The sequence below is a fragment of the Phytophthora infestans genome, genomic scaffold (assembly GCF_000142945.1).
Source record: "Phytophthora infestans T30-4 supercont1.8 genomic scaffold, whole genome shotgun sequence".
NCBI lineage: Eukaryota > Oomycota > Peronosporomycetes > Peronosporales > Peronosporaceae > Phytophthora > Phytophthora infestans.
Genome location: NW_003303751.1, coordinates 601,929 through 671,563, shown reverse-complemented (window position 1 = coordinate 671,563; position 69,635 = coordinate 601,929). Strand labels below are relative to the sequence as shown.

The following is a 69,635-nucleotide window of genomic DNA, read 5'->3' as shown; positions in this document are numbered from 1 at the left end:
CTATACACACTGGCAAGTCGTTGTAGCCACCCCGAACCCGCGCCAAGATATCCGGACTTAATTGAAACCCCCATACAAATTCTTTTACATCTGTATATGGGACGAGGTCAAAATATACCCTCATATTTGAGGCCGGGAACTAAGGGGTTAAACTTTTTTCCTATATAATATGTATTTTATTAAAAAATAATATATATATTATATATCGCCATTTAAATAAAAGCGTATATTTAAGACAGCTCTTCGAGGAAAAGGCTTCAAACACACTGCCAGCTCGTCCACGACAGAGTTGGCAAGCTATGCGTGCTACTACCCAGAGACTGAAGGCTCTTCATCTAAATCAGAAGCCGGGTGAAGATGCTTGGCCCAGGACATACAATCGTGACGGTCTTGGCCAGGGAGCCCGATAATATAATTTATATCAATTTCAAAGGACATCGAGAAATACATAACGAGCGACAGCCTTAGAACTCAGCAAATAAATAATTGGAGCGGGGACATTGCAAACGTAGATTACTAGTGAAATAAACTATCTAGCCTGGGTGAAGCCGCCTAAATGCAAGCATCCATGGTGGTGAAAGAAGAGAGTAGATTTTGTTGGGGTGCTCCGAGGAAGTTGCAGAATGAGCTAGAATGCGTTTCGGAGAAGTCAAGGGGCTTACAAACTGTTGGTTGGTTGTTGTCCGGAGAAATAAATGCTGGGTCGTGGTACACCAACTTCGTAAATACATATTTTACTGAAGCATTTTTCGTAAATAAATTATTGAGAGAAACAATAAACATTAATTGGCAATAAATTTATTTATCGGGTTCCCTGGTCTTGGCTGATGGTGCGCGTTACGGTATTAAATTGGGCACTCGCTATTTTGCCCGACTGAGGTAACATAGCATCGACTTTTATACGTGTACAAATAGTATAGTACGGTTAAATTGAGAAGTAGGTAGGCCACTAGCGCGTTTGCACTCGTCTGCGGACTTATAGCCGTGGGCCCGCCCCTCTCTTCGCTTGCTGCGCTGCGCTCGGGGGTCGCCGCTGCGCGGCCTGACCCACCCCGGCTCTAAGTCCTCGACTCGTCAAGGCGCTGTGTCTGGGATTAGAAATTAATTCCGAGCGAGTGTTGCCAAGACCGTCGGCTAAGTCCATTTTATGCATGTTGGGGGGTATAATTGTATAGTCGGTTAGCCAGTCGGGCAAAATACTCACTTCCATTAAATTGCACAACACGGAGTGACTTTAAGAGAGCAGGTTGTTGCTACGTGTATTCGCCTTGATGGACTAATCAGTTGCTGAAATTAACATTGATGAGTGACCTCGAAATCAGCCTGATTCAGGACCGGTACTTGTATTACCTCACTTCTAAATTTGCAGTGAAGCCGGTCACTGGAAAATGTCAGTAACGAATGGCCTCAAGACCTGTTCGACTGCAGGCTCCGTCGATCTCCTTGCATCAGTTGGCAACACTCCACTTCTGGAGCTCACGACGCTCTCTCGCCTAACGGGATGCAAGGTGCTAGCCAAAGCAGAGTACGCCAATCCAAGTGGAAGCATCAAGGATCGAGTGGCCAAGTCGATTATCCTTGACGCCGAAGAACGTGGATTGATCAAACCTGGAGGCACGATTATTGAGGCTACTGGAGGTAGTACCAGTATCGCGCTCGCTCTACTTGGGACGTCTCGTGGTTACAAGACGCTGTTGACGATGCCGGACGTCACGACGAAGGAAAAGATCCAGATGATGCAGGCCATGGGCGCTGAGGTCCGTGTACTGCCTACGACCTCGATGGATGACAAGCAGAACAACTTCTTCCATGTCGCCCAACGCCTTGCAAAGGAGATGCCGAACGCGTACTGTCCCAACCAGTTTGACAATCTCGCGAACATGCGAGCTCACTATGAGGGCACAGCCCCGGAAATCTGGGAACAGGTCGGAGAAGAGATCGACGGGTTCGTCTCGTCGGCTGGGACATCAGGGACCATCGCCGGAATGTCGACGTTCTTGAAGGAGAAGAACCCGGATGTGAAGATGTGGGTCATCGATCCTGCCGAGATCGCGTGCACAGCTATGTTCATCAACAATGTCCGAACTTCGGGAGTCACCAAGGATGGCTACGAGATGCTGCCTGTAGTTAAAGGATCATTCATCGCAGAAGGGGTGGCTGCACTAGCCCGTGTAACAAGCAACCTACGCGAAGCAGTCATCGACAAAGGCGTCACCGGCACGAATGAAGAGATTGTCGACATGACCTATTTCTTGTTGCGGCATGATGGTATCTTCGTTGGTCCAAGTAGTGCGTTGAACGTGCTTGGAGCTGTCAAGATGGCGAAGGCACTGGGTCCGGGTCATACCATTGTGACGATCCTGACCGCTGGCGGTGTCCGATACGGCAGTAAGTTGTATAATGAACAGTGGCTTCAAGATAATAGCTTGTTGCCTAAAGAAGCAGCTGTCAAGGAGGAATCGGCGTCACTGGATTTTGTGCGCGAGCTCACATTCCTGACGACCGTGTAAGAGCCTGTTCACTACGTAGATGGAGATGGAGATGAATTTACGATCAGTTTTTTTATACTTGATTGGCCGAAAAATTGAACTTACAACCACACATCTGGAGAGTTACCCTGCGTCCTTCTCCACCTCTGTGAGGTCGAGACGGCTGGAGACGACTAAATACCGTTTTCAAACTGTTTCTGTGCAATGGATGATGAAGAAACTATTATAGTTGCTACGTGTGCTGCTGTCGCGCAGACGGCTACTTTGCTCGCCTCCACTTGTGAGCGTGCGCCACCAGGACCCAAGAAACAAATTCTCGCTGTGACCGTTTTGGACTTCGAGCCTATGCTTTTGTCATGGAGCTACGACAGTTGGTTTGAAACAAACCTTCGATGTTCCAAGAAAACCTTTTTACGAGTCGCCAACTTCCTACAATGTCAGGGGGTTCGATTCGCTGCGGCGAAATCGAAGCAGCACTTCCATAACAAAAAGGTCGCTGCTGCGCTTTACTTCATGGGCTCGACCGGAGGATACAGGGAGGTTGGAGGTGCAATGGGTATGTCTAGGAGCTACGTTCGAGTCAAGTTTCTTGCCATGCCGACCACGGGATGTTGGAGGTGGAGCTGCTGTCACAAGTCCCAAGGTGGTAGGTGGTGAAGAAGGCGTTGGCATCGTCGGTGAAGATGTAGAATCACGAGAGATAGGAACAAAGCTAGACGCTCCGTCATTGCCATCGTCGACAAGCTCCTGGCTGTTGCGTACAGCTGTAGGTAGTTGTTGATCTAGGCCGTCAGTTTTGGAAGTGAGATGGCATCGGCCATCTCTCCATTACATCCCTCGGCTTCACCTATCTTAGTGATGGGGCACGCGGCCTCTTTCTTCTTGAATGGCTAGGACGAGTTGCTGCCATCGCAACCAATAGCAGAAAGCTACACCATTATTGACCTATCATTTTACTTCATTTCTCTGTATACAAACTGAATGATATTGCGGCGCAACACTTCCACTAAAGATGCTCGCGTTCTCCATCATTTCTTCGTCACTTAACGTCTTCTCATTGTCACTCAAGATCCTTCTCGAGGGATGGTTTGTCACCACCTTGGTCCCAGATTTGCTTTGTCGCAGAACCCAAAATCTGATCCAATACGTTATCTTATATTCTAAAGAGACTTACTCTTTGTATTGTTTGTTGCCGATATTGGACTGAGCTCTTCACTCTCTCTTTTTCTTCCGAACTGCACAGGTGCGGGTCCCGACGATAGCCCTTCGGGGGGGGGCATCCACAAGCTGCTTGTATCCTTCTTCGGCGACAGCAGACCGGCCTAAGCCACAGCGGCCATTCAGGTCCCGGCCTTTTGGCACCTCAAACGGTCAGCCAAGCGCCCATGATGTGAGCTCTGCAAGTAGAAAGTCCGATCATTCGGCTACTCGTGGGTGTCTAGTCTTAGACCAGTTGTGCCTTTCAGCGGCGGGAATTGAGAGAGTCAGGAGTGAAATTAACCGAAAGTTTGAGTAAAATGTACTCAAGAGCAAGTGGCTAATAGCCTGGACCTGTTCAATTTCCGAACTTAGGGCTAGGTGACCATTAAACTTAAGGTTTTAACCTTAAAACTAGTCTGTAACCAGAACCCTTTCCTTAAGGCCTTCCATTACTGTAATCCTTTTCCTAAGCTTCTTAATAATTCCCTTAAATTGACAAGAACTTGTGTTTACACCAAATGACCGTCAATCTTTTATTTGAGGGACCTAACCTTATTTGAGGCGTAAAACTAAATTTGAGGCTGATGATTAACCCAACTCTTTTATCCCCATCATAGATCTGAGTTTTTCAAACTGTGTTTGGCTTAATGGCTTCGTAAGGGCATCAGCCACCATGACGTTGGTGCTACAGTAATTCACAATGATACTTTTGTCCTCATGTTTGTCACGGGCATACAGATGCCTGATATCAATGTGCTTGGTAGATGAGGGACTGCAAGGATCCTTAATGATACTTATTGCGGCAGTATTATCACACCAGCATTGGGTGGGTAGTACTTGGCCGAAGCCTAATTCTTTCAATAGTAGCCTCAACCACATCGCCTCTCGAACACCTTCACTTGCGGCTACTAATTCAGATTCTGCTGTATGTATACTAATACAATCTTGCTTAATACCTTTCCAAGAGATGCATGCACCAGCAAGTATTGATACATATCCTGTGATTGACTTCCTTCCTTCAGATGCATTCGCGAAGCTCGCGTCTGTGTATAGCTCTAACTTAGTGGTACTATTTCCATTGTACTCAATGCCATACTTCGACGTTCCTTTCAAGTACTTTAGTACTCGCTGAGCCGCCCTCCAATGGGTCTTATTATAGCAAGATAGATATTTACTAAGCTCTCTTACAGCATTAGCAATATCAGGTCTAGTACCTCGGACAAGATACATCAGTGAGCCCACTAAACCTCTGTAATCGAATGGTTGGGCCGCTATCTGTTCTGGGTTCATATCCTTTTCCTTTTCTAATAAAACACTTTTCGCTTATGGTGCGGGTTCTGTACTACAGTCTCGCATTTGATACTTTACCAGAAGATCGTTGATGTACTTCTGCTGTGAGATTCTGAGTGTTTTCTTTTGTGAATCTCTTTTGATCTCCATTTTTAGCAGGTAATGCAACTCGCCCAAGTCTTCCATTGTAAACTTTGCAGACAGTTTAGCCTTCAGATTGCTGATCGAGCTCAGATGTGAGCCCGCAATTGTCAGGTCGTCAACATAGACGCATATGATCAGAATGTGTCCAATCCCTTTGATATCCTACCGTTTTAGATACAAGATATGTTTTTTCTTGCATCTAAAAAAATCCTAAACTGGTAAGAAACTCATTTAGAACGGCATACCAGATTCTGGGTGCCTGTTTTAACCCATACAGGCTTTTCTTCAGCCTACATACAAGGTGCCCAGTGCCATGACGAAATCCCAATGGCTGCCTCATATAGATACTTTCATGTAGGATACCATTTAGAAATGCTGTAGATACATTCATTTGGTGTAGCTCCAGTCCTAGAATTGTGGCCAATGCCAACAGCACCCGCAAAGACTCATAGCGGGCCACGGGAGCGAATACCTCCTTGTAGTCGATGCCATATAGCTGTGTGTTACCCTGAACAACCAGCCTGGCCTTAAAGCGGTCAACAGACCCATCTGCATGGTACTTGACATCAAACAGCCAGTGGCACCCAAGGGCTCTGCGTCCATTAGGTAATGGTACAAGTTCCCATGTATTATTCCTTAAAAGAGCATCATATTCTGCCTTGATTGCAGACTCCCACTGTTTAGCGTAAGGACTTAGTCGCGCTTCCTTAATCGATTATGGAACAGGGATTCTGTCTGGCTTATCTGACGCTACAAGATTTAGCTGGGTCTCGTAGTTACTAAGCCTTACGTTGCGTGTTCGCTGCCGTTTTGATCGACGGACGTCACTGGTAGCCTGTCGCTTATCTCCCACTAGTCGGGATGTCGGTGGGTCAGTGACCGGTTCTGAGCTTTCGTCAGCCGGCACTTCACCTGCAACTGTGCCTCTTGGTTGTTTGCCTAACTGACCGATAGCATGTACCTCTTCGTGATCAATGCTGGAGTCCTCATTGGGAAACGAGCGTCTGATCATAGCCTCTGTACCAGTCAAACTAAACTTCACATCTCTCGCTATAAGATACTTGTTCGCCTTCACATCAAGAAGACGGTACCCTTTGTATTTTGGTGAAAGGCCCAAAAGCTTGCACTCAATTGCCCTATCACCCAGCTTTGGGTCCTTCCTGTTTGATTTAGGAACATGTGCGAAACACTTTGAGCCCCAGATCCTAAATGCTAAACCACTGGGTTGTTTCCGATGTAACAGCTCATACGGGGTTTTCATCCCGAGCCTCGCCATAGGTAGTCGGTTTGTAATATCGACAATATAGAGTAGAGCTTCGGGCCATCACTTTGCTGGCATATTGGCCCCTCGAAGTGCACAGCGCATCATGGTTTGGTGTGCTCTTTCAGCACTCCCATTTTCTTCTTGGGATTCGACGTTAGAGCTTTGGAAATCTAGACCGAGTTTAGAACACAGTTTAGAAACCTCACTGTTTAGGAACTCAGTCCCACCGTCTGTCCTAATTCTGCGAACCTTTAATAAGGGAAACTGTACTTCCAACTGTTTTAAGAGGGTCCGGATTTTGCCTCGAGCCTCTTTTTAAGGATTTTACTGCAAAATACCACTTATAGGCAGTGGCATCATCTACCACTGCAAGGGCATACCGATAGCCGAAGGAACCATACAGTCCGTTAACCCTCAACCTTCCAGTAGAGTCCATGTGCAGAGTGTGCAATGGCTCTGTTGATTTGTTTCCTATCAAATTCTTGTAGGACATTCTGCGATCCTTCATTGAGGCGCATGTACTACAAAAGAATGAAACTTTCTTGAGTTCTGAGTAAGAAAGGATACTTAGTTTCTGATTGCTCATGCTTCTAATTAGGCGTTCTTTGCCCACATGGCCTTTAGTTTCTGATTGTTCATGCTTCTAATTAGGCGTTCTTTGCCCACATGGCCTAATCTCAGATGCCATTCCTTTAGTATGTCTCCAACTTTGCTTAGTTGAGCATTAGAAGCACTCTTTCTAGCTGGTTTCGCGCTCGGTAGTAGACTGCGCCTATTGCCACAGCTGCAAACAGCAATTTAAAGTTCTTTCCCAAAAAGAACAGAAAATCACCTGATTTAGACTGTTGGTGTCTATAACCGTGCCGAGCAAGGTAATATGAACTGAGTAAGTTGCTATCACACTGTCGGTCAAACGAAATATCTGTCAATGATATGTCACTTAATCTTCCTTTTGGAGTTAAAACGCTAAGTTTTATTGATCCTTTAAGAGAGCTGTGTGAAACAGTTCCATTACCGTAAGTGAACACGGTATTCTGGCCAGGTCGGAGCTTCCCAGTAAGCCAGCTTCTGTCTGATGTTATAGCTCGGCCTGCACCAGTGTCGACCACCCACATATCATCGGTTAGGGTTAACCGCTTTAACGTTTTTAAGTACGATGCATTTTGTTTACGTACCTCATCTTCGAGTTGGTCCATATCTTGGAGAGCCTCATTTGGGGTCTGATTTGAGTTACCCATGTCCTCAAAATCCTCATGGAGGGCTGGGTTTAAACTCTCAATGTCGTCCATAGCCTCATCCTCCATGCACTCCTCCAACAGCGTCTTTCCGTCCTTGTTGACGTGCGTCTTGCCGTCCTTCACAACCGCTGTGATCGTGTTGATGGCGGTCGTCCTGCCCTTTTTGGCCTTCTTTGCACCTGGTACCGTGTTAACGTCAATGCGGAAGAGGGGTCCACCTGAACGGTTGGGGTCCCTGTCGGCAGCCATAGTCGGGCAATTCGCCTTGAAGTGTCCCGTCTGTAGGCAGTAGAAGCACTTGCCACCCCTTTTTCGCTTTTGCCCACCATGCACCCGCACGTTGTTGATGGTGATCGGGTGGGACTTATCCATAAGACCCACTTCTTTCTTGGACTTGTCTCCAAATATCTTGCGCAGTGCGCTCTCGACCTGATCGATATTCAAATCGCCCTTCTTCAGCGAGATCGAAGAGGTTCAGAACTCGCTAGGCAGCTGTGAGAGGACCTCGACACACACCCTGGACTCTGTCACCATTTCTTCATCGAACAGCTTCTTTGTCTTTCTATTGATTTCGTTCTTAGCCTTCTTCAGTTGCGCGAACAACGACCTTAAGTCGCGCCATGGGCCGCGTGTCAACTTAGCCCAGGCTCTCATTAAGTCGATGAGGCCAGCCGCGTCACCCTGACCGAAATCCTTTTCCAGGAGCCGAATCACTTCGCTGGGCTCCATTGAGGACACCACGTCCGGCAACGTGTTTAGGAAGAAGTCTGGGAGGACTTGGTTGAGGAGGTTCTGAAGGTCTCCTCTTCCTCTCATCCAGTGCATCATGTCCCATCTGATAGAGAGCGCCTCTTGCTCATCCGTAGTATTGGTCGGTGATGGTGGCTTGTCCGGACATCCCCGCAGGAAGTCCGCCATGAACACCTTCGCTTCAGGCTGGCCCTTTTCCAGCTGCTTGCGTTGGTACTGATGGTCGAGTTGATTGACGTGCGTCAAAAGATTGTCTTTCCACATTGTGTACGACTTGCCCTTAAACTTCTCGAGTCCACCGCCAGACATAGCATCGGTGGACATCGGAGTACTTGAAATGTTGCGTACAGCTGTAGGTAGTTGTTGATCTAGGCCGTCAGTTTTGGAAGTGAGCTGGCATCGGCCATCTCTCCATTACATCCCTCGGCTTCACCTATCTTAGTGATGGGGCACGCGGCCTCTTTCTTCTTGAATGGCTAGACGAGTTGCTGCCATCGCAACCAATAGCAGAGAGCTACACCATTATTGACCTATCATTTTACTTCATTTCTCTGCATACAAACGGAATGATATTGCGGCGCAACACTGGCTATCACCTGATATCATAGAGGGGAAAACTACTTTGTCCGCAGCTGGTCCGAATGTAGACGCCAGAGGGGATAGCTCGTCGGTGCTACTGCTGTCAACTGGAGGATGCCAATTCGAGCGGCAGCGCATGTGAGGCGTGCTGGCATGATGGCAATTGTCTGACTGACGACTCCGAACAACATAGGTTTGATTGGTTGAAATTTAGGTGGACATGATTTCTCTGGCGACCAAACTGGAAATGGAGACGCAAGATTTGTTGCCTTCATCTCCATCTCCAGCTACGTAGTGAACAGGCTCTACGGATCGCAAAAGTGTTTTTCTTACAGTAGTTAACGAGCTTTTTTTCGAGGTATGGAGTTTGCGTAAGTTTAAAGTAAATAGATCTACTGAGTATCAGTTTAGTCGCTGTATTTGTGCCCTGCACCACAGTGGTGGCACCACTGAAGGGCGTGCTCTGCGGTAGCGTCCTCCCATTTGCTAATGCAGCACCAAGGTGGCATAAGGCACAGGATGTTGGCCGCCAAATGCCTTGCAGGTATCTAGCAGCAGGTTACGAATAACAAGCTTATTTTTTAGAATATGTGTAGTTCTCTATCATTTCAAGCCAATCTGCTCTTCAAGGATAGAGATCGACAAGTACTTTGAAGTAGCCACATGTAGTTTTTGTAACTCTACTTTATTTTCAAATGTACCCTCCAACTTGCAAGGCAGGGAGCCCGGTAAATATAATATATATATTATTTATTGCCTATTATTTTTTTATTGTTTCTCTCAATAATTTATTTACGAAAGATGCTTCAGCAAAATATGAATTTACGAAGTTGGTGTACCACGACCCAAAATTTATTTTCCCGGAAACAAGGTTGGTTTGGAGCCCCTCGACCTCTCCGACACGCATATTCTAGCTCATCCTGCAGCTTCCCAGGAGCACCCCAACGAAATCTACTCTCTTCTTTTACCACCGTGGATGCTTGGCTTCACCCAGGCTAGGTAGTTTATTTCACTAATAATCTACGTTTGCAACGTCCCCGCTCCAACTATTTATTTGCTCTTATGTTGCCGCGCGTTATGTATTTCTCGATGTCCTTTGAAATTGATATAAAGTATTTTTTCGGGTTCCCTGCGTCCAAGCTCTCAATTTAAGTTTTGTTTTAATCAATTTGCGTACTATTACATTATTGGCCATTTGCAACCCGGGTTGTATTTCTTGAAATCCGAAGCTACGATTGGCTGTCTTCTCGGTATCAGCCAGATCTGAGATCGATACCGTGCCTAGATGTGGAGTGCCGTTTGCAACTATCGTTGCATGTACGGTAGCGTGAACGGTCGACTTTTGCAACCCTAGTATACAAATTTCAAGTCAAGTTACCTATAGTGAAGCTAAGTCACGGTTGCAAACGAGAGGGTACACAGCTCGTATACAAAAACTAAGTCATGGTTGCAACGTGAAAGATTCAGTTTGAAAATACAATCCACCACAATGAGCACTAGCCGCTACAAGGCAGAGCTCGTAAAGTTCATGTCGTTCAAGGACGACAAGGAGTACACTGCTAACCACGAATTCACGCCAGCGGACCTCCTCAGTATCACGCCTGGACTGCTGTGCCGCTGGATGAACACGCGGGCCTACGGAGATTCAGAGCCCAGCGAAGACATGAGGCCTGTTCACCTTCGGTCGAGCACGCTGGAGTTCGCCAAGAAAGCCATCTCAGCGTACATGCCTAGGATCAACGCACCATGGGACCCCGTGGCCATGCAAGGCAATCCAACACGCTCCGATGATGTCAACAAGCTCATAAAAAGAGTCAAGCGCTTTGAAGTTCGTCGGGAAGGTGCTGAGTCAAAAGCTCGTCGCTCTTTTGAATTTGATGAATTCATGAACGTGTTGACGCTGGTAAGATCGCTGCATTCACGCTCTGATGAACAACTCATGGTTAGCAGTGTTTTGACACTGCAGTGGCATATTGTTGCTCGCATCGACGACATGATGAAGCTTCAATTTAACAATTTCACTCACAACACTCAGTACCCGTCTACTATTCTATGTCAAATGCGATGGTCGAAAAATATATCCGAAGAGAGAGACGCTCCGGAACAGATTGTGGTTGGTAGTATGGATCCCAGAATGTGTCCCCTGCTCAATCTTGCAGTATACATCGAGGCAACGGTGAATGTGGCAAGATCTTCTTTCTTATTTGGAAATCCAAACGATGGAGATCGAGTGGTGAGGCGTTTTCTAGCTGACACAATTAAAAAATCGGAATTTAAGTCGTTGAAGACGGGAAAGCTGGGAACGCACAGCTTCCGTAAAGGTGCTGCTACTTATGCGACTCGTAGTGGTGTATCTAAAGACTTTGTCAATCGGCGAGGACGGTGGAGAACTCGCAAAGGCGTCGTCGACGTGTATATCGACAACACTCAGCCTTATCCGGACGCATGCACCGCCGCAGTCCTTGCTGGTCCAGCTGGACCTTGCTTTTACTCGCTGAAAGAGGGCATGCGGTGTGTCACTACACCACTTCTCGTCGACGAGATTGCTCCAACAATTAAACAGGTCATGGGAGAGCCAATAGCAAAAACATTGGCACAGGTGTTACTGTGGGCTGCGCTGGAGACGGATTCCAGCTTTAATTATTGTCTTCTTCCGGAAAAGCTGAAAAAAAGAATTTTACGGGCTTACATTAACGCCGGTGGAAGTACGAATTTGAATCCGATTCAAAGACAAGAATTTTATGTCTTGGGGGACGGGTCTCAGCTCAATCTCGTCGTTATTGACAAAACGCAAGAAGTGGAATCTGGTGTTGGTAGTATTGTTTCTGCAAGAAGTGCATTGGTAGCGGGCTCCAATGGACAGGGGACTCAACGTGAAATGGCTGCTGTACAATCTCAAATAGCGTCTGGCCGTCGCTACATGGCAGAGGTTATGAATGAAGTACTGCGGTCCCGAAGCGAGTCACATCGAGAGATGCAAAAGATACAAGCTATCTTGAGACGGATAGCCATGCAGCCGTTCACACCTCGTACTACTGATGGGCACGGAGTACCGTATCCACCAACAAACACTGCTCAAGGTGGATTTCGTGGACAAAACGCGGCACGTCTTTCAAAGAGACCTAAAGACCTGTATGAACTTTGGCACGAGTATCAGCTCGGATCCGGTGGGCTAAAACCAGCCAAGGAGTTTACATCCATTGAGCGAGGCGCAAACAAGTTCGCCTACTCCAGGCGGAAAGTCTTCTGGGATGTTATTTCTCAATTGGTTCGCTCTGGACACACTAGCGACTCTGCAATAGATAGAGTGTATCAAACGTACGGTAGGAATCTCTCTGTGTCTAGTATTTTAGTTAAACTTCGTACAGATCGTAGACGTGGAGGACATCCAAGTCTGCGATTGTAGCACTTCAACACGGTTCAATTCAGCCAATCAAACCTTATCCTTCGAAATATTAGCCTATCAAAACTATGGTTGCAATCCAAGTTGCATAAATGACCAATATTTATACAGTACTGCACCCCGTTTTCGCGTTCTTGAACCTTTAATAAACTTCCGAATGTAATAATCCAAATAAATCACAATTTAAAAGCTATTAATAAAATCAAATTTATTTGCAAATTCCAAATAACCCGCCCCCGCGAAAACAAGGATCGGCACTTTACATATAATAATTGTTAACGTGGCAATTATGTTGGACGGGCTGATTACGCGGTGCTGCTGAATGCAGGCTACATGCACAGTTGTGGGTGCCTTTTAGACGCACGGTCACTGCTTCTGTCGCCGTTAGATGATTTAACTTAAATCAGGAAGAGATGGCTGGGTCCTAAGATGGAGCCAAGAGACAACAACGGCGTAGTAGCGACCAATTCCGACAACTTGACTGGGCCTCCACACCCCAATGCCGCTCAACCCTGTCAAACGACAGCATTTTGATATCGAGCTTGCAGAATTACTACGTCGTGAGCTCGAAACTGTTGCTCTTCTGCCACTAAGCAAACTGATATGACCTGGGCCATGTTATATCACCACTTAAAGAGCGCTCGACGCACTGCTCCGATTAGCAAGAATGCCTTCGCGTCGATGCAAATGTATTTTTCAATGTCACTACTTGTGAATCACAAGTTGTGACCCAGGCGAATGCCGCTAGATTAGGCACGAGGGAAGTACCTAATTACGGTTGGCAGAAAGACACCACCGAGTCTGGAACAAAGTCCTGGTCCAGCTGCTACGTCCAGTGTACTATGTGCGATGCTGTGCATATCAACGCTGTTAATGTTGTGAATATCGTCATTTGCACGAGTGCTCTTTACTGTACTAGAGCATTGTTCCCTTGGATCAGGAGTCAAGCAAGTCGATAGCATATCAATTAATCGCCAAAATACACATAAATGTTCGTATAACGCACAAGCAGTATATATTGTACTTACTCGCGGCTGACATCAGCTACGTAGTCGACTTGTTTCGTTTTTCTTCCTGAAGGTAAACTTTTTCTTGAGCCATGCTTTGAAATTTTTCCATGCTCCGGAGCGGGTACCGCGTTCTTTATAGGATGGCCCCAACCATATCTCGTTCCTTATTCCGTGAAGGCTGGGAGTCTGTCGGGAACTTGTCTTTATCTGCCGTATCGACGGCATCACTTACAGAAACTAATGCGACCAAAGCGAGGACGATGCAGATCACATTGGCAGAACGCATGCTAAATTCTGTTTGACTTGCGATGGGAATTCCGAAATGATTGTCACTTCCATTGGACACAGCCGACAGGCGTAAAAAGTTTAATTGCCGTATAAATAGGCCACCATTTTTTTACTTGGTAAAAACAAATCTTAAGCGAATTTATCCATTTGATTGTCAGAATCCTAATCAAATTCCGACAAAAAATGAGCATGCGCAGCTCCTGGATTTTTTACCTTACGTAACATAGATATTTAAGGCCTTTAATTGCAAATCGTTTTCCTTTTTACTACCGGTACCGAATTGAACATTTATCTCCAAGCGCTACCAGCCCAAACCTCTAGTTACTCCGAATGAATATCGTATTAGAGTAAGACCTTTCCTACCTGATATGTGAACGACTTCTCTATCAGGTATAGCAGCCTATCATGTTACTCAGGTCGTCTTCAGTAAGCAGGCCATTGCTAGAGTCATTATATCTTCATAAGGCGCCAATATCAGCGTATATGAACGAGGTGAGGAAGCATGCCGACTTAAAGATGCATAAAATGCAAATGTACTTCGGTGTGCGCTCCTAGGTCTAACGTGGAGGCACACAGGCTTATCATACTGAAGCTGTCTTTATTGATTTAAGTATGCACCGTTCACTCTAATTAGTCATGCAATGACTAATTATTATGAATAGGTTGGAGCACAGAATTTTGGAATTTAACTGCCCGTTATTTAAACACTACTAGTTCATATTCAAACCAAGCACACTAGAATAAAGCAATTGCCGAGATCTGCCCAAAATTGCTGCTTTCGATTATAATTGATAGCCTTCTAAAATATCCTAGATTTGTGACGTCACTAAAGCGCGAATGCACGATTAATTTCAAAGCACGACTAAGTCTCTCCTGGATTCATGAATAAGCAATCGTTTTTTTAACTATAAAGCACCAGATACTTCCACGCTATTCCGTCACGTTAGCCGCAATTAAATGTAAACATAATATGTAGACCTCCACTAATTTCGGCTCCAAGTCGTGCAAATGCAATGGAGTATCGCAGTCTCTAAAAACACGTAAAATGATTATCATTTTCACAAAAAACATATAGAGTTACTGCTTTTTTGTGTTTTCGCTGCCCACAACAAACCTGTTGGAGGACCATTGCGCCAGACTAAATTAAGTCCGGACTAGTAGCATTTTTTGGTACATATATATTTTAGGTTGCCGACTTCGACTGCATCGGGAACACTCACACATCGTATGTGTTTTCGATGCATGACACAAACAATTTCAAGGCAGCTGGTTACAGACATACATCACTTCGTAGTTGTGGGATACACATATTAGAGAGATTTTGAGGACAGCAAGTCTATAAAATAGACTAGCTGTCCTATAAATTTCGTATCAGGTTTGTCACTTGAGCAATATCAAGTTTGCTCCATAGATATCTCTGAGTATGGGCTCGGTGGACCTGAATTATATCGTGTACGACAGGATATTAGGTTTCTCTAGGATCATTTAGGACAGTGCTGAACAGTCGCGTCGAATGTACCATACCGTTAATATCCTTCTTGTAAGGATTTTTTTCCAAGTTGTAATTTAGGATACATCCGTCCTGTAATCGCTGTGCGACTCACACAGTGTGCTCACGCATATTAGTGCTCGAATAAATAGTATGCAGGAGTATACAGACAGCGACGGTGAAATCCGCCCGGTGTCTGAGCACTATCCTTCATATAAAAAAAATATTACGCTTGACAGGAATACCCGCCCAGTTATTTGATTGGCTGAAAGTGGCAGTTGTCTGAACACAAATACAAAACCCAATCCAAAACCTACAAAACCGATGCAGGAATCGATACATCTTGGGTTGATTGTACAGAAACGCCCAAATTCGACAAACGGATTGGCTGCATTGGTGGGAGCCCATGTTTGGACTCGAGCGTTCTTCAAAGGTATGGCGGATTTCACCGTCATTATCTGTATTCAGTAATGTGCGTCAGTAAGGAATGAATGAAATTAATACCCTTGTAAGTTTTATACTGACATCTATTAATACTTTAAGTGTGTCCAGACCACAATTCTCTTAGAATTGTATATTTATTGGACTACTCATTGGCAGAACAATTGCGCCGAACTCGGAGAAAGTTGACAGTCACTGGAGGACTACCGACGATGGGGCCATTTTGCGTGGCTTCTTCGGTCACTATATGAATCGATATCGGCTTGCTCACCTCTCTCGCAACATGCATTTCAGACGCAATGATGCCCCTTATGCCGCTACTGACCGCGCGTGGAAGAAGCGGTCTATTATTTCTTATTGGTAATCCACTTTCTAGCGAAAACTTACGCTTTCTTCGATCATGGCGTTTGATGAAGCGATGCTTCTGTCTAGATTGGTCTTTAATTGCATGTATATGCAAGCCAATCCTCACAAATAGGGGCTTAGCTTTCCATGTTGTGCTGCTCTCAGACGTATTTCTGCATTCGGTACGTGAATATCGCCCCTTTGGGTGCGTAATGTGTTTTGGCTCTAAAGCTGTCTTAGTCTGCTGCACGCTTACACATTCTTTATCGTGCTCGATACAGTTCCGAGGTTTACTGCGGTAAGCGACACATGCAGGATGGAAGTTCTCCAGCCCTGCCGTAGTGGTGCGGAATCTTCAACATGTATTTAGCTCCTCTGGACCCCCCCCCTCGACTTCCGACAGGTCGTAACAGATCGATTTTAAAACGCAACTTTACCATTCAGACTACTCGTGTCTACTACATTCTCTACGTAGATACTCGTTGCAGTTAGCCAGACAATACAGGAAAAATTACATGTCGTATTTCTGAGTCTTATTGATCAAGAAATTATCCATTTATTTGTTGTCTTTAACCGCCGGCTGGTGCGGGATGGTGAGCGCAAGCTATCACACGTGCAATATTTGAAGCGGCTTCATCTCGAGTTATGTCAGCTTCACCTGGAAGTCTGGCAGCAGGTACTGCGCCACCGAGGGCTCCAGGTAAATTGAGCAGATATCGAGAAGCCGCCCTACACATCCCTGTGCAGACTGGCGAGTGGCGTTAATGCAGTGCCACACAAGCTCGAAAACGCCGTCAGCGCGCCTATAAGATCGGCTCCGTGCTCAAAGCGAATGGAGATATGCTCGGAGGCGAGACTCCGCTTTTATGCGGCGGGTGTAAGCTGAAACGGCTTCTAGAAACGCTCTAGCAGCTCGGGCTTACTTTGCAACACAGCGAAGTCTTCGGTGAACGATGTGCTAGCGTCTTGCTTCGACTTCTGGCATTCGCATTGGACGAATTACACCTTAATTTCATCATACACGCAACAAACGCCGGATTCGTACCCGTAAGCTGAAGAGACACACCAGCGAGAATATTGGTAGCGCCGACAGCTCCGGGAAGTCGAGCGGTAATTCTAGATGTGAGAGATCCCGGCCTCAAAAATGGTCACGCAAAAAAGAAGTCGTGGTTTAGGCAGGCTCTGGCTTTGATTTTGACGTGCATTAAAAAAATTGTTGTCCTCGCGTAGCTCAAGCAGGTTCGTATTTTGAAATATCGATCAGCAGCTCGAATGTCTTCACTTCGAGCTGTATCGTCTTTGTATACAAGAGACACAATAGCAAGTATATCGTGTATCTGGTGGACACGATTCGCTAGGTAGCCACGATTTCAAAGCTAGGGATTGGAAGTACGGACCGGCTCTAGTATAGACACATTAACGGATATATTGAGTACAATATGGGTGCCCATCTTTCAGATAAAACTTGACGTGTGTAGGTATGTGTGAGATGGGGAGCAAGAACGGCCTCGGGCTTGGAGGGGGGGGGGTATATTGACTTCGACTGCTGCACACCCGCATTGCACTACTGTAGAATTGTATTCCTAATCTTTGGGAAGACATTCATTTAGTTCTGCCAAAATGCTACTTATTACTAATACGCAAGAGCCCACTACGTAGCACGTAGTAGATTTTCTAAGTCGCGCTTTTCGAGAGGATAAGCCAATCAAACGGCTTAATAATTTTGAAACTGACGGCACATAATACCTCGAGGTAAATCTGTATTTACGAATTTACTCAACAGCTTACACAAATGCAGCGCTACCGAGAAGGCAGCACTCCGTCTCCATTTTCGTGTTCTGGCTTGATCGTTTGGAATGCTGGAGGAATCAACCCTAATAATAGAGATTGTTTTTGTAGATGGAGAACACTGTTCATTTAGGACCGAAAAGATTAGCTCAAGTGCGAAGCAAAAAGCCATACAAGCGTACTTTGTCGGGAAATATCATATGGCAGCACACTGTCGTTCCGAGCACGAAAACCCGAAGCATAAGTGCTGTAGTGCACACCAAACTATTACGTTGAAACAGGTTTTAGAGGCTGAGACAGTGCTGATAAAGTGGAACGAAATCGGCTATATCGCGTTTCTGCCTTGTGGTCGATTTGTAGAATAAACCGCAAAACCTGCCCTCAAAAGCCGAATTTAGCTGCACAACAAAGCCGATCGGCGATCTGTAAACTTTATACTTCAGAACGTATACTTATTTTGCGCCATTATACGCTTAGTTGCCGTTGATCACGCGGGGACCTTCCCGGGGAAGGCCCCCTACACTTCTTAAAACCTATACCTCCCATACAGAGGATGGAACGGAAAGTAACCCACTCGTCCAGAGGCAGAAGTCGCTATACCAGACTTGCCGAATATAGCAAAAAGACCGCGATGTGTGTGTAAAACCTTTCTGGTAGCTGACGGAGACAAAGCGAAAAACGACGAACCGTCCACGCACAAGATCATCAATGGAAGGCAAACTACAAACACCGACGATCTCAACCGCTGCGGGTACTACCAAGATGCGATTACACGCGGTGTGGTGACGCCGCCGCTGGTACCGGAGATACTTCTGCGTGTCTTCTTACAGCAAACCACAGCAACATCGGGTACAGCTGTCAAGGAAATTCCATCTAAAAACTCTGACAAGCTCTAGCGGCTTATCCGTCAATACTTTGACATTGTATTTAGTGAGGAAGAGCTCGAAGATTTCTAATGTCTCCTCATCGAATTTGGACAATTGCTTACCAGATCGCGTTATTAAAAACTATCAATATTGCGTCTCTTCGTTTTTTTTGACAAAGCCTGTACACGCGCACTTCCAAAACGGAAGATATAACACGTATTTTGGACGAGTACAGTAGCGTGGAAGATGCGAGTCAGCTTGTTGCACTAAGTAACATACTCAAATCCAGTGGCGGACACCTGAACGCTTCGTCTAAGAGAGACAGAATATTACAAAATTGCACTTGCTGGGGTGCATGTTAGCTCTTTGTTCACAATTCTGACATATGGACTATTTTCGACTAGCTCGAGACATGACAGTCTTGCAATAGCCGAACCGATAGAGTAAGGGTTGGTTGAGATGAAGTCAAAAAGATGGGAAATTGGTGCTGTTGTAACCGTCACCACAGGTCGTTGTGGTCGAGCGCGGCGAATTCTTGGCCGCCTTCATCCCCGTATTTCGTTTGTTCATTGTTTCGCTCACGATATGAACTACTTAGTCATTCTATCCATTGCAGTAAAAACGTTCACATGTACAAGGTATTTTAGTGAGATTCCAGCGAGTTACACAGGCTAAAAAGAAGGTCTGCAGAAAAAGCACGCAAGTTCTGGCTAATTGGTTAAGCAACTCGGCTTCTACGTTAAGCTGATATCGCAACAAAGAAGTGCGGAGAGCTGATGCGCATCGTAGTCACGGCCGAGCGTAAGCGGATAGGCAATTGTGACGAAGCGCCTGCTGAGATCCTTGTGCTTTCGTGATAAAAGGGATGTGTCTTCAATACAGAACGTTATTCTCTGTAGGCCAACAGGTCCTTCAGCAGCAATCCGTTCTCCGAGAATTGGGCTGTCACCAGAAGAACACATTTTTCTTGAATGCCTACTTGTTTCTTGACACGCAGTGCTCTTGTTTAAGATGCCACCACAATCAATACCGAATAATCGCTCATTTCGATCTAGAACACACGTCGCAACCCACTCAATAAGCCTCTCGGTCGACCAGAAGCTTCACGTAACCAAACTCGCGCAGTGTCCAGCGCATCAGCAAGCATCACTCTATTGACGCTGTAGTCAGTAATAAACACCAGATAACTTGGGTATCCTTATGGGGTGGCTATAATTAAACTTCCTGGTTCAGCTTGCAGCGTTTATTCATTCGAGGTATAGGCATCTCCACTCTATACTTCACTTTCAGTCCTCTCTTCACGCCGCTGCCTTCTCGGTGGCAAGATTCCTTCACCGCTTTCCTCTGCCAATATTCTACTACTAGTAGTTGAGCGTCTCGGCCAGTTTATTGCAAATAAACGATGCCCCTTCGATAAACGGCAACAATACAGCAAATATCTAATCGATTGAAAACCTGCAAGTACATGTATCTATCAATAGCTCGCGATGTCAGCCATCCTGTCAATTTTTAAAGCTCCTCAGAGTCATTTAAATAATAGTATTTTAGCGCCACGAATGGAGACCGCCAAATCTCGCGTCAGATCGGTTTACGGTAGCCAAACATACAGGAATTGGAGCGAGCGCAAGTCGTCATTTCTAATGTCACTTCTAGAAGCCAGGTTGCTGGTCATTGCACTTAATCTCTACCAATTATCGTAATGTACGATGACTACCTGAAACCGATTGGCTAAAAGAAAAATTACCTACAAGAACGCGTAACAACCCACTCGTCTCGGGCTGGTGGCTGCCATTAGATTCAGCCTTAAGACTGGATTGAGCTCAATCCTGCAATGGTGTCAAAATGATCAAGCGATACAGAGTCTTAAGTAAATGCAGCAGTTGCTCAGGTTCTTGGGGGCTTCAAAACAAGAAACAAGTAGGGAGGGGTACAGTATCATACTCTTGCTTCGTGGGTGGCTGCAGAGAAGAAAGGGACACTGCGGAAAGTAAAGCAACGAGGTCCGGCACCATTGCTACCAGCTGAAGCCGAGAATAACATCTATGAGTGGGTGTTAGTGCGACAGCAGGTGCTATGGCCTGTGAATCGGCAAGAGATCATTAGCAAGGCTAGTGAAATATCCGATCTCCTTTTCGAAAGAAGTCTTAGTGACGGCTGGTACAAGCGCTTATGCAGCGATTTTCCGAGCTGTCGGTCCGACCAGCTCAGTCAATTGCGAAGACGAGGAACAGCGTCACATCTGATGATGTAGCACTGTTTTACACTACGCTAGCTGATCAGTACGGCGAGCATGTGTTTGACGCTTGCCAGGTGCTTAACATGGACGAAACAAGTTTCGTCTCGAGGAAGAACTCAAATACAATGGTGGCAGCTAAACGATCACGAAATGGTTGGGCATCGGAGATCACTGTTAATTTTCACATCAGTATGTGGCTTGCGGTGGTGCTAATTAATTTGAGCGTCTCAGACTCCTGTACGGTACCTGATGGGGCTGTTACAGTGCCGGAATCGGGCTTCATGAACGCCAAGCTTTTCTTACATGGACTCGCTCCTTTGAAGCTAACGTCTCTTCTGATACGTCAAGACCCTTGCTGCTTATCATGGACGGGTGCTCTGCGCATTATTCGGTGAAGGTCTGTGATACGGCCCTGGAGCTGCAAGTACTCCTTGTATCATTGCCATCCAATGCAGCACACCTTTTTCAGCCACTTGACGTAGCGGTTTCTGGATCTTTCAAGCGTGAGCTGAAAACGCTAGTTGCTACATTCGTTGGGGCGGATGGAAACGATACCATACCAAATGAAAGTGAACTCAAACTGGCGGGCTTGTCTGTAACGGGGTTACCTGGTGTGGAACACACAGGGATACGGAGTACCCGGAGAGTTAACAAACTCTCCGTACATAAGTTGGACAGTTAACAAGGTCTCTCCGTACGTTGGCTGAAAGCCACACGTTATGCATTTGGTTAGGTTTAACTATGCTAGATAGTTAAACAGATACATTTACCCCTAGGCGGCTTGGCCGCAATAATAGTAAATAAAACACTTCTGGCTTTGAAGCATAAAAGTTAAGGTATTAACTTTGAGCCCTGATCTTGGGCTGTAAGTGTCCTTTGGATAAGGAACTTAGTATTAGGGACTCTTTGAGTCGAGCGTCTTCCTCTGACGCTAAAGCTAAAGCTACGGCAGCCCCGCTGCACTTGGTAGCACTTGTAGTCAATCCCGCTCCTGAGTCGGTTGACTATATCCTCTGCGAGGATGGAACACCCCGTGTTCGCGAATTTGCCCCCGGCGCAGCAGGACGCGCTTACTAAGCTTATGTCCTTGCTTGGCCCGGAGGGCGTGGCTCATCTTGCATCACAAGGTCCAGAGGCGGTCACCGCCAGGCTGGAATCGTTCTCCCGCTACGAGAACGCGCTCTTATAGCACGTCCAAGAGAAGATGAGCGCCGCAACGGCGGCGGCGTCGATGACGCGTGAAGAGTCTATGAGACTCATGGTGAGCGTAAAACCTTCGAGGGATAGGATGGAGAGAATCTCCTTCTCTGGACCCGTGAGGTCGAGATAGCCATGGGATCGGCCCTGCTATATTCTGAGCACCAGCGCGTGGCGCTGGCTATCTCCAGGCTTGGAGATCGCGCTCGCGAATGGACACTTACGTGCGGCACGTCTGTTGACGCTGCTTTTCCCGCTTGGGATCAGCTGAAGCAACTGCTCTCGCGCGTGTTCGCGCCGCCTAATTAGGCGTACCGTATCCGGTCGAAGCTCCTTGCTACCCGCCAGGGTACGAAGGAGTTATTGGACTATGTCCAAGAGTTGAGAGCTCTTTTCGCCGGAATGCCGGTGGACCCTCTTCCGGAACTGGTCAGCGTGGCCGTGTTCATGGAGGGACTTCCTGTGAGCGCAGCTCGAACGGAAGTGTTCCGTGTACACCCTAACGCTTTCGAAGAGGCGGTGGATGTGGCATTGAATGCCGCTTCAGGTCGGCTCGACCTGGTTTAAGCGCTTGTAGCGCAAGCTATTCGAGCGGTCCAGAGCCGATGGACCTCAGCTATGCTGAAGACGAGGAAGCGGAGCTTCTTGCTGTGGAGCAGCGCGCCGGCATCCGCCGATGCTTTGTGTGCAATAGCACTAAGCACTGGAGGGCATATTGCCCTCTGCGCAAGAAGCGCGAGGCTCCGGCGAGCCAACCCTCCGGGTCATCGCCGGGAAACGGCAACTCCCAGTAGGCGCGGGGCGACGTACTGGGGAAGAACTGAGTTTTGTTGTGTCTCGAGGAGGTAGCGGGCAACGGGGCTCAGCCGCGAAGAGAGCTGAGCTCTCTTATGAGAATAGTGTGTGCAAGCCGGGCTTGCTGGTCGCTCAAGGGAACGTGAAGAGCTTTGCAAAGCCGTGGAGAGTCTTGATTGACTCGGGAACCTCGGGAAACTACGCCCGTCGCTTCACCTGGAAGGAAGTCAGCTGTATGCTGAGGCACTGAAAGTGACAACGAGAGCTACGATTTCTGTCCGTCTCACGACGGGGACACTGGTAACTGTGTCGCAGGTCTCTGTCGACCTTGGAGTGAAGCTCGAGAACTTCAATAGCGTGGAACGCTGTTTGGACTTAGACCTGGATGCGAGGTATGACCTCATCCTTGGCATGACATGGCTGGAACGCCATGATCCATGGATCGACTGGAAGTCGAAAACGCTGGGTGTGTCGCACCCTGCTCCTAGTGGAGCTTTGGTGAGTCATGCGCCCACCTCTGCTAGGAAGCAGAACCGCTTGTGGCGCGAGCACTAGGTCGAGGCGGCCGTAGTGCTGGACATTGGTATGTCTGAAATTGTTAGCAATGATGTTGCTGTTTGCCCTGAGGGCGTACGTGGTGCGGCACGTTATCCGCTGAGCGGTGCAGGTCAGGTCAATGACCAGCTGCTGGGTCCTGCTGAGGACGAACGCGGAGTGGCGAGTAATCCACTGAGTGGTACGAATCTGATCGATGACCTGCCGCTGCGTGGCCCGAGGGCACGGTCGACTGCGAGTCGAGGCATCATGGGCGTGGCCCAGGAGATGCAGGTCTTCAGCGGGCAGAGTGTCAAGGCTGATGTCGCCTTCGACCTCCCCGGACACTCCATTGACAAGTGTGTACAGCTGTTCACAGCAATCACGTGGGGTCTTACCGCTCATCACGCTGGACACCTCGTCCGACGTCAAAGACGTCACAGACGCCCTGCGTTTTCTTTTCCTCTCCCTCCGCGACCGAGCCCGGCCGGATGAGGGCGGTGTGGCGACATCTCCATCACCACCACCGGGTGCAGCACCACCACCACTCCTCGGAGAGGATACAGTGTCTCGCAAGACACTCGGCTGAGAGCCAAGAGGTCCTTGACCTTCACACAGTGAACTAGGTGTCACTTCACAGATGCTCCACTAGAGCTGGACGGGATGTCCATCGCCGAGTTTGGCGAATCCTTCAAGGCAGGCGAGCTAGCCGAGGTGGTCCTGCTGGGACCTGAGGAGGAGTTGAACCCCTCAGCCGTCGTGGACGACGCGGTCCTAGAGGACACCAAGAAGGCGCTGAGCGCAAGAAGTGGATCGGCGATCCTAAAAGATCATTCGAATCTCTTCTACCCTGTGATGAAGGAGTATGGAGACGCTGTCTCGAAAGACGTACAGACGGGCCTGCCTCCGGATCGAGGCGTGTGTCTTGAGATTGACATGGTTCCTGAAGCCAATACTGCGCAACAAGGCAATGGTATTTGCCGAGAGAGCAGTGTGACGTCATTGACGCATTCTTCCGTGCGAAGCACGAGGCAGGGATGGTGCGTGAGAGTAAGTCATCGCACTCGACACCCACGTTCTGTGTCAGAAAGCAGAACGGTAAGTGGCGCATTGTTCATGCTTTTAACAAGCTAAATGCGGCCATTATCCCGGCGCAGACGCCGATTCAACGCAAGGATGTTCAGAACAACATGGTAGGCTGTACGTTGTACAGCGCACTCGACTTGGTCGATGGTTACTACCAATTGCTCATGAGAACGAGCGACATTCCGCTGACAGCGGTGAGTACTCCGAGCGGTATGCTCTGGAAGTGGCTGGTCATGCTCCAGAGGCTGTCGAACGCACCAGCAACTTTCAATCGTCTTGTGACGCAGTTATTTAGGGCCCATCGGGCGTACGCTCAGACGTACTTTGACGATATATTCGTCCATAGTCGTGCTGAGCACGGAAAGTCAGATGTGGATAACCACATTGACCACTTGCGAGCGGTGCTCGAGTGCATGCGCACTAATAAGATGTATGCCAACTTGGACAAGTGCATCTTTGGCGCGGAGGAGATATCTTTCCTCGGGTGCTTCATTGGGAAGCGTGGCTTACGGGCCGATCCTGCCAAAGTCAAGGCCATCGTGGACTGGCCGGCTCCCAAGAACCATAAGGACTTACGCAAGTGGCTAGGCTTAGCCAATTACTTGCACAAGTATAGCGCGAACTACGCGGAGATGGCTCGGCCATTATCAGATCTCCTTAAGAAGGACGCGCCATGGTGCTGGAACGTCGAGCACGACGGAGCTTTTGAGACTGTGAAGGAGAGCCTCCTCTAGGCTCCGATCCTTGCGCTACCGGACCCGGATCGTCCGTTTAGCGTCGCCTGTGACGCGTCCGATTTTGCAATCGGTTGTGCTTTACTACAAGCCGACGCCGAAGGGCGTGAGCCCGCGATTTCGTTTGAGTTTCGTCAGCTCAAAGCTGCAGAGAAGAATTATCCAGTTCATGACAAAGAGCTACTTGCAATGAAGTATGCTCTAGTCAAATTCAAAGTATACCTGCTAGGCTCTAAGCCTTTGGTGATCTTAACTGAGCATGCGTCGTTACGCACTACGACACAGTCGCCTCATCTATCTCAGAGATAGGCAAGATGGCTTTCCTTCTTTGCCGAGTATAACTTCGAGGTGAAGTACAAGCCAGAGCGGCTTAATGCAGTGGCCGATGCACTCTCGCGCAGGTCGGACTACGAGTTAGCTCATGTCACGACAGTGACGTCGTCAGTGCCTGACTTGATACGCGGAGTGTATGCACAAGACGACATGTGCGTTGTGCTGCTACGGGCTCTTGGGGGCGAAGAGTTTAAAGACTCTGAAAAGGGCGCTTACGCGCGAGGCTGCATCGATACTCGCTCGATGGAAGTCTGCTGTACTACAGCACCGACGCTGAGGATAACCCTCGTGTAATCGTCCCTCATGATGAGGATCTAAAGTATCGAATCCTCTATGAGGTTCATGATACGCCCGTGGGCGGGCACTTAGGTCGGGAGAAGACCTATGGATCGGTGAGCTCGCTGTACTGGTGGCCCAAGATGTATAAGTGGGTCGGCACCTATGTGCGCACGTGTGAGACGTGTCAACGGACAAAGTTCGCGCCGAGCACGGCAGCGCCATCGGCGAGTTTGCCTGTCCCCAAGGGATGTTGGCAGTCCATGAGTATGGACTTTGTGTTTTGCCTTCCCAAGGATAAGGCGGGAAACACGGGTATTGTGGTCTTTGTAGACCAATTGAGCAGGATAGCTCATTAAGCTGCGGTGCCGGACACCATTGATGGTGAGGGCACAGCTTTGCTGTTTTTAGACCGAGTATTTCGCTAACATGGCTTGTCTGAGGCAATTTTCTCGGATCGAGACCCGCGCTTCACCGCGAAGTTCTGGACGTCCCTCTTCAGGGTGCTTGGTACTCGTTTGGACATGTCCACAGCGGACCATCCGCAGACCGACGGTCAAACCGAGCGCGTGAATCGCGTTGTGGAGGATATCCTCCGAAGCGTATACGCTGAGGCGCCAAAACGCTGGAGCCAGATTCTCCCACGCGTTAAGTTCGCATTAAATAATGATATGCACGCCTTGGCAGGCTCCTCTCCGTTCTATGTGAACGGCTTGGTGAACCCTCGCGTCCCACTGACGCCGCCACGCAGTGGCCCAGGGCTTGATGGGGGAGGGATAGCCGAGCGGCTAGCTGATGCCAGCCCTGTTGCGGCTCGCAAGCAAGTCGATGACTTTGTCTCTTTGAGACTGAGCGTAATGCGTCAAGTACGCGACGCTATGGCTGAAAGCCAAGACACACAAGAAGATTATGCAGATGCCAAGGGCAGACGTAATGAAGAAAGGTTTGAGGTCGGAGACCAAGTTTTATTAAATGCAAAAAAAACTACCTACCCATGCAGTGGCTGCAGTCTTCAAGCCAAAAATAAGAACAGGGTTCATAGGACCGTTCAAGGTCGTGGCCACGAAGAGCCTAGCATATACGCTTAGCCTTCCGAAGAAGATGCACACGCATCCAGTCTTCTACGCTGGCTTGCTCAAGCCGTACCAGGACCCTGCTCAGGCGAGCGCGGAGGTGTTGGCGCCAACGGTGGCTGGGCCACGACAGGCTGCGCAACAGCGGGAGGCCGAACCACGGCAGGCTGAACGACAGCAGATGGCGGGGTCACAAAGCGCAACAGCAAGTCGATCTGACCTTGCAGCTGAGCGACTTGATGCTCAAGGTCCGCGCCTCGGTTCTGAACCGACTGTGGTTGTTCAAACCAGTCCACACGGTGGTTCGTATCCTCGGGACCATCTGCAAGTCGTCTCAGGGAGTCAGTCGTATCATGAAGATACTGGTTCAGAGAGCCCACACGCTGCGACTCGCGACGCGAGAGCCCAGCTGATGCTCGGCCTCCTCCTGCTCTGCTCGACGAGCACGGCGAGCTCCACTTCCATGTGGAACGCCTGGTGGCAGGGTCGTACGCACTACCTTGTGAAATAGAGGGGTTATCCTCACTCACAAAACTCTTGGGAGTTTGAGGTTGTTCTCCGGCAGGACTGCCCTGACGTCGTCGACGCTTTTAATCGGGCACACCCACTGCCCCGATGCTACGGCGTACGACCGCGCCGTCAGGCGCCGAGCACTTCCCGCCGCTAGAACGCGGGGATGACAGGTCGGTGGATGAGCTCAAGCTCCGGCCAGTGGCTGTAGCAGCCGGCTCGTAGGAATGAGCGGCGCTCACAGCATGAACGGGAGGCGGTGACGCCTCGTGGTGATGGGGACGGGGTCCCAGGGTTTAACGGCGTGCTTTCGACTTTGCGAAGTCTAAGCGCAAACGTCTCTCAAGACGAATATCGGTTTCAGATAAACTTGCTCGAAGAGCATTGTAGGAGGGGAGCCGTCGAGCTCTCTCCACCCAGCTTCGAAGCTGTGCTTCATAAGCACGCTGGGATTCCCCAGGTTGAGAGCAACCGTAATGGTTCGCATGAAGGGAACTGGTTGGCGGTTGAGCTGCATTTGCTGATACTCCCGAGGAGTTGTGTGACTTGTGAAGTCGGACATCGCTCTCGGAGCCGGTGCCGCTGCATTTGTTCATCAGCAGTCGAGGCCTCAGGCCCACACGTGTACGTGTTCAGCGGCTGCTGCGCCGCGAGGCGGGCCGCTTCTGCAGGGTTCCGCGTCTGGAAGCCGTAGTCACGGCGTGACATGAGAACAAGTGGTCGGACCACAGGTCGAAACGACTGTAAGCGCTGCTTATTGGATAACTGACGAACTTGGGCCTCGTCCAGGTCATTCGTAATGACGTTTGTGATCGTATCGATCTTCCTCTTCATACCGCGACGATAGTGGTGGCGCATCGCGCAGCGCTCGAATCGGATTCGAACGTTCAGAGAACGGATGCGGTGTCCGCGGGTCGCTTCTTGTTGCAGATCGCGCTGCCGATCGGTTAGACCTCACAGAGGATGCTGGAGAAGACGCGGCCCCAGTGTGCGACCTCGGAGAGGTTGGGTTGGATTGGGCATCACTACCCATGGACTCGTCGTAGTCGACTTGGCCCTCTTCAAGTTCCAAGAGCAGAACATTGTTCCCTCTGGGCGGCGCCCGCGGCTCTGACGAGCTTTGAGCTTTGCTCTCTTCAAGTTGACGGTTCATGGAGCGTTGACCGTGTCGTCGGCGATACTCTTGGTGGTACTCCACCACGGAAAGAGACTAAGATGCTCTTGGAGCAGTTGCAGAGCGCAGTTGTGAGGCTGGAACCGTCGGGGCAGGGGCGGCGCGACGCACTGGAGACATTGGGCCGTGGGCCGGAGTCGAAGTGCCAGGCATCAAGGATGCGAAAAGCGTTTGTGAGCTCGCGAAGCTGCAGAACGCAGAGGTGAGGTCTAGTGACCTCCGTCGTCTTGACAAGACGTGACCTCGCTGAGGAAAGTTTCGAGAACGGAATGTTCTCATCTTAGTGAGGGAGAGTGTAACGGGGTTACATGGTGTGGAATACACAGGGGTACGGAGTACCCGGAGAGTTAGCAAACTCTCAATACATATGCTGGAGAGTTAACAAGGTCTCTCAGTACGTTGGCTGAAAGCCACACGTTATGCATTTGATTAAGTTTAACTGTGCTAGATAGTTAAACAGATACATTTACCCCTAGGCGGTTTGGCCGCAATAAAAGTAAATAAAACACTTCTGACTTTGAAGCATAACAGCTAAGGCATTAACTTTGAGCCCTGGTCTTGGGCTGTAAGTTTCTTTGGATAAGGAACTTAGTATTAGGGACTCTTTGAGTCGAACGTCTTCCTCTGACGCTAAAGCTACGGCAGCCCCGCTGCATTGTCTGGCAGAATTGTCGCTTTGGCGTGACCATCCACGTAGGTTTAAAGGATGCGGGATTTACCCATTGTCACTGATGAAAATGATGGCGTCCCTCGAGAACTTCCCGAGGAACGGTACATCAGAATCGCTGCAGGTTGCATCGTGGCTTCAGATGAAGGCGCATGCTCAGGCAGATGTATTGGTGCTCCCTCGTCCGCCAGCTAAGAAGAAAAAATGCACTACAGCTACAGTGACAGGGAAGTTGCTCGCTAGAGAGCTTCTACAGCAGATTGACGAGGGGTTGAACGCGAAGAAGAAGGCGGAGGCAAACAGCAAGAAGTCGTCAATAGAAAGTAGGTGACAATTAGCAGCGAGTAGGCCAGTGCGCGTAGAAGTGAGCTAGTAAGCGCACCTGCTATTGCTGCTATCGAAGAAGCACTTGTCTGGAGTGATAAACTCCTGCAAAACCACTCCTCGCGTGCCAACTGTGGCCATAAATCTTAAAATATCGGCATTTTGCCCTCATTGCGGTGGTGACGGGATTTGAACTCCCAGTTTAAAGCGTAATTGAGCCACATCTACACCACTACACCGGTCAAAGCTCTATTTATCTGCATTACGAACATCGTTACTAAACTTCTAAAAACAATTTATCCCGTTCAATATGATAAGGATGTATCGCATTAGCCTTAGATGTTTGCTATTTAAACGCCGAGCTGATCGAGAAGACAAGATTAGTAACAGGGACTTGCGCTCGCTACAATTCCCTAAATGTTTGGCTGCGGTAGACTGGTTGCGAGCGCAATTTAATGGAGGCGCTAAAAATACAATTATTAAAATGAAAAGCTACAAAAAAGACAGGAAAGCTGACATCGCGAGCTATCGATAGGTACTCGCAGTTTTTTAATCGATCAGATATTTGCTGAGATATTGCAATTTAATCGTCAATTTGCGCTTAACTGGCCATCGACCCGTAATATGATTATTAACTTTTTTGCTATTAGAATCTGACGATCAGCTAGATAGTACTACAATAAGATTATTGTAAAAAAAATCCTGTAATATTTGAGGTACTTTTTTTTTAACAAACACTACCGGTAAATTACCGGTAGTGTATACAGGCGGTAATACCATCTCTGGTAAGCCATTTCGAAATCAAGATTTTGGAAGCACGATGTTACTGCCCAGCTTTTTGGTGCATAGTTGTGCGCATTAAACCTGGTACACAACCAGGAGCAGGATTGAAACCAGGTCGTAATGTATTTCGCATTGAATAAAAATGTTATTTACGCATATAGGCCTTTCTTTGTTTTGTTTAGAGCTCTGCATACTCACGAGACGGTGGAATAGAAGGATTTGCACAACCCAATTTGTTGAAGTGTGGTAATCATAACGATTGGATGGCAGGTCTGCAATTCTTGTGTGGTGCGCATACAGTGTCTGGGACACGTCGGATACCCTTCAGTTTTATGCATGTAAACGTAACAGGCCAAATCATCTCAGGTTTTCAAACAGGTTTTACACCAGGTTTTTGTACTTAGAGCAATATCAGTACGATATCTTAAATATGTGAGGGGATATCTAGCAGGTTTGACGGCAGGTTACAAAACAGGTTTTTGTGCTTAAGGTTTTACCGACGGCAACACGGAACAGCTCGGACTCAAATACTACTTCAATACCTGACATGAAATGAGTGCATTTATTGACTTAGTAGTGTAGACAACATCCGAGCTGCTATTCAGCTGAGGGTCCTTCAGTACATTGCTGATCCTGTCGTCAAGAAGCCTCCACATAAAGCTGAGAGCGTAAATATCAAAGCTATTCCCGTCGTTCTGGGTAGTAGATGCCACAACAACGGATTTGTACGAGGCAAACTTGCTCTCTTTGCAAGGGCGTGCTTTGATTTTATTCAGGTGCGCAATGTAGTCTGGATCTCTCAAAGGGTCGTAAATGAAAATGCTCTTGGTCGCAGTGTTGATCACAATTGACGTCCAGTGAATGCGATCAAAATTGAGTGGAAGGAAAACGAGCTTCGTATCACACGTGTTCAGCTCGTGCACAACCTCTGCGGGCAACTCCGCCATTCTCACCTTCCTGTTCAGTTTTAGCTCATGTGTCAGCATAACGCGAACACTGTAGGCTTTGGTCCAAAATGCTCCGATCGCTTCAAAAATCTGCCCGCTAATCCAGTCTCCAGGCTGTAGCCGATATAGCGTCGAGTACTCTAGATCGCAGTGTAGACTCTCATCCACAATCTGATATGGATGGGACTCTAGCAAATACTTTGTGGCTTGATCAGCTTCAGTTTTGTCCTTTCGAATCGACGTTAGCCATTCTACAGCGTTTTCTTAGCAGTTTTGAAGTGGCTGAGATCCGCATATGCCAATCCGAGTTGGTCTCGATGACAGAGTGCTGTACGAACTGACCAGACCCGAACGCATCCATCACCATCAGGCTGCGAAGCTGGTAGTCGTATTTATAAAACAAACGTTAAAAAAGAATGATAAGGTGTATCCTGTTTTGAGCCGTAGCTTAAACCCTGGTACAAAATCTGGTACGAAACCTAATTCGTAACAGGTTGGAAACCTGGTTTAAACAAATGAAAGGAAACGTGGTGTAGAACCTGTTATGAACTTACCGATTGGTTTTGTGAGTGCAGTTCACCAGCAGGAGCTCCGGATACTTAGCAAACGTCGCTCGTATGTGTCCGGTACTCAGTGAGATCGATCCAGTCTACCCTGTTCACGTGTCGTCGACACTTACGACGTTATTATTGTCCTCCTCGCCGAAGCCGACAAAAAATTCGGCAACAGCCAAATCATCATCGGCCTGTCCACGGAGCTCATTGCTAATTCGAGAAAAAGATTCTCCGCATCTCTCTTCGTCACTTTGTACCTGGAGTTATCACGGATGTACTCGTAAATTCGGAGACTCTTGCCTCCAGCGCGTACCATCAACCGTAGGTCTTGAACCAGAGGCTCATACATCGGAACTTGGTGATTGTGAGGATAACGCTCGTAAATGTCCTGGGAAAGTTTGTGGTTGTAAGTGTAAATGGAATTTTTAAACTCTAGGATCCACTTTTCTTTGTAGGACACACAATATCCGCAGTAAAACGAAATGGACATCCAGTACCTCGAAGCTTGAACTGCTGTCTCTTTCCAGATCCACGGCGGCGGGTCCGCGACCCGTGCGTACAAATGTATCGCCGGCGAAAACGGGGAAGGGTCTCGGGTAAGTATCGCATCGAACATCCGTCCTTAGCGCGCTTAGAAGCACGTAGCATCTTGTTTCGTGTGGCGACACTCTCCGATTCGTGCACCACAAGATGCGCCCTTTCGGATTCTCAATACGATTTGCGGTATTTCTCCCAACTTTCCCAGTTTGTGTGGTAGCGACACAGCTCCTTCCCCTCAAAAGAGCCCTCCTGGTCTGCTGGAAACTCCTCGTCGCTACCACTGCCGCTAGCCTGCGTGGCCACCTCCCTCTCACCTTCCGATTCTGAGACGCTGGACAAAGAGGCTGGGGGATCTTCGTCGATGGACGCTTCGTCTTCAGAGTGGGCTTTGCGCTTCATTACTCCAGCACGACTCAAATTTTAAATATGAATGGATTTTGAGAAGCTGCGCTGCAGAGATACGTGCGATCAGGTGCCGTATCATAATATTAGTAGGTGTAGGGGAATATTTTCAAATCATAGTATTTTCTTTATTAATTACAGCCTGGCCAGAAACCTGGTGAAACATGTGCTTTAAACCTGGTCAATAGTCGCACGGTTATGCACCTTAAACCTGGGCAGTAGGTTTTTCCATTTTGGAACAACAATTGTTAGAAAAAGGGTCAAATCTAATAGTTCAAAAGTATATTTCTCATTATTCCGCCGGGTATCCAATTTTAGCATCATCTATCGGTAATCTATCTGTCATTTATTTGAATTTTATCTTCAGTTTCTGACCTACCGACCAGTGGTAATCTATACGTCATTTATTCGGATTTTATCCAGAAAAACGCTGTTCCAAATTCCACAGTGTCTCTCCTAAGCAAGCTGGCTCAGAAGGTATGATGCCGCTTGAGCAAACTACTGTCTCTTCGACCAAATGCTACTTAAGGAATATTGCAAACCACAAAACATCGCATTCAGAGATCCGATCACACATGTCTGTGCTAGGCAACGCACAAGTCTTAAATGGCAGTGGGGAACTCCAGATCTCCCACAAACTCCAGTGTCGCAAAGGTGTTGTTCGCGTGCGACAGCATATTATGCTCCTTGAGCCACTCGTCGTTATACAGCTTGCTACCTAAGCGAACGCCACCATCAGCCAGGATTGTCACAATGGTATGACCCGGACCCAGTTCCTTCGCCATCTTGACCACTCCAAACATTCAACGCACTGCTTGGACCAACGAAGATACCATCATGCCGCAACAAGAGATAGGCCATGTCGACAATCTCTTGGTTCGTGCCGGTGACGCCTTTGTCGATGATTGCTTCGCGTAGGTTGCTTGTTACACGGGCTAGTGCTGCCACCCCTTCTGCGATGGATGATCCTTTTACTACAGGCAGCATCTCGTAGCCATCCTTGGTGATCCCCGAAGCTCGGTCATTGTTGATGAACATAGCTGTGCACGCGATCTCGGCAGGATCGATGACCCACACCTTCACATCCGGGTTCTTCTCCTTGAAGAACGTCGACATTCCGGCGATGGTCCCTGACGTCCCTGCCGACGAGACGAATCCGTCGATCTCCCCTCCGACCTGTTCCCAGATTTCCGGGGCTGTGCCCTCATAGTGAGCTCGCATGTTCGCGAGATTGTCAAACTGGTTGGGACAGTACGCGTTCGGCATCTCCTTTGCAAGGTGTTGAGCGACATGGAAGAAGTTGTTCTGCTTGTCATCCATCGAGGTCGTAGGCAGCACACGGACCTCAGCACCCATAGTCTTCATCATCTGGATCTTCTCTTTCGCGATAATGTCCGGCATCGTCAGCAGCGTCTTGTAGCCGCGAGACGCTCCAAGCAGAGCGAGCGAGATACCCGTACTACCTCCAGTAGCTTCAATAATCGTGCCTCCAGGTTTGATCAATCCACGTTCTTCGGCGTCAAGGATAAGCGACTTGGCCACTCGATCCTTGAAGCTTCCGCTTGAATTGGCGTACTCAGCTTTGGCTAGCAACTTGCATCCCGTTAGACGAGAGAGTGTGGTGAGCTCCAGCAGCGGAGTGTTTCCAACTGATGCAAGGAGGTCAACGGAGCCAGTCGTTGACAAATTCTTGAGGTTGTTACCGGTAGTGGTAAGCTCAATGAGTAGCACATTGAAAAATGAGCGCCAAAGCGAGGTTTCACTCATGAGGAGCTGAAGGGGACAGGCTCAGGTAGGAGCTAAGGCACGGAGAAGCTCTGGCCATTTATTGCTACTACATATAATATCCAAAGACTTTTCTTAGACTCGAGATTTTCATGTTGGACAACAGCAGATACGACTATTATTTCAGTATCGCTTTCTTTATCTTACTTCGCCCTTGAAATTGTGCGGCGAAAACGAAAGCACATGCCTCGACTCAGCATGGTACAGTTGCATCCAAGTAAAAAATACAAATTAAAAAAGTATGTGTAAGGCACGCATAACGCTATTTTTAATTGCTTTGCTACTTTTTAGCGTCGCGGCGTTTTAAGTTTTTTTTTCGGAAATGCCGCGGCTGAACAAGCGGGAGTTAGAACGGTGCAGACAGAGGCGAGAACAATGGATGGAGAAGCACCTGCCTCGAGTTCACGCAGCTAAGCGTCCCAATGCTGTGTATTTGGAGAATCCTAAAGTGCTGGAGCTGCTTCGACATATTTCAGACGGCCTCAATGAATTGTTAATGGCGAGACCTTTGTCTCCTCTTCCTTGGCTCGCAGACTACTTACGACGAACAGTACGTCGATAATATTATTTTTTTTAGTCGAATGTTTAGATGACCGCTGACGTTTATTCTTTTATTTTTTTTCGCAGTGCAAGCTTGAATACGAGGTTCAGAGCACCGTATCTGAGAGTTTGATCCTCGAGATGCACAGGAAGCGAAGAGTAATACAAAGGGCTCTTCGCGATACCAAGCAGAATGAAACGGAAATCAAGCAGCTGATCCGAAAAATCGTCCTGTTAGAGCAAGACTTAAAGCTTGTAGGTCGAGAACGTCGCCTCAAGAGAATCGATTATGAATTTCTCGAATGGGAGCAACCGTCCGTGCAATCCAACTGGAGTATTGGCCCCACCAAAGTACCTTTATCCACAAATTCTTCTCAAGATCTAGATAATGAGCGTGAGAGACTCTCGCATCAGCTTCGTCTTGATCTGCTAGCTCAGCGCGATTTGGACTCATATTTCGACAAAGTAATCGACGAGATAATTCGCGCGCTGACTAATATGCTTCTAACAGCTCCAGAGAGACCAGCGCTCTGGTTCGTCATATATCTACGTCATCACGTTAATGACAGCGTCCCTACTCCACCAGGGTTGTCCTCTTCCGAACGCAAATCTTCTGTGACATTGGGTGCTGCATCTCCGCAACTTTTTAAGACAAATTTCGAGTTGACACGGAAGCTGGAAGAGATTGAACAAGCTCAACAATCAATGCACACCCGATTTCTGACAATGCAACAAACGTTCGGACAGTTGCAGCAAGAGGTAGCTGTACGCAACAAATTCATCGTTAAACTGTCCGAGTTACACGTGACAACGAGGACACAGGCCATCATGGACGGCACCTCTGTGTTTCTCAACTCACAGAAACATTGGGTTCCACGTGGGTATCTGTTAACTCCGAAAGCTTTGTCCGGCGCTGAGTTACTCGGCTTACGTCGAGCTGAAAGCTTTCTTATGGAAAGAGACGAATTTTATTGGAAATTTTTACTACGAACTCAACTGGAGTACGACTCAGCTACATTAATTCAGAGTGTGTGGCATGGTCGTCGAGCCTTTCACGCCTTTCAAGAACTCTTAAGAAGACGACGACGAGCTGCTACGTTGATCCAACGCAACTACTTCCGTTATCTCTTCACTCGTGCCACTAGTTTGCCTCGTTGGTGTCGTCCTGGACGAGAAGTGATCGTAGCACCCAGTATCGCACAGAAATGCGCCATCTCCTTTCGATTCTACCCCAAGAGAGACTTCCCCGCTGGGAATTATCGTCGAGAACCGAAAGGAACGAGTATCTACGAGCTCATGGAGATAGCGAGGCAGGACGAAATGTGCGCGGGTTTCACGACAGATGGAGCGCTTAAACGCTTCCTCCCGCGCATGCTCTCTCAACTTAAGCCTATGATGTCTTCTCCATCCAGTGCAAATGATGAGGATAACATAGATGAAGCCACACTTACAGCCCAGGACGGTCTCTATGTCAAGGTGTTCCCAAATAAAGACGAGAAGGTCATCAACTCTGCGATAGTCGTGGAGGTTCCTGAGGATCGTTTCGGGTTAGTCCGCGTCGTTCTTGACGGTATTGCGCTCACGGAATCAGTTCCCGTTGCGAAACTCACAGACCGCTGGAAACGCGTTCGAGTTAAACGTACAAAGTCGAAGGAACGGAGGAAAACTCGCGCTATAGTTTTCGGTAAAGGAACGCCTACAATTTTCACGGATGATATCGAGAACGACTCGGCTATCGTCGATCCGGGCACCCCCGACACCACTTATGAACGCATTGAAAGTGACGAAGAGGAGGTTGAGGAGAGTTTGGAGAAAGAATGGCGACGTATAAGGAGACGGAGAAGAAACGAGAACGTTGATGACGATCCGGATTATATCTTTGAAGACTTGGCGACAGGCCGCGTCATGCGTCGTGGACATCCTAATAACACTCACGAAGACCCGATAGCTCGTACACGTGTGATTGCTTCTCGTAAGAAAGAGTACGAGGACGAGAAGCAAAGTCAATTTAGAGCCAGGCAACTCGTTTGTGCAGTGAGAATTCAGTGTGCTTGGAGATCTAAACGAGCACGAGAACATCTCCAGCAGATTTTCGTGCTTCGAGCGAAAGAACGAGAACGTGAACGTCTCGTGGATCAAGTTGGACGACAAGCTAAACCCAGAAAGACAAAAAGAGGGGGTTTGTTTGCGAAATTTCGACGTAGATAACAGAAAAAAAAAACATACAGGATATATATTACTTTCAAGCGAACACGTCACTCGGGTCCTCATTAGCTGTAATAGCTGACTTAAAGAGGCTATCTCCTTTTTGTCCGGAAGAGTAGTCATGGGAAAAAGTCACACTATTCATACGTGTGAGGTCATCTATTCCAAGTCGCTCGTGTCCTTGGATTTTTTCTTCTTCTTCTTGGATTTCTTCTTCTCCGGAGACTCGCCAGCTTCAGCGACGTCCGCCTCGTCAGCGTCACGCTTGTGCTTCTTCTTCTTCTCCTTCTTCTCCTTCTTCTCCTTCTTGTGCTTCTTCTTGGGAGCTTCCTCCTCGTCCTTCGTCTCCTCCGTCACTTCCTCCACCAGAGCCTTCTTCTCGTCCTTCCCGTACAGCTCCGACACGTCCGCAGGCGTGTTCTCGTTCACCTTGCCGTACTTGCCGATCTTTCCCTCCTTCACAAGCCCCTTGACCTTCTGAGCCATGGGACCCAAGCCCCAACGACGCGGGTACGTGTCTCTCTCCATAATAACACGCTTGATCTTCGCCACGACGCCGTGGTCGCATGTAGCCATCACCGCCGTAGTCATCTGAGCAATCGCAACAGCAATAGCCTCGCCCTTAGTGGTCATAAGCACGACCTCCTCGCCCACGTCGATGTCGTCAGCAAAGCGTAGCAGACCCGGGATCATGAACTTGGCACCATAACAGATGGCGTTCACCGAGCTGTCCTTCACCACGATACGCTTGTACGTGGTCAGCAGCACCTCTAATGGGCGTACAATACGTCGCAGATAGGACTCGTCCTTGTATGTGTCGTACTGGAACTGGGCGTCCAATACGTCGTGCATAGTGACCATCGCGTCATTCTCGCCCATAACACCGGAGCGCACACGACGCAGCTCTTGCATGTGGCCTCCGACGCCAAGAACAAGACCCAAGTGCACACACAGCGTACGGATATACGTACCGGCCTCGCAACTCACATGGAAGATACCCAAGTGACGGTCCTCATCGTATTCAATGAGTTTCGATTCGTAGATCGTACGGATACGCAGTTGACGCTTCACAGCGGAAATAAGCGGAGGACGCTGGAAGAGAGCACCCGTCAGTGTCTCAATGGCACGAGCGAGCTTGACTTGGCTCTCGATGGCGCTGTGTAGACGCACAACAGCCACGTACTCCTTACCGGCGCCCTGTTGAGCCTTAACCAAACGGGTGGCACGGTCCACACACACGATAAGGCAGCCAGTGACCTTGGGGTCGAGCGTTCCGGAGTGACCAGTCTTGTCTACGCGCAAGATGCGACGGATCCAGGCCACCACTTCGTGTGACGAAGGGTTCGCTGGCTTGTCGAGGTTGATGACACCGTAACGCACATAGTCGTGCAGGTTACGCTTGAGTGGCGACGAACTGCACGCGATGGGCGTGTAGTGACCCGTGCGGACATTGAGTTGGTGGTAGTTTTTAAGCAGAAGAGGCCACTTGCTCGTGTCCAGAGCGGGCGTGTGGCTCTCCGGGGCGATGAGATCTTTGCCCTCGGTCTCCGAAGCCTTAAGCTTCTTCTTCTTGCTCTTCTTCTCCACGTCCGCAGCCGTCATGACACAAGGGTTACGCGAATTGGAAATGACAGGAGACGGTTGGTCGAGCAGCTTCGATCCGTTGGTCGAGGGAGCGTCTTGTGGACCACGTGAAATGATGTTGGAAGCGTAGGATGACAGGGGTACACTCTGCTACACTTGAATTTTGTATGCCTGTACCCTCGAGACCCATTTTTGCTTTCTCGACACGAAGTAAAATGGGTCGCCAACTTAAGTTCCATGAGCAGAAGCTGCTCAGGAAGGTGGATTTACTGGAGTGGAAGAAGGAGAACAACCTGCATGAGATCAAAGTGATCCGTCGCTACCGTATCCCGGACCGCGAGCAGTACCACAAGTATAACCGCTTAGCGGGACACATCTCGAAAGTTGTGGCAAGACTCAAGAAGCGTCCAGCCAATGACCCATACCGTGTCAAAACTACGACAGCGTTGCTGGACAAGCTGTACAATATGGGACTGATTCAGACGAAGAAAAGTCTGCTGAAGGCCGAGGAGGTCAACGTTTCCGCCTTCTGTCGCCGCCGTTTGCCGGTTGTCATGGTGCGCGTCAAAATGGCTGAGAGTATCAAGGAAGCCACGACGTTCGTGGAGCAGGGACATGTCCGTGTGGGCCCCACAGCTGTGACCGACCCAGCCTTTTTGGTCACTCGACCAATGGAGGACTTTGTCACGTGGGTGGACAGCTCCAAGATCAAGAGGACCATCATGAAGTACAACGACAAGCTTGACGACTACGACCTGCTCGGCAATTAAGCGGGAACACGTGGAAATTGTCTGAGATGAAGGCTGCGACGGTGTAAGAACAGGTTTTATAGATTCTTTACTTGAGAATGCACGTGCTTTTTTTGATGATCGAGGATTTTGGTGTTGCGTCCCATGAAACTGATAAGAATTTGTTGCCGAGCGTGGCTGTTTTGGTGTGGCAATGTGGCAATATGTATTCGATAACGGATTCACGGAATTGCTGGCACGAAGGACTGCAACATCGCGTTGCGGGTTGGTACCCTCAGCCGCCCATTTCGATTCTTACCACCTATTAACGACAACAAGTTCAAGCAAAGATGCGTGGTGTTTCCAGTGCAACAAGTGCTGCGGTATTGCTGATGCAAGTTGCGTCGTGGTGGGTAGGTAGCGATGCTGCTCTCCCGGTTGTAAAAGAGGTCGTGACGGGCACTATTTTTCGCAAGTCGAGCTACTTGACGGTGGACCAATACACGTTGAACGTTGCAGCGTCGACAGCTATTGTGGAGATCGACCTGCTGTCGATGGAGACGGCTGACAACAAGACATTCACAGATGTGAATGCTGACTGCGACTCGGCGTATATTGATCCTCAAGTCTACCTATTCCAGAGACAAACGGACGGGTCGCTGGCCTTCGTGGCCACTAATGATGATACTGGCGACGACAACAGCGTGTACTTCAGTCGTGGACGTACCGATGGGTCAGTATCGGCACAAGATTCCTACTTGATCCGGCAGGTCAGTCAAGGCACCTACGTTCTCGCTGTCGGTCGTTATCCACTGAGTCAAGCTGCAGCAGCTGCTGGTCGAAGCACCGACAGCGTAAATGATTTTTCGCCTTACTTCTGCATGGCACGAAAGGCCAGCTATGGCAACTACAAGATGACAGTGCGCGTGCAGTCAACGTCGACCCAGAACGTTATTGCCAAGAAGGCAAACTCGTATGTTGGCAACAGTTGCAGCGTGCCGTCTTCGGTCACTGCCGAGTGCGCCTACGCGTTGCCAGCGAACATCGGCAGCGACATTCTAAGGACTTGTAGCTACGACAAGACCATTTACTGATCCCATCTTTGTTTTGCATTTACTACACGTTCATAGCTCTTATGAATACAGAACCTCTTTTTTCCATCTTCATTGCAATTGGCATTGGCAATTCGCCAATGAAGTGAGTGTCAAAGGTGAGAGGAGCTTTGACCGTGACTTCAAGTTGGTATCCTTACAAATGTCAAGTCACCATTCGGAAATCCGCAACCTCAAGAGATAAGCAACAAAGACCAACACTCCGACATGCCCAAGGTAAAGCAACTTGTGCGAGACAGCCAAAACATTGTGGCGGACATGGTGGAGGGCATGGCTCTCTCTCATCCGCACCTGGTGCTAGAGCCGAGCGAGCGTGTGCTGTTGCACCGCGACTACGTGGCCATCCGCGAGCGCCAAGTGACGCTCATCTCAGGCGGTGGCAGTGGCCACGAGCCCACTCATGCCGGTTACATCGGCGAAGGAATGCTGACCGCTGTGGTCTGCGGTGGCGTGTTCGCCTCGCCCTCCACGCAGCAGGTTCTAACGGCCATTCGCCTGGTCGCAGGCCCGCACGGCTGCCTGGTCATCGTAAAAAACTACACGGGCGATCGCCTCAACTTCGGTCTTGCCGTAGAGCAAGCCAAGGCTGAAGGCCTCAAATGCGACATGGTTGTGGTCGGAGAAGACGTGGCCGTCGTGAACGCCAACGCAGGACGCCGTGGACTCAGCGGCACCGTGTTCGTGCACAAACTGGCAGGTGCTGCTGCGCAGAAGAAGAAAGATCTGGCAACTCTTGTCAAAATGGTGAGCTGTTTGATATCCGAGAGCAATTTGGGCACTATGGGAGTTGCCATCAAGCCCTGCACTCTTCCAGGCCAAGAAGATACGTCCAGGGAATGGGGAGACAACGAGATGGAAGTCGGACTGGGTATCCACGGTGAGCCTGGTGTTGCCAAATGTGAGCAACAAAATGTACCATCACTCTGCAGAATGTTGGTCGACAAAATCACAGAGCAGTCCTCCGTAGGCCTGGGTCTGCAACAAGGCAGCAAGACCGTGCTTATGGTCAACAACCTAGGATCTACAACTGGAATGGAGCTGTACGTTGTTGCCAAGTACGCCGTTGAGACACTCAAAGCCAAGGGTATTGAACCTGAAAGAGTAATGGTCGGTTCCTTCATGACAGCCTTGGATATGGCAGGCTTCTCCCTCTCACTATGGAACTCCAACGGTGACGTTGAGATGCTGGCTCTATTCGATGCACCCACGTCAGCTCCAGCGTGGACATACTCTCCCTTCGATCTCACGCAATCGACAAGTTCTGGCCCTTTCATTAAGGCGGCAACTCCAGCTCAAGCACAGACATTCAACCGTCCAAGTGAGCTCTCGAACAAGGGACTTTTACTCGAGAAATGCATTCTAGCAGTGTGTGAGACGTTGATCAAGAATGAACCGCAACTGACCAACTGGGACACGAAAGTGGGCGATGGAGACTGCGGCACCACGTTCAAGAATGCTGCTGAAGCCATCGTGGCTGACTTGAAGGCTCATTATCCACTTAATGACGCAACGCAGACGCTGCGTGCTCTTGCAGACTCGGTGGGACGTAGCGCTGGTGGTACTTCTGGCGTGTTGTACGTCATCTTCTTGACTGCTGGCTCGCTGCATCTTGAGAGCTGTAAGGAAGACGACGCTGCGGCGTGGATCGGCGCTTTCCGTGCTGGTACCGCTGCAGTCCAGAAGTATGGAGGTGCGAAGGAGGGCTCTCGTACGATGGTGGATGCTCTGGTGCCCTCGCTTCGTGCTCTTGACAACCCGACTTCGAAGACTGGGGCTGAATTGGCTAACGTTGCAGCCAAAGCTGCGCAAGATGGTGCTGATGCCACGGCCAGTATTTCCACCAAGCAGGCATTCGGTCGTGCTGGATACGTCGGGGAGGAGTTCGGTGCAGGTATTCCGGACCCTGGAGCCAAGGCTGCTGCGTTCTGGATCCAGGCCATAGCAGACACACTGAACTCGAGCTAAGTGAAGAAAGTGATGGTAGCGTGTACAGGGTCAGATTTAACGCAATGAAGTGACGTTCCATGGTAGGTATCTTGAAGCTGTAGTGCCGTCCAGGAGGATCAGCGATGATGACGATAAAATCCTTGAAAGAGCCGAGTCTACCGCGACTCGACCACTCTGGAAGTGACAACAGTTTGACGTCATGGTCTTTGCTGGAGTGCATGTAAGACAACGCTTAGAACTCATCAACCTCCGCAAGCAAAAACACAGAAGTCCCTCTTATAAAGAAGTAAAATGAGGATGGAATACAGTCTTTCAAGCTCGTGTCCGCTAGCGCAGACCATCATATCAATCGCGTCCGGTTAATAGGTACTTGTTCTTGGAAAAGATCTTCCAGCGCCGCGTTCGCATCTCGAAGAAAAGGGTGCTCCAGTACTTGCTTCGGTGTTATCCGTATGTAAGGATCCTTCTCCATCATGAGAGTAATCTGAGCACCACAAAAGTCAAACAACTTGAAATCCTTCTCAGTCCGAACCAGTGACAATGACACGTACCATATCCTTGGCATCATCTGAAATACTGGACCATTCCGGTTCTTCGAACTCAAAGTCAACCCGTTTGTTCATCTGAATAAGCTCATCGTCGTTCACACCGAAGAACGGTTCGTAGCCACACAGCATCGTGTACGCCACCACACCAGCCGAGAACATATCTACTCCACTTGGATACGCTTCACCTTTGCCTGCACATAGTATCTCTGGAGCCACGAAGCCAGGAGTTCCGCATCTGCCCTTCAGCATCCCATCCTTTTGGATAAATGCTGCCATGCCGAAGTCCGCAACCTTGATTACAGCGAACCTGCCAGCAATAAATCACCAGTTAGATACTGGTCACTGACAAAACACATATTCTACTTACTCTTTGCCGCTCGCACTGCACTCAAAGTCCAGTGCGAGATTCGAGAGCTTCACATCTCGATGAGCAACACCATTGCGCTGACAGTAATCAATCGCCCGGACCAGACTAGCAACCAAGAACGAAGCACGCGTCTCGTCCACCGCACTCTTGGTAGCAATCTCTTCGTGTAGATCTCCATCCCTCATGAGCTCCAGCTCCATGACCAGGTGGTCGCGCGTTTCAAACAGCGACTGCAGTCGAATCACCGGACAGTATGAGGAGCCCGAGCGGACCGTCAACAGACTCTGCGTCAAAATCTCGCGCACCACGGTGTCTTCACGTTCTGTGTCACGCGACACCAAGTCCCAGAAGATGTTCTTCTCAATGATCTTCAGAGCACAGTCCTTCGACCTTGACGAATCGTCCCAGCTCTCTTTCCGACGTGCACGGCGTACAATCGAGAAGCGTCCTTTGCCAAGCTCAAAGTTTTTCGCAGACGTCCCAGTCGGCGAGTCCGGCGTGAGATCAAACAAGTCGTCGATCTGCAGCTCCACCGCACGCGTCAGCATTTCTTTCCACCGTCTCGCGTCCTTCTTCGAGTCGAATTGCAGCCACAACTCGCTGCGTCCAGATACTGCTGACGAGTGAGTATTGTACTTGAGCACATACTCGGTCGTGCTGCGTTGATGAGAATGCACAGATCCCTCGTATACATTCGCATGCCCCACCGGTCGACTAGTATCGTTCGCATCCAGATATTCCCATAGATTGTTGCGATACAGCGACAAGTAGCGTCTGCACCACTGACTCCCCGGAACCTTCAGAAGCACCCAGCCAGTAATTGCCATTGCAGACGACTCGGAGCCAGACAAGAACGCGTTTCTCTCTCCACGTAGCTGTTCAAAGACGTCGAAAGGCAGCTCAGTGGCAAGACACGACAGTAACCACGAGTCTGCGTTCCAATGATGAGGAGTTCCCCTTGCATTCGGCGGTGTAAGCTGTCCCAATACCGGTGCGAGGTCCTCACTGGCCATGGAATTGTCTTCTGCGATCACGTTCATCCCAAACGGCGACTGGCGATCCATTTGCTGCAACGAATTGCTGGACGGCCACTGCTTCATGTTGGCAAAGTTACTGCCTCCTCGGACACTCACTTCGTCACCCAGGAACGCGTGTGTACTGTTCGCCATGTTGTTGTTATGAATCGTCGTAAAGCACTTCCGTAAGGCCGTGTCCACGCCCGATCCTCCAGGTGTCGGAGTAGTCGCCGGAGGCATCAACGCACTCTCCAGTAGCGGACACTCCACTGTAATGTGGTTCCCATTACAGTTCGCGCACGTCTGCGAGTCCCTCCGACGACTGTTAGTTCGTGGTAAGCCCTTAGGGAAGAGTGTCGGTGGCAGCTTGAGATCGTCCAGACCTCCGTCCACACCAGGAGGCGACGGGTGGATCACCATGGGAGTTATCACTGGAGAACGCTTCCCACTCTCCTCGAACGACATGGAGTGTGCTCGGTGTCGACCTGCAGCTGCTACGGCAGCCATCACGACGGCCTGGTTGGATTTCTGTCTCGTATCTTCTTCATCCGACTCGCTCGTGCTACCCGATGACACTACGTCGTCAGCATCCAGAAGACTGCCAATCGCATCCGCAGTGACTAGTGATTCTCTTCGGTCAATGTTACGCACACTGTTATATAAATTATCACAGAAAAAGTGAGCTTATCATTGCTAAAAATGAACAAGAGAGTCGCTGTCACCTGATATCTAGCTCGCTCTGGATGCTGTTCATCATGAGGCGCTGGAGTAACATGTCCATCTGCAGTTCCCACGGCTTGTTGAAGAGGGAAGTTTCGCCGGATTTCTGGTGTGGAGAGCTCGTGCCTGTTGAGCACTCGGCGTCTCCCTCTAAGCTGTCATTCTTCTTAAGCGACGATCTGTGTGATGTTGTGGATATGTCAGCGTCTTCGCAGGTCGCGGAGACAACGCTGGCGTGATTTAACTCCCGCTCTGAGCGCTAACATGGCAAAATAAAATAAGTTTTCAAAGGTCAGCACGGACTTCCGAAGACTCTCTCTGTGTACGCACAATTTGAATCTTAACCGCAGTGTGCGTCGCTAAGTTGCCTTTCTTGTGGATGAGCTTGAAGCAACTGACGCAGTAGGCGTCATGGCAGCAGCCGTTGCAGCTCAGACTCGCACGGTGAAGCTCGCAGTAGACACAAAGTGGACGCGGACCATCAGTGATGGCACTATAGTCCTCCGCGTCAGGCTCGTCGCTTGAATCGTTGCCAGCAGGCCCATGTGTGCCCTGCACAAACCATAGACGCCAACTAGCGTTCTCGAGACGCACAGCCTCGTCCACAAAGCGCCGCATGGTGCTGAAGGACTGCCACGACTTCTTGGCAGCCTTCTCGAAGACCGCCACGTCGTCTATCATTATCAGTTGATCCCGGGACTACACAGTGTAGGGAAGATCGAGATCTGCTGAGCCGAGCAGCGTGCGAGGCATCCGGTGGCCGCGTGACGGGATTCCTTCAGCTGTAGTCCAGCACTTCCTCGTCTGGTTCAGGTCTTTATTTCTGCGTGCTGCGCTCATCCTGTGGTATATGATAAGGTGACGCATCGACAGCTTAGAAAATGTTTTCAAGGTTATTGGAATAAAGAAGAAGGTTGAGGCTTGGAAACCACAGACGATTTGCACCTCAGGACGCGATTATCGAAATAAAGAGGTTTAGGTTTTATAAGTCAGATGAAAAACTCGACAACGGCTGACGTACATATAAGTCGAGCCATGGCCACGGACTATTTAAGACAGCTCGGAAAAGGCTCCGATAAGGTTATCATGACGGCATTTAGCCTCCATCCGCGAGCAGTCTACGGCCATCACCGGGATGAGTTTTTCGATGTTACGTCTACGTGGGCGCTTCAAACCAATCATTCGTCGTCTTTGTATAACAACCTAAAGGTGTGAAACTAACGTGAAAAGTAATTTAGTCAGTTCCTAAGGTGCATGATACACATACTTAGCATGGGCAAGAAGAAGGCTGCGTCAACGACAGCTACCCGCAAGACCACCAAGAGCAAGACCAAACCCGGTAGTGCCATCACACGCCGCGAGATCGCAGCATGGGAAGCCGATGAGGTTCCGCCCGCATTGCGCTTCGAACCGCTTCGCAAGTCTCTGCGCGTCAAGCACCTGCACGACGAGCTCATCTACGCCGTGCCGTCCTTCCTGTCGCGCGTCGAGTGCCAGCGCGTGCGTTCCTTCGCGGACCAAGAAGGTTTTGAGCGCGTGACCCAGCGAGCCACTCGCGACTACGCGTTCAGAGACAACGACCGACTGCTACTGCGTCTTCCAGCGTTCGCAGATCTGCTCTGGAAGCGTCTGCAACCGCATGTTCCAGCCGAGTACGAGGGTCTGCATGCTGTTGGGCTGAACCCGGCTATCAGGTTCTATCGGTACAATACGGGGCAGAGATTTGGTTGTCATGTGGACCAAAGTGACGTGGATCGGGTCACAGGCTATCACAGCCGCTTCACTGTGCTCGTGTACTTGAACGACTCGACCGACTCGGACTTGCAAGGCGGCAACACCATTTTCTATGCTAATGAAGCTGACGCCAAGGAGGAAAACCTAGTGCTTAGTGTGGCACCAGAGACGGGTGCAGCACTCGTGCATGGTCACGGCGATCACTGCCTGTTACATGAAGGCGCGTTAGTAACGCGAGGGGCCAAATATCTGCTGCGCACCGACGTCATGTACTCGCGCACGAAGAAGTAGACGACGTTGTACTGATTCTATGCAGAACTCGGCGGCCAGACATAGTGTATATACGTCAAAAGTTTTCTGGATGCGAGGCCCTAAACTAACTGTTCGACGCCAACTCGCGAAGTCTTCTAGCGATTGCGTGGGCGAATGAATTACTCTGCAAAAATAACAATAAATATTAAAAGAAGAGCAGCAAAACAAAACACAATCGAATGCGTACCTCGATGTCGCTGACAACGCCAAGCACTTTGCCGAGTGCTTGATGCACGGTACTCTTGCTGGATGCAGCTTCGGGGTGACTCAGGTAGTGTACGAAGTGAAGCAACAGCACCACAAGCATGTTTTCTACTACGAACGCCAAGCTGTCGGCATGGTACTCCAATACATTCTCCAGCGTTGTGGTGTCGTACTGGGGCTCGCGTCGACGAAGAGAACGTTGCTGCGACGACGCCGACGAAACAGAAGTGGCGCGAGCCGAAGCAGCTTCAGTCTTGAAAGCAGCCAGAGCGTCCACTAGCTGCTTACTCGTCTCCAGAGCAAACACGGTGGAGTCGAACCGCGCAGTAAAGTCGTTCAATGACGGCGCGAGGGTCCATAACGGGTCTGTAGCAGCAGCAAACGCGCGCGGGTCCACCGAAGACATGGATGGAAACTGGTTTCTATTCTGCACTTGTGTCTTGTTCGTGATGGCCAACAACGGAGCTGCCCGACCAGCGTTTCCATCGCCCACTGCAAGCATCATCCGACTCGCACAGAACGCCACAGCATTACACAGGATCATCCGAGACGCGTACAGCTTCTCCTCGTCCAGCATGGACATGTGCAGCAAGCCAGCACTTCCACTGGCCTTCACGGCCGCCGCATCACACTTGTCCAAAATCTTTTCTTCATAATCCACACACGAGAAACGCTGGATGGCTGCGTTGCGCTGCTCCTCCACCGAGTCCGTGATCTTGTTGTTCCACCACGAAGAACCGCTGTCGCTCATTCCATCGGCTTCGTCACTGGGAGGTGCAAGCTCAGCGCTATAGAACAGGAAGACCTGAAGAATCAACTGCGAAATCTTCTCCCACTTCGCCGTCGCCAGGGTTTGTTCACATAAGTCAGGGAACTGAGTCACGTAGCGGAAGACAAACGTCACATACGACAACTCTCGTAGTAGATTCACCGAGGTCGGCTGCGACTGCTGACCACCTGCGCACAGCTTCAGTGCCGACGTGAACAGCTTCCGGTTCTTGTTCACAAAGTAAAGCACCTGGCTAGTAAGAGCGCGGTTCTTCGGTAATGAGGCGCAACATGCGCTCAGTAGACGCGCCACTGGAGCCCACTTGCGGTAGTATACAGTCTCCACGCGCTGGAAAGCAGCCACGGATGCTTCAGACGACGGAGTACCGTTGTGTGGAGCGAGATACTGCGGTCGGTGTGTTGGCAGGTTGCGTGCATCAGACAGCACACGGACCAAGCCGCCTTCCAGCAAGGCCACAGCTCCTTCCTGGGTCTCAGCAACTCGCGCGAACAGCGACAGGAAACACTCATACATCGTACCGATCGTCGTAGCATCCATTCCCTCGGGGATCACACTGCTTTTTACCATACTCGCGTCACCATTGCTTCGTTCAAAAGCGGCTGCATCCATCTCGCTGAGCTTCTTGAAGATGTCGATAAAGTGTAGCAGATAACCACGTTCACGGAAGATCGCAACAAGCGACGACTGGTCATCAAAAGCGATCAGAGACTCTAGCGCCGACACAGCAAGCGCCATACTCAGCGTGTCCTCGCCATCGCTTGCATCTCGGCATACCAGATCAACAACCTGGTTGGTGAGCAGATGTCGAACACGCTGCTCCTGGCTGAGAATCGAGCTCGCAAGGCCAAATTTCGCAGCAGAATCTTGAGCAGCACGACTTGGCAGCACATGCAGCACTTGAACGGTGCACGAGTACAGCAATGTCCGAGAATTACGCGCAGCTGACGGGTTTCCAGTTGCCGCCGCGCTACTGTAGATAGAACGGAACAGCAGCTCCAGAAAGCCCATATTCTGACGTTGTCGACTCTCCGGCAGCGCGTGCGGTTGACTGCCGTCATTGTTGTAGCTGAGCTGCGAGAAGAGCATCAACGCGATCCTCGAGACGATCTCAAATAGCTGGGCAGAAGCACTGGTCTTCTCAATCAGTTTACTCAGCACAGCCGACACAATGCCACTCATCAGCTCCTGTCGCACTTCAGCAGATGCGACAGCATCTAGTCCCTGCCACATCGCTGGTGTTTCAAGGCCTTCTTGTTCGCGAGACAGGGCAAGGTAGTCCAGCACAATCACCTCCATCAGCTCACGCAGCGAATTCAGCGCGTGACTCTCGGCAGAGATCCGCTCCGAGTAGATATTCCACTGCACAGCCCACTGAATGAACCTCTCCGCAGCTGCTTCGGTGCTGTTCTGACTACTGGTACTGCTTGTACCGTCGCCATTCACACGGAATCTCTTGCTAGACGACGAGTAGTAATCGCCCATTCCATCCTCAGTTGCCGTCAGATCAAGCGTCTGCAATGCCTGACAGAAGCGCTCAACATCGATCCTTAGCCACTTGTAGTAGCAGCCCTGCTCCACAGCTGCAGTCACCTGTTCAGCCAAAGCCACAACCTGCTGGTTCGCCGGTACGGGGGGTGGCGAGATGTGGAAGGAGCATTCATCCAGCAACTGTAGCAGCAGCATTTGTTCTTGCCTCGCAATGACACGATCATTGCGACTGCCTGTCGATACCGACAGCAACTGTCCCATCAGCTTGTTAATTTTCTTCATGTGCGGAGGCTCCTTGTGTAGTCCCACATGTAAGTACACCGCTAGCGTTTTGAAAAACCATCCGCGCATGTTCAACTCAGCAATCGTAGCAGCGGCCGTCTTCCTCCTCGTTACATGGTACACACGGCTGAACAGCTGGATCTGAGATGCGAAATAGTCATTTGGGACACTTTCCAGAGCTGCGATAGTGTTAGGAGACGAGAACTCTTGCGTGATCAAGCTGTGGAGCACGTGATAACATCGCTCTGCCAACTCCGGCGTCTCCAAGCCAAAATCTGCATTGGACACAAGCGTAATCAGAGCAGCGAGACCTGTCTTCATGTACGAAGTTGGCACAGGTCCAGCCTTCGAGTCGCCATATTGGTTGACGTTGCCTAGCAGCAAATGTGCCAAGTTAGGCGCTGGCTTGTTCAAATTCTCAAGTAGCAAGTCCAGAATGGCGGCGCGGATGGAGGGTGGGGGCGTTTCTTGGGTAAATAACTCGAACGGAGACGAGAGAGTGCGCGTGTCTTGGTGCTTCCTTCTTCCAGATGAGTGCAACTCGTCTTCAGTGCCAGTCCCCGTCTCGTTCTCATCTTGATCGTTTTCATCGTCATCGTACACGTTCAGTAAGCGGTTCATGTAGCCGATCATGATGTCTGCACTGGATCCACTGTCGATAAGTAAATCCACGAGATCCGTTCCACTCATACGCGCACTAATCATACGTAGAATCACTGCCGACAAGTGTGGAATGTGTGTCGACTTGGAGTACTTGATGTACTTGACAATGTTCACAAAGTCAGCGCGGTGACGACACAAGATTGTGTGCATCATTTCCACTTGGAGGCGGAGCGAAAGCTGGCGGTTCAGGTCGATGTTGACGAATTGTACGTCCTTCTCCAGCACCAAGACCACGATTTCGAGTGCATGTTGCACACAACGCTCGCGCAAGGCAGCAACCGCCGTAGTTTTGGTCAGATACGTGTCGCTAGGCTTCTTCGAAACGTCAATGACGAAATTCAGCGAGCCGTGCTTGGCCTCCGTCTCACGCTTGACAATGTCCAGACAGTAAAAGAAGGCGTGCTCGAGATGCATGTCTGTCGACGTACTCTCTAGGTTCTCAACACCTCCATCGCCCGAGAGGATAGACAGTACCTTGTTCAGCAATGAGTTGCTCGACAAGAACCGAGCCAGAAGTTGGTATGACAAGCTACCTTCCGTCGTCGAAGTGTCGACATTCCGCAGGATCTTCTTAAAAATGGCCAGCGCGCCGTTCACCAGCGCCCACTTTTCTTCTTCCCGCTCGTATTTCCGCAAATCAAACTTCAAGATCACGTGCTCGAGCAAGAACTCGAAGTAGAACTGGATCGCTGCGACACGGCCATCGCCTTCAAACGACTTCCAGGCGTGAGGGTTCTCAAAGAGCTCGTAGAGTAGCGTAACAAAACCTCTTGTCGCAGGGTATGTTCTGCTCAGTGACTCGTAGTGCTCGAGTTCATAGCTGATATCCTGGGTGCCGTACACCGACGTGTCCCCCGTAGTACGTAGAATCTGCAACGCGTCTACTTGGCGCCACACAAATGGCGCAATATCCGGCACACGTGCAAAGGCAGCTAGCGTCTTCATAATTGATCCCTTGAGCGAGCTGGGAATGCGACACTGAAGAAAAGCCACGAACGTTGGGATCGGAGACCAGTCGTGATTGTGGAAGAAGATAAGCGCCAACTGAGGGTCCGAAATCACTTCCTGAATCAGTTTCTGAATGGTTTCTAATGCTTCCAGTTCCTTGGGGCGAATAAATCGGGGACCAGGATTAGCTGCGCTGCTCACACTGCCAAAGGTGCTGCCGTCGATCCCAACTCCCTGAGCAACACCAAGTGGCGAATACCCGGTGGGCTTCTCAGCTTCCGTTAGAAGTCGCTGGTACTTTGCCATTACAGCAAAGAACTGATCCCAACCAAGCTGCTGTGGGTTCTTCTTGATGTGATGGAAAGCCTGCTGCGCGCACTCCGGTCCGCTACCAGCAGCAGCGACCAGACGCAGGTACGACGCGATGCATCCAGGGTTCTTGAACGCAGCATCACGACAAGCGAGTAAGAAATCGTGGCAGTTTCCATCATCAACGCTGCTAGAGAGTGGCTCGGGCTCGTCTCCTGCGTTGTTTCCGGTGCCGCTGCCATTGCTGTCATGAAAGTCGAGCTCCTCGTTCGTTCCACGCCAAAATGAGCAGCAAAACGCTGCGTTGCGAGCACACAATGCCGTCGCAAAGTCGATAACATTCTCGAGGCAATCGCCAGTCCAAGCGGCTACTTCACCGTCATTTTCCGATTGCATAGCAGCAATAGCAGCCTTGTCAGCGACAGTCGGCACGTCGATCATCATCTTCGACGAATAAGTACGGAACAGCAGCTCAAAGTTCCGCTCGTAAATGTTGTACAGCCGCAGGTCACGCTTGCGATCCGGTAGATACTTTAGCTGCACTTCAACTAACGTATGAAACACGCGCTCTTCGATTGCCTTTTTGACTACGCTTGTTGCATCATCTGCCTCAGCAAAGCTCACGTTACTGTTACTGCTGTTATCATTATTGTTACCAGCCAGGAAGCCAGCCCACATAAGCATTGCGACGCTCTGAAGACCCCGCTGTTCCCATTCCTCCACGAAAAAAATGCGGTGCAGCTCCGTCACCACTGAAGCGTGTTCTCGTCGGCACAAAGAAATGCCCATCTCCATGTCACCAGTTTCGCGATCCATTTTCCTGCTTTTCTGAAGCAAAACCACGAAAAGCGCCACCTGAACTGCCGTAATAGTCTGCAGCATGCAGGACACCTGTCTCACTGCCCCTTCCGGCGACGTTCCTGCTAGTGATCCACCTTCAAACAGCTGCGCGAACGACGAGAGGTTCACAATATGCGGCGACACCTTGGCCACCACAGTTTTTAAGCGTCCACACAACGTCTTCAATAATTCCGCAAGCTTCTGCACTTCTTTTGCCAATGTCAGCGTGCTGGATACGATAAACACCAGGCAATCCGCCACCAGCGTGTGCCAATAGCTCACACTCTGCTCCATCCTGGCTACTTGTACAAGCTGTGTCAGCTGAGTGTCAAACGCTGTCACCAAGTTGGTCAGCAACTCCTCCGTCAGTAGCTTGTTAGTAAACGACACGATGAACTGCGCACGCTGCTTGTCCAGCTGCGTCTCGAGTCGCAGGCGCAGCAACTCCTTGAGGAGATGCAGCTTGTATTCCGTCTCTGAGGTCAGGAAGTAGCGCGCTGCGTTCTGTACCGAGTTCGCAATAGTGCCAGGAGGGAGCTGGTCCGCACGTTCAACCCACTCGCGCTGTTGCTGCTCGCTGGCCATCAGCCAAAACTCAAAGCACGTCTTCTCGCTGGCGCGAAATTCGTCACTGAGTTTGCAAATCTCTTGCTGGATTAGTGGCGACACGTCTACGTGCTTGCCGGCGACGTTGACCGTGTTGGCTTGAAGTGCCGCGCGCTCCGAAGCGCTAGGTGGCGCCAAGGCCAGAGGCTGCAACAGCTCCGGAGCAGCAGCCACTAGCTCCGCCATATACTGCGGTGCATCATCGTCCGACATGCTCTGCCCCGCAAAGGCCAGCAGATCCTGGTGCAGCTGCCGGAAGCGCAGCGCTGGCGCATCCGCGAGCGACAGGCTCTCGCTCATGGTAGCCGATCGATTGTCTGTTGGCTTGTGGGGGGATTGGATTGGCGCGGAAAGCTTTCGTACTTAATCGAAAAGATCATCACTCCGACAAAAGGTGGCCACATTGCCTGCACTCAGATTAACTTGAAGGAGAAAGATGAGGAAGCTGCGTATCTTGTCGTCGGTGGAGGCGGCAATATGTTGGCTCATTCTCATTTCCGCGCTGTTCTCTTTCTATGAAGCCGATCTCCTGTGTCTTGCGGCTAAAACGCGGCTCTCATCGCCCCCCACGACGTTCCGGATCGACAACAAAACTAAGATCAAAGACATCTTCAAGTGCTCTGGTATCCACTTCATCGGCTCCTTCAACGAGTATTACGTGGCCTGCGAACTGAAGGTGCCTGCCCAAGAGAATATCACACTACTTGAGGTTGTGAACGTGAAGCTGGATGTCTCGACACTGTCACCCCTTCCAGGTGTCCATGTAGAACTGACATTTCAACTAAATACGAGTCTAGCCACAGTGTCTATGCGCAACAGCCAGCTACAGGCCAGCGCTGTAGAGATCCACGCGGCCAACGTATTAATGGACGAGCACTCGACTGTGAACGTGTCGGCTCACGGACTCAAGTTCGGGCCGGGATACAACTCGTGGACGTCCATGGGAGGCAGCTACGGCGGCATCGGTGGCGCATCTCTCACGCCAACTCATCGAAAATGTGAAGACATGCCACCTAATGATTTCTTTCGAGTGGTGGGCGATGTATCGGCGGATTCTGCTAATTTCCGAGGCTATGGTAGTGGCGGAGGCAATGATGAGAGCCGCGGAGGCGGAAGAATCCGATTAATCGCCCAGGAGAACGTGGACATCAACGGCTCACTGCTGGCTAACGGAGGTGATGCCTGCACTGACTGCTACGATAGTGCTGGTGCAGGAGGCAGCATCATTGTTGCCGCTAAGGAACGCATTCATGGCAATGCGACGGTGCAGGCCAATGGCGGTGAGCCTAGTAACTTTAATGATCATGAATTTACTGGTGGGGGAGGAGGCGGTGGAGGCGGCGGTGGGCGGATTGTGCTTGATTCAATGAACGCAGAAGAGTTAGGACCCGCTCGTGTCGAAGCGTATGGTGGAGGCTTGAGCTCAGACAACAACGCAGCGATTGGATGGTGTCAATTGGGAGGTGACGGCACGATATTAAAGCTGCAACATTCGACGAAGGATGATGGTGCTCTTGATGGCAGTGAGGAAAGTGAGCGCGTGCTTTACAACAGCAAGACTCTTGTGAGTACTTTGCTTGTGAAGGGGGGTCGATTGGCACATTTGGGACCAGTGAAGCGAATTCAGATCTACGGATGCACACCGATATTCGAGGAGACGTCCAGGGGTGCGCGATTCTTACCAGAATCTCTTGTGCATGTATTCGTTAGAGGTGGAGCTACAGTATGTGCGTCAGTCATCCAGCTGAAGGTAACGCGCGAAGTGTCCTACTAGCTCGTGGCAAGTGTGTTGATGTCTAACCCCTTGACTGTGTGGTTACAACCACTTTCAGGATAGCGTCGGAGGCATTGAAAGCTCAATTGTGGTAAGGAAACGTGGAGGCTATCGCCAGAGCTTTACGTAATTGAAACTGATGCTGTCCTCTGCTTGATCAAATGACAGCTCGACTCTGGATCGGAACTCAATGTTCTTGGCCGCGAACGCAAGATTCTACTATCAGCGTCACAACTCACACTGCAGGTATCCCTACTATTCCAACACATTCCGTGCGTAATAAAAATTGACGTGCTACGTTTTGCTGTTTAAACAGGGTTATGTAGGACCTTCTTCGCCCCAGGAACACGACTTGTTTGACTTGACGCTTATTGGGGCGGACGTGTCCTTCTCGAATGCATTAACAATGGTTCATGAACTTGAGGTCGATGCTCACGGTGCGCTATCCCTTGACAAGTTTTCAGAACTCAAGTTTCAAGCGCAAGTGAGTATCCAAACAGAGGCATCGACCAAGATAGAAGGTTTTCTCCAGCCTTTGGGCAAACCCTTGGATTCTGTTGATAGACCGGACGGTATTCCCTTGATAAGCGTGACAAGCAAGAAAGACGTCGAGCTTCGCCCGCAAACAGTGGAGATGGGTCAAGTTGAATTGCGAGTCAAGGCCAGCGGTACATGCTTCCTCGACATGCCATTCGATACCCCCTTTCTGAGGCTATCGATTTCCGCAGCAAATGTGTCCATCTCCAACGTGAACAGTGGTCCAGTGCTGGAATGCAACGAGATCGAGCTCCAAGCCGACGCGTCTGCTTGCAAAAGTTTGCAAGACTCAACGCATGACGACCAATCATATTCGATCAGCGTGTTTGCGTCGGAGGTAGCTACGCTTGGGAATATCTCTGCTGGGTCTATGATTCTGTGCAGTGACCACAATATGACTGTCGAAGGTGCGATTTCCAGCTCGTGGCTTGGGTGTGGCTCTGGAATAGGTCCTGGCAAGAGCGAAGTCTCGGGTGAAGCTAGCGGCGGCGCTGGCCATGGTGGAAGAGGAGGAAACGTTTTACCGGGAAGCACAGGTGGTGGCGCAGCCTACGATATATCAAAGGAGCTTGTCATGCAGCAAGCAGCTAGTTGGATCGAACCGATGTCTGTCGAAAAGGGGTGGCCGATCTGGCCTGGCAGTGGCGCTGCAAGTGGCGACACCCCGAATAAAGTCAGTGGTGGTAGTGGGGGTGGGATTATCTACATTGGTTCAAAGAAGCTAAACGTGACCAAATCGGCGTCAATCTTAGCACGTGGAGGAGCTGGTTCCATGGGCGGTGGTGGTGGATCCGGCGGATCACTGACTCTGTTCATTGCAAATATTGCAGGCGGGGGTACCATTGATTTAGCAGGAGGTGCAGCATCGACACCGGCATTAATCTTCACCGATGTCGAAGTGGCAAACCGAACACCAATCTGGGATCCAAATTTGCATCCTGGGGAGGTTAAAGACGACGCTGGGAAGCTAGGAGGTGGTGGGGGAGGAGGGATCGTTCGTATCACGTACGTGGATTCAGCAGACAAGGCAATCGCTGGCAACGGAGAGGAGTTTATCAAGGATGGAGGGCGTATTTCAGTGGATGGAGGTGAGAGCACGGGAGGTGAAAATGGTGGCACAGGTGTCATGGTCGGTGCCAATTGTCATCCAGGGCGGGGTGGCGTTTTCTGCTTGCCATGTCCGGAAGGAAGTCACAGTCCCGGACGATTCTCTAAGTGTTCGCCATGCGAGCCAGGCACCTGTTCAGGCAACAGTGGCGCTGAAAAATGTGATGCGTGTCCCGTTGGCCATTTCAATCCGGATTTCGGGAAGAAAGAGTGTCAGTCATGTCCATTGGGGTCTTTTGGTGCCAAAGTGGGATTAAAGAAATGCAAATTGTGCCCACCAGGTTCATTTGCAGGAGTGACAGGGAGCAGTACTTGCTCCGCTTGTCCTATTGGTAGCATCACGACCTCGTCTGGCAACAGAAACTGCACGTTATGTGGAATTGGAGAGACCACAATAAAAGATGGCGCGATTGCATGTGCTACCTGCAAGAACAAGCCCGTTCACTCAGCGTTTAACATGCGCGGCAGTTGCTCATACGCCTGCTTCAAGGGCCGCAATGGCCTGGACTGCTTGACACCGTTCGAACGTTTGGTAAAGCCAATCGGTGGACCGATAGGTTTTGTCATTCTTGTGTTTGCCGTCACTGGTCTAATCTTCGGTGCCTGGGGATTTTTCTCGTATCGAAGCTCCAAGTCCGAGCTGCATCGCTATGCGCAGTATAAGGCCCAGAGACTTCGTGATGAGCTATCGTTGGAGACGTTGACACGCACGTTAACTGCTCGTCTAACTGATCAAGATCTGAACGCTCATGTTGCTCGTCTGTATCTCGCGGGAGACAATCACCTCAAGAATGCGTGGCGACTAAATCCGTACTTCTTGCCTGCGAGCCTACGTGACATCGTTGAAGAAGGCACCTACGCAACTTTTGCCTCGACGTGCAACAAGATGGTGGAGTGGGACCCTACAAGTTGGGAAGCGTGGCTGTATCGATTCTTACTGGTCACTATTCCCCCTATTAGTACGTTCTTCATGCGTCGGCGTCAACTGCATCGCGTTGTGAAGCTCTCCAAGTACATTGGTCGGTATGGGGGTCGTTTCTTTCGCGATGTGAACTTCCGAGTACATGGCACGCAGCTGAAAGTTGGATTCAGTCCAGATTTCTCACTCGGTTATTTCGACGTCCTGATTTCGCAGTCAAGTTCTGCTACATCCGTGAATTTGGTTGCCATGCAAGCTGTCAGTCTTGAAGATCTGGTGCTTGTGGTCGGTGGTAGCGGATCATTCTTTAGACCATATCACCTCGACACGAATGATATTATTGTGCGCGCCATCCCTTCCCGACTGGAACTACTGGAGCATAACTTCTGGATCGACTTCGTGGCAGATATAAATCAAATGTGCGTGTACTACCGCAGCCGTCGTCCACTGCCCGACGTGTGAGTGAGGCTGTTGAAGCAGCTCGCGTTGTTATCGCATTCGTTGAAGCGTTTAACGAGACACACGTAAAAGATGGTTTTGCCGTGGCGTTCGGGACATTTTCGGTTGGTGGAGCGATTGCTGCCGATGCAAACGATAGCTGCTTCGAGCCTTTCACGCTGGAGAACATCGACACAACCATCGCATTGTACCCGCAGGAACCGTTTAAGTTGGCGTTTCGTGTTTCCAGATTGAATTCCAAAGAAGTTTCACATTCAAGGAGAGAGTCGCTGGACAGTGGATCCGATTTCCCTGAATTGCCCTCCGAAGAGAGCGACAAAGTGAGGGCCGAGACAGACCCTCGATCTGCGAATTTCCGCTACTCGCAGATTCGAATGGAAGCTCTTTTCGCGCAGCCTGAGCGTCGCTTGCTTGGTAATTACGCTGATAATTCTAGCGACAATAGCGACAGTCTGACACCACTCAAGAAGCCTCGTATTGGTGGAGCACGTGCGAGAGCATTCGTGGAGTTTCTGTGTACAAATGACACAGCGAAGCGATGGCTCGCGACTCTGTGGCAACCAGTGTATCCTCTTTTCCGGCTGCGCAACTTATCGCGTCCTAAGCTTCCTGCTCGCTGGTTACTCTCCGTGCTGATGGTGTTGCTTCTTATCGCAGACATGGGTGTGGTCTTCTGGATCATGGTGGAGTATTATTGTGTTCAAATTCGTGACCCCACAGCCCAAGATCCAGGTTGCTCTCGGGTACGTGCTATCGCGGCAGTGAAGAATGCATACAACGTGTCTAATGCTGTGTAATTTGTACTTACAGACACCACTTTGGTCAGTTCTAGGCGTCTTGCCTGCCGCTATCGTCGGCTCACCGATGCTTGGACTCATATTCGTCACGAAAAAGAGCATTTTCTACGGAAAGCTCTTCGCAGTGTGGAATGTCAGCTCTATCGTGAACCAGATGGTAGCTTTCATCTGCGGTCTTGCATTTCTGGCATACATTCACGACGAAATCCTTCTGGTAGCGGTCGGAGGCGTGCTTATCAAGTTTTTCGAGAAGGAAGTGGCATTGCGGTGCATCGCGCAGTACGCGAGCGAACGGCCTTTCCGAGGATGGAGAGGCCTACATACCACACGGGACTGGTATGATGCTGCTTACACACCCTTAGTGCATCACGAGAACTAAGGAGGAAATAAAACGTTAGATGTAAGTTTGAAAAGAGAAATACACGTTATTTGCGTATTAAACAACCCATTTCTATTTACCATCGACGCGAGAACAGCTTCATATAGAAATAAGTGACGACGAAGACGATGACAAGCATCGCCACAAGCCATAGAGACGTCCACAGCCCGATACTGGAAGCTAATTGCTCCTTCAGCTTGGCATTCTCGCGATCCAATAGCGCCGTGTTCGACTCAGCGCTTTGTCCTACATCGTCCAAGATCTTGACATCCTCCGCAAGTGACTGGTTGATGGTCTGCGTTCTGTCCTTAAGCTGCTTCGCCAGCGACATCATCTCGGACTGAATTGACTCCTGCTCTTCACGCGCCACCGTCTCAGATGCAGTCGCTTGTGCTCCCGAGCGATCTACTAGGCCCAGGCGCTTCCTGATGGCCTTGGTCGACAGCTTTTCCTCCTGGGGAGCTGCCACCTCCAGCATCGACTTAAAGTCGTCCGCACTCAGATCTGTGCGCAGTTCGGGAGTCACTACGACCTCCTCCTTCTTCACCTCTGAGCTAGGTACCGAATCCTCTTCTTGGGTATTCGCAAGAGCTGTAGGCTTACGGTAGATCGTAGCAGTCTTGGCTGCATGGGCGCGCTTTTCGCACAGCTTGGAGATCTCTGAGGCTCGTGGAAATCGTCGTGGCGTTGACGCATCCTGCTCCTTCTTAAGCTCAGCTATGTTTGTCAATACAGGCGACAGCTCTGGCTCCAGAGTCTTTAACACGTCGCTGTTTTGAATGAGCTGCTGGAAGTGAAGCGCTAGTTGTTGATACTGAGATTTGGCCACGCCAGTAAAAGGATTAGAGATATTTTCGATAGGTTAAAGAGCGATTGAGATATGCTTTTACCTGTGTTACGATATCGCTGTCCAAGGGTTCCTTCTTACTGGCTTGCAGTCGACCCCACGCCGCTAGGAAGCGGCGGCAATCGACGACTTCCGAAGTCGGTGTCATTGTTTAGAAATGTGAACCAAAATGAATTTGGTCCCATCCTATTTTCCCGTCAGTATTTAGCTTTGGTGTGTACGGAAATGATGATACCACTATGCACGTTGAAAGCAAGACCATCATATTTCATATTGCTGTCTTAACTATTTTAAGAGCTATCATCCCAGTAACGATATGTTTGAGTTAAAAAGTGTAAATCATCGGATATATTAAGTTTAATGGAGCCGATGTCGATGAGGGATTTACGTGCAGCGAGATCCGGTGCATCTTTGCGTGTTATCTCTCGCCAGTCTTGTAAGATCTCTCCATCATGGGGAGCATCGTCAAAACAAGTGAAAATGTACCGATAATGACTGGGAAACTATGACTCCGTTGTGGACCTGGATCCAAGCTTCTTGGCAGGTATCGACGATGCCGTTTTCATCGCTCTGTCCACCGGACTACACGTTACCCAAAGCCATCGTCACGCTACGTAAACTCTGTGTACATGTAGCTCCTCAGTCTGAAGAGCTCCGAACCAAATGTCAACCGCGCGACGTCGCAGCCGCTTCTGACGTTATGGAGCTCGCGTGGACAATACATGTACTGATCGTTTCAGCGGGGACGCTGCAGTTCTCTCCGTTAGATGAAGCTGCGCGGGCTCCACCGCAACGTCTACGTGGTATTCGGCCCGACATGATCTCACGGAAGCAAATGCAACTAACACAGTTTCCGCGCAGTGCAACGCCTACAAAACGAGAATTTCGAGCTGCGATCGCGGTGGTCATCCACCTACGCTCACTCCAATGTGTCCGAAGCAAACAAGTCCACCCTTCAAACAATTCGTTGAAAAAACCCTGCCGTCAGCGAAGTATCCACTCGCGGACCCACAAATTGCAGCACGAAGTCCGCAGCTCTATGGACTCCATACATGTACATTATATTAAAGTATGGAGGTCATCCCTGCAAAGCATTTTGGCACACGCCACGAAACGCCGTGCTCGCATCACAGACGGAGAGACCATCATTTCTGCGAGCCAGGCTTAAGAGTTCTGTACTGCGCTGAACAGACAATTACTTAATCTCATTTCGAGTGTCTCTTAAATTAAAGAAAATAATTGGAGCAAAGCAAGCCGCCGCTCCATAATCTCCTACCAGAAGGTCAAACGCTGCGTTACTTTTGATCTGGATCCCATTTTTTAGTCTCAACAAGGCAATCGCTCAGAAACCGCTGCTCTGTTCATCTGACTTTAGGGTAAGGGAAAGACATCCATCACCCATATATAAGCTCCGAGCTCCCACATTTACGAGTGATATCGTCCTCGACACTCCTAACAACGACCATTCTGGCAACAGCTGTTTTCTATCAACTGTTGTCCAGGAGACGATGTCACGGCCGACATGGAGCTCAGCTGTTTGAAGCGCATTCCCCCTCTTGCCAAGCGTCTTGGGCATTGACCAGCAGCCGAGGAAAGGCCAGAACTCTAACGGAGACAGTCTCACGCGCTAGAGCGTACCAGCTGACCAGGTAGGTGAGAGGGCCTGCCCGGGATAGCTCCTTCCAGTAGCGAAATCCTTGAGAAGTCAGCGATGCAAAAGAACGTAGCGCCTAGTGTTACCGTTGGGGCGCGCTGCTACATTCCGGACGACGACGCAGCGTGGCTCCCTGTGTACGTCGAGGAAGTGAACGAGGCAAAGAGTCTCGTGATGGTCCGGATCCAGCGTCCTCGTAAAGATCAACAGAACGAGGACGCCGCTGATCATGACGACACTGACAGGACCGGAGAGAGTCGAGTCGTGGCTATGGACGTGGGGTTCCCCCTACAGAACGCACAGCTTTCGCGTTACGACGAAGGCTTGGACAACATGATCGATCTGAACCATCTACACGAAGCTGCAATTCTACGGAACTTAAAAAAGCGTTTCCGAGCTCGAATGCCATACACGTATACAGGAGATATCTGTCTCGCTGTAAATCCGTACCAGTGGTTAGATGCGCTGTATACCCCTGGCCTTCACAAGAAATATCTACAGGCTCGCAAGCGACAAGATCTGCCACCCCACGTATACGCAGTGTCCGTAGCGGCTTTCAGACATATGTGCGATAGTGGCAGCAACCAAAGTATCCTCGTGAGCGGAGAATCCGGCGCTGGAAAGACCGAGACTACCAAAATCCTAATGGACAATCTGGCTACTATTGCATCGGCACCTACCGCCACTGCTAGCGACCAGGAACACAGTATTACGACACGAATTATTCAAGTGAACCCATTGCTCGAGAGTTTCGGGAACGCGAAGACGACGCGCAATGACAACTCGAGTCGGTTTGGCAAGTTCACGCAGCTGCAGTTCGACAAGAACCACGCACTTTGCGGAGCTCAATGCGAGACGTATCTCCTCGAGAAGACTCGCGTTATCTCCCATGAACGTGGTGAGCGCAACTACCACATTTTCTATCAACTTCTTCACGGTACAACGGACGAAGAACGAGACGCATTGGGCCTTGGAGACGAAGCTCCAAGGTTCTCGTACCTTGAGGAAAAGGAGCCTCAACAAGAGAACCGTCCAGGACGGAAGCCAAAGCTCAGTCAGCCGCCACCACCAAGACCCGCAGCTGTGATTGAAGCCGAGAACGCCAAGGACCGAGCTCTGTTCTCCAAGACACGCCAGGCTCTGTCGTTGCTCGGCCTTGCCCCTGAACAACAGAACGATCTGTTCCAAGTCCTGTCGGGCATTCTGCACCTTGGTGAGGCTCAATTCGTCGCACAGCCCGATAATGACGAAGCTTGCGACTTGGACAAAGACTCAGTGGTCTATTGCAGCACGCTACTAGGCTTGAACCCCGAAACAATGGCCAAGGCGCTGACTCACCGTACGATGAAGGCAGCTGGAGAAGTGTATCTGGTCCCACTTACTGTCGAGCAAGCCACGGCCGGACGTGATGCCCTAGCGAAGGCTATCTACGCCAGTATCTTCGACTGGTTAGTAGCTGGAATCAACGCGAGTTTGGGCGCTGCCGCTCGACTCACTGCGAACACGATCGGCGTCCTGGATATCTTTGGCTTTGAGAGCTTCGAGCACAATTCCTTCGAGCAACTCTGCATCAATTACGCGAATGAAAAGCTACAGCAAAAGTTCACACAAGACGTGTTCAAGGCAGTGCAGGAGGAGTACGAACGCGAGCAGATCACGTGGGCGCACATCGCGTACGCTGACAACAGCGAGACTCTGGCTCTCATCGAAGGTCGCATGGGTGTGTTAGCTCTATTAAACGAGGAGATTGTACGTCCTCGTGGCAATGAAGAAGGCTTTGTGAGTAAGCTGTCGGGGGCGTATCTGAAGCAGAAGACGCTGATTGAGTTCCCACGCATCTCCAAGACGCAGTTCGCGATCCACCACTACGCGGGTACAGTCAAGTACGAAGCGATGGGCTTTTTAGAGAAGCATAAGGACGCTCTACTATCGGATTTGTCGGATCTCATGTGTGGCAGTCACGAAGCCTTCCCCCAGATGCTGTTTAAGGTCCGAGCAGAGATCGAAGCTGCAGCTGCTACAGAGTTAAAGCGCTCGAGTTCTGGACGGAAAACTGGAATAGGAGGGGACAAGACGGTGGGGATGCAGTTCAAGCAGTCGTTGAACTCGCTCATGACCAACATCAACGAGACAAACGTCAACTACATTCGCTGTATTAAGCCGAACAGCAGCAAGAGCTGTACAGCCTTAGAGGACAAGATGGTGGCCAACCAACTACGTTGTGCCGGTGTCATTGAAGCCGTGTGCATCGCTCGTGTTGGGTACCCGAACCGTCTACTACACGCTGAGTTTGCCGAGCAGTTTGGCCTGTTTTTGAAGGAAAAGGAGCAGAACCAGCTCCAGGACGAGCCGGAGAAGTACGGTGCTCCTTTCTGCCGAGATTTAGTGAAGCGGTTCAAGCTGGAGATGCCTGAGGAGTATCAGATGGGTGCGACCAAGATCTACCTGCAGAAAGGTGTGTTGGAGAAGCTGGAGCACGCCAAGGCGCAGAAACTCTTTGCCTATGTGGCTCTCATCCAGGCGCAGTGGCGTGGGATGCGTGCGCGTTGTCAGTACTACGAGATGCGCGACGCGTTGATCGAGATCCAGCGTCAGGCGAAGGTTTTCGTGGCGAGATGTGGCTTCATCCGAGCGAGACTGGCGATTGCTTTGATCCAACGCGTGTACCGTGGACACGTGGGACGCTGCGAGTTCCACGCGGTGCGGTGTGAACACTGCGCTCTCGAGATCCAACGTGTGTGGCGTGGCCACCAGGGACGCAAGATTCACTTGGCGGTTCTGTGTGAGGTTCGAGCCAAGCGGATCCAGCGCATGTGGCGTGGCCACAAGGGACGTGCGGTCTTCCACGCGGTGCTGTGTCAGACTCGAGCTGTGCGTCTGCAGTGCTTCACGCGGCAATATTTGGCTCGCCAGGAGCTGTACCGACGTCGTGCTGCGTACATTGCTAAGCTCGAGAGAGAGGAGCGTGAGCGTGTGGAGCGGGAGCTGGAGGCAGCCAGACAACGCAAGCTAGCGGAGGAGCGTGAGAGACAGCGGAAGCTGCAGGAAGAGCTGGCCAGACTGGAAGAAGAGCGTCGACTGGAGGAGCAACGCAGGCTCGAGATCCGTCGACAAGAGAGCGCGCTAGTCATCCAGACGCACGTTCGTGGGTTCTTTGCTAGGTGCGTGTTTGCCGATATGGTGCAGGAAGCGGAGGAGGAAGAGCGACGTCGTCGAGAAGAGGAAGAAGAGCGAGAGCGACTCCGTTTGCAGCGCGAGCACGACGAGCGTGAAGCTCAACGTCTTGCAGCGGAGGAGGCAGCTCGAGAGAAGAAGAGACTGGCGGAGGAACGCAAGCGCAAGGCGATCGCCATGCGTCTGCGACGGGAGAAAGCGGTCACAGCCGTGCAGCGTCTGGTTCGTGGTCACTTGGGTAGGAAGCAGGTTGAACGGATGAGGGAAGAGATGCGACAGAAGCAGGAACAGGCTCGTAGAGAGGAGGAAGAGATGCGACGGAGAGCGGAAGAAGAACGGAGAGAGGAGGAAGCAGCAGCGACGCGACTGCAGAGCATCCAGCGCGGCCGCTTGACTCGTCAGCAGTTCTCCAAAATCAGGATCGAGAAGGCCGAGCGTGACGACGAGATCGCTCGAGCTCGTAACGAACAGGAAGAAGAGGCCGCTCGTGCTCGTAAGGAACAAGAGGAGGAGATCGCACGAGCGCGCAGGGAACAAGAGGAGGAGATCGCACAAGCTCGCAGGGAACAAGAGGAGATCGCTCGAGCACGTCAAGAACAGGAGGAAGAGATCGCTCGGGCTCGTCAAGAACGGGACGACGAGATCGCGCGTGTTCGGGACGAGAACAGAAGGCTGAAGCAGCAGTTGGCAGAGCTTCAGAAGGCCAACAGTGAGCTCGAGGCCGTGGTGGCCGAGTACCGATGCGAGCGCGACGTGGTCAAGGCCTCCAACAGCCTCAAGGAGGTCGAGCTGACGCAGAAGCTGAACGTGCGACGCAAGGAAGTGGAGACTGCACGTGGCGAGTACTCGACCATATGCGACTTCCTGGAGAAGACTGGCAGTTCGCGTCGCGCCACGGAGCCGGAAGACCTCAACTCGTCCGACAACTCGTCCGACACTTCGTCAAACTATGGGGAAGAGGAGAACGGCAACTGGAAAGAGGACCGACCTACCGTCAACGCGTTGGCTGCGTCCTACTATGGCGATGACCGACCGTCCACGGACATTGCTAAGCTGCTCAGTAGCAGTCAATCGCGGACGTCTCGACTAGCGAGCGCCATGCAGCAGCGTCGTCAAAAAGCCAGCCAGGCGGTGCAGCAACGCAAGCAGCAAGCCACGGCCGCCATGCAGCAGCGCAAGGAGTTGAATGCCCAACGCAAGCAGTCGAATCCTCAGTCCATGCAGAGTGGCGCAACCACCGTCACGAAGGCCAAGAAGTGGGCTGCCTTCGCTCGCAACAAGAACGCCAAGAAGAGCAAAGCGGAGGCCAGCACTCCGATCGAACCTATCGGGTAAAAGTCGTCGTCCAGAAGTGTCACAAAGCTGCAGACGTGCTGAATGATAGACGTGTTACAAGTGTCAGCATTGCAGCTGAAGTAGGAAGTATCTATTACAATTCACCTCGTAACGAGCGAATGTTTTGAAGAACGAAGCAAGTTTCTTTTTTGTTATTTTACCATTCGGCAATTAGAGAGCTTTACATTTATCCAGGTTGTAGCCAGATATTCGTTTTACCACCTTCAGTTCTCTATTATCCGCAAGCCCTGGAGCCGGAAAGATACACTACATGTACTTGGTACAGGAAGCACACTCTTTTAAATCGTTTTGGAGTTCAAAATAGCCCATCTTACCTCTAATATTTATTTTAGTAAGAAATATAATTTAGTTTTTTTAATGTAGATAAAACACAATTGTAATGTGCTTTTTAGAAAAGTAAATTAAACATCAGCATTTTAAATAAAGATTTACAATGCAAATATCTGGGTTTCTTATTCTTAAGAAAACGATAGCATGGTTAAGGCGATTGTTCTGCCAAATGGAACGCAAGTGCCGGCAAGCCCAGGAAAATACAGCATCGTGACCCCACCAGACCTGACAAAGGTGGTAGACAGGCGGTTCTTACTCGAGTATGATTTCCCATTTCTTCTCGTGCAAGACATGTCGACAACGGCAGCGTCCAATTCAGAGCAGAATGAAGCCGTGCGGCAAGCTGAAAATTGGCGCGTGCAGCACCCACGAATTAAAGCCATAGTAGGTGGCTGCCGCTTAGGCTACCAGTTCAACAAGCCACCATCTCGTCGTGCGCGTGGTTGTCGGCGTCAGCTCATTCCAGACGTCTCGTACATCGACGAGAGCACATGGCTTTGTCTAACTCCCGAAGAGAAAGACAAGGGGTATCTACCTTGCGTGCCTGCAGTTGTCATCGAGCTCATGTCGGCGACCGACAAAATCGAAAACTTGCAGGCGAAGGTGACCAAGTTTATCAATGCTGGTACCCGTGAAGGTGTTATTGTCGATACACGACGTGATCGGGTGTGGATCTACAAAAGAAACCAGCAGCCGTACTATGACTCGTTGGCACCGATTATGTTCGACTCATGGCCAGGATTCACGCTGAATTGCATTGCCATACGGGACGCACGGACACAAGCTGGATTGACGTAACACCAAGTGATCGCCACGTGATGGCCAAACAATGCGCCAAGATGCTGGACAAGACGCATCTGAAAGTCTCCAATCTTCGCCCACGATGTCTTGCTGCGAAATTGAGCCCCGTCTCCTCGATAGTGCTCTCACATTCATTTCCAGTGTACGTCCGAATTTTTCAACCAAATTGCACCATTGAGGTTGATTTTACCAAGAATACACAGCGCTGCAACGTTGTAGTACTTCGTACTACTGTAGTAATGCTCTAAAAGTATGTGTTTCTTGCGATCGCACGCTAGGTCGAATGTATTTTTTTCCTTGCGGTCACTCAGTGCGCACAATTTTAAACGTGCAAATGAATATTGAAGTGGATCAAAGAGACCTCCTAATTTTTTTTTTTTTTTTGTTTTTTACGTATTAATTAAAAAAATAGAAAGGGTCAAAATTATTAATAGTAGGCCCCATCGAATTATAAAAGGCACTCGTTATTTAGCCAGACTGGGTAACAACAGACACAATTACACCAGAATACAACCGATTAGCATGCCCGAATATGCCAGACTCAGGAAGAGCCGGACGTGTCATCAGTTGACGTGTCTTCGGAGTATACGTATAACCGGATGTCAGTGTGTTGGCTTTGAAACTGAAACCCGCAAGACATTCAGCATCTAACTCTCAAGACAAAGTTCAGGGGGAATAACCTGGAGGTAGTCAACGCATCAAACACACTAACAAAAGACCAAATCATTGAAAAACTAGTTGCATTAAATGCACATGCACAGGTACCGATAGCGCAAATACTGTAACTCCTTCCGACTTGGCAGATATAGGTTTTCAGCACCGGCAAATATTTCAAAAGCTAGCAGCATATACATGCCACAATTGTAGCTATCAACCTGCACTCCAAGCTCGCTCGTGTATGGTCGAATTCGGTATTTTCTTGTAGCGAAATCTGGCAGCAATGCTACCATCTTCTCAGCGAGAGGTCGAACTTTTACGCCGTAGCTTGAGCTCATTGGATCATAGATAAAAAATTCTTTAAGCGACAGATCCATCATAACCGCACACCAGTGATTCTTGTTGCAGATGACAGGAATCAAATTCTTTTGGTTTGTCATGCCAGCAAACACGTCCTTCATAGTTTCCACCGCTAAGAAACCATTCATGACGTTACCGGCGACTGACGTGTCTACAGCAATCGTGTCTTCTCTCGCTGCGAACAACTTTAACGTCAGCTTATTGACCGTGCTGTCGCCTAACGCAGACTTGCCGACGAGTTCGAGTGCTTCAGCCTATGTGCAATTACACAGCAGTAGATATTAGTATTTCCATTGCGGGGCCTGACTGTATGCAACTGCGTACCTGCACCGATAGTAAAGGAATAGATTTGATCTTGGATTGTGTATCAGGATCAAGATCAACACAAAACCATCGGGGCATTTGGAGTTCGAAATTGATGGTATCAATCCAAACGATAGCTTTTTCCACATATTGGATGCTTTGTGCTACTTCTTCATGACACCCAGAGTCTCGGTGGAGTAGGTACCTACTCCAACAATTTCCACGACAATGTCCTTCTCACCTAGATTTTGATCACTTGATTCCTTGTGTGATTTCTGAAGAGCTAGCACTTTGGCACTGCATCTATTAAGGATATCCTTTCGGAAAATTCGGGGGATGGACTCAGCAGAGACGACTTTTTTGAGGCGGGAAGTCTTGCTACCTTGTGGGCAACTGGGGCTCGGGGATTTTTTGTGAAATCGAAAAGCTTAAATTAGTCACAATTGCGGCAGATGTCTCGTATGTTGACTCAATGCGTACGGCGTCTTGTATGGTTGCTAAACTCAGATTATCCGAGTACAAATTTGAATCATCTTGCACCATCAAAACATTTTTGCGGCGAGCTGCTTTCTTGGATTTTGCACTTTGCTTTGGGCGACCTCGGGACCTTGGAGGGCTCGCCACATCAAATGTATCATTTCCGACCGGTTGCAGAGTCGCATGAGAAGCTGAAGTCTCCGCACCAGTCTGACAAATAAGCTCGG

At 49.9% G+C, this 69,635-nt stretch overlaps 13 protein-coding genes across 13 annotated transcripts; 8 read left to right on the top strand and 5 right to left on the bottom strand.

Moving 5' to 3' along the window:
* Window positions 1-10,443: 10,443 nt before the first annotated feature.
* Window positions 10,444-12,360, top strand: PITG_06266 (uncharacterized protein; the record flags this gene model as incomplete). Its single annotated transcript, XM_002998377.1, has 4 exons — window positions 10,444-11,302; window positions 11,354-11,727; window positions 11,818-11,972; window positions 12,075-12,360. The coding sequence occupies 4 exons, from the start codon at window positions 10,444-10,446 to the stop codon at window positions 12,358-12,360; spliced, it is 1,674 nt and encodes a 557-aa protein (XP_002998423.1).
* Window positions 12,361-33,351: 20,991 nt separating this feature from the next.
* Window positions 33,352-34,516, bottom strand: PITG_06265 (cysteine synthase, putative; the record flags this gene model as incomplete). Its single annotated transcript, XM_002998376.1, has 2 exons — window positions 33,352-33,467; window positions 33,562-34,516. The coding sequence occupies 2 exons, from the start codon at window positions 34,514-34,516 to the stop codon at window positions 33,352-33,354; spliced, it is 1,071 nt and encodes a 356-aa protein (XP_002998422.1).
* A 340-nt stretch (window positions 34,517-34,856) lies between these two features.
* Window positions 34,857-37,282, top strand: PITG_06264 (uncharacterized protein; the record flags this gene model as incomplete). Its single annotated transcript, XM_002998375.1, has 4 exons — window positions 34,857-35,084; window positions 35,162-35,408; window positions 35,661-36,485; window positions 36,528-37,282. The coding sequence occupies 4 exons, from the start codon at window positions 34,857-34,859 to the stop codon at window positions 37,280-37,282; spliced, it is 2,055 nt and encodes a 684-aa protein (XP_002998421.1).
* On the bottom strand, window positions 36,880-38,982 carry PITG_06263 (H/ACA ribonucleoprotein complex subunit 4; the record flags this gene model as incomplete). The annotated part of the gene is made up of 1 exon (XM_002998374.1): window positions 36,880-38,982. The coding sequence occupies one exon, from the start codon at window positions 38,879-38,881 to the stop codon at window positions 37,439-37,441; it is 1,443 nt and encodes a 480-aa protein (XP_002998420.1).
* Window positions 38,983-39,078: 96 nt separating this feature from the next.
* On the top strand, window positions 39,079-39,633 carry PITG_06262 (U3 small nucleolar ribonucleoprotein IMP3; the record flags this gene model as incomplete). The annotated part of the gene is made up of 1 exon (XM_002998373.1): window positions 39,079-39,633. The coding sequence occupies one exon, from the start codon at window positions 39,079-39,081 to the stop codon at window positions 39,631-39,633; it is 555 nt and encodes a 184-aa protein (XP_002998419.1).
* A 293-nt stretch (window positions 39,634-39,926) lies between these two features.
* On the top strand, window positions 39,927-40,685 carry PITG_06261 (uncharacterized protein; the record flags this gene model as incomplete). The annotated part of the gene is made up of 1 exon (XM_002998372.1): window positions 39,927-40,685. The coding sequence occupies one exon, from the start codon at window positions 39,942-39,944 to the stop codon at window positions 40,683-40,685; it is 744 nt and encodes a 247-aa protein (XP_002998418.1).
* A 184-nt stretch (window positions 40,686-40,869) lies between these two features.
* On the top strand, window positions 40,870-42,668 carry PITG_06260 (dihydroxyacetone kinase, putative; the record flags this gene model as incomplete). The annotated part of the gene is made up of 1 exon (XM_002998371.1): window positions 40,870-42,668. One exon carries the CDS (start codon window positions 40,911-40,913, stop codon window positions 42,666-42,668), a length of 1,758 nt encoding a protein of 585 aa, XP_002998417.1.
* A 261-nt stretch (window positions 42,669-42,929) lies between these two features.
* On the bottom strand, window positions 42,930-45,982 carry PITG_06259 (calcium/calmodulin-dependent protein kinase, putative; the record flags this gene model as incomplete). The annotated part of the gene is made up of 4 exons (XM_002998370.1): window positions 42,930-43,505; window positions 43,566-45,233; window positions 45,304-45,551; window positions 45,632-45,982. The coding sequence occupies 4 exons, from the start codon at window positions 45,980-45,982 to the stop codon at window positions 43,172-43,174; spliced, it is 2,601 nt and encodes an 866-aa protein (XP_002998416.1).
* Window positions 45,983-46,573: 591 nt separating this feature from the next.
* Window positions 46,574-47,326, top strand: PITG_06258 (uncharacterized protein; the record flags this gene model as incomplete). Its single annotated transcript, XM_002998369.1, has 1 exon — window positions 46,574-47,326. The coding sequence occupies one exon, from the start codon at window positions 46,574-46,576 to the stop codon at window positions 47,324-47,326; it is 753 nt and encodes a 250-aa protein (XP_002998415.1).
* Window positions 47,327-47,359: 33 nt separating this feature from the next.
* On the bottom strand, window positions 47,360-53,777 carry PITG_06257 (uncharacterized protein; the record flags this gene model as incomplete). Its single annotated transcript, XM_002998368.1, has 2 exons — window positions 47,360-47,471; window positions 47,535-53,777. The coding sequence occupies 2 exons, from the start codon at window positions 53,775-53,777 to the stop codon at window positions 47,412-47,414; spliced, it is 6,303 nt and encodes a 2,100-aa protein (XP_002998414.1).
* Window positions 53,778-53,913: 136 nt separating this feature from the next.
* Window positions 53,914-59,449, top strand: PITG_06256 (uncharacterized protein; the record flags this gene model as incomplete). The annotated part of the gene is made up of 6 exons (XM_002998367.1): window positions 53,914-55,227; window positions 55,310-55,342; window positions 55,420-55,497; window positions 55,568-58,237; window positions 58,282-59,034; window positions 59,084-59,449. 6 exons carry the CDS (start codon window positions 53,914-53,916, stop codon window positions 59,447-59,449), a joined length of 5,214 nt encoding a protein of 1,737 aa, XP_002998413.1.
* A 76-nt stretch (window positions 59,450-59,525) lies between these two features.
* PITG_06255 (uncharacterized protein) lies at window positions 59,526-60,444 on the bottom strand (the record flags this gene model as incomplete). Its single annotated transcript, XM_002998366.1, has 2 exons — window positions 59,526-60,263; window positions 60,340-60,444. The coding sequence occupies 2 exons, from the start codon at window positions 60,442-60,444 to the stop codon at window positions 59,526-59,528; spliced, it is 843 nt and encodes a 280-aa protein (XP_002998412.1).
* Window positions 60,445-61,968: 1,524 nt separating this feature from the next.
* Window positions 61,969-66,459, top strand: PITG_06254 (myosin-like protein; the record flags this gene model as incomplete). Its single annotated transcript, XM_002998365.1, has 1 exon — window positions 61,969-66,459. One exon carries the CDS (start codon window positions 62,008-62,010, stop codon window positions 66,457-66,459), a length of 4,452 nt encoding a protein of 1,483 aa, XP_002998411.1.
* Window positions 66,460-69,635: the final 3,176 nt, after the last annotated feature.